Raw genomic sequence first — 71,753 nt, 5'->3', positions numbered from 1 at the left:
CAAAGGAATCCTTTGGGAAAAGGTGGACTCTAGAATGTCAAAGAGCATTTGAGGAGATCATTGACAAGCTCACCACAGCACCTGTCTTAGGATTTGCCAACCCCAAACTCCCATACATCCTTCACACTGATGCAAGCACGACAGGGCTTGGTGCGGCTTTATATCAGGAACAAGATGGACAGATGAGGTCTATCGCCTTTGCAAGCAGAGGATTGACAAAGAGTGAGGCGAAATACCCCGCTCACAAATTGGAGTTCCTCGCTCTAAAATGGGCTGTCACTGCTAAGTTTAGTGATTATTTGTACGGCACTGACTTCACTGTCATCACAGACAGTAATCCCTTAACTTACATTTTGACATCCGCAAAGTTGGACGCCACAAGTTACAGGTGGTTGTCAGCTCTATCGACGTACAACTTCAAGCTCCAGTATAGAGCAGGAACTCAGAATCAGGATGCTGATGGACTTTCTCGTCGACCACATGGGGAGCTCCGGGATGATGCTGTTTCCAGGAAAGAGCGGGAAAGGATCAAACAGTTCACATTGCAGTACCTAAAGGATCAGGAGACTCCAGATGTTGTTCTTCCGGATGCTGTGAGGGCCATCTGTGAGAGGCATGATGTTGAGTGGTCTCATAAAAACTCTGCATGTCCAAATCCATCAGTTACACTTGTCGAGTCTCTTGCCATCCATTCTGATGCTCTGCCCAGTGGCTTCCAGCAGGAAGATGATCATGGACTCCCTGTTATCGGTCATTGGACTGAAGAGGAGATAAGAGCAAAGCAAAGAGCTGACCCTGATATCAAGGCGGTCATTGAGCACAAGGAGTTTGGAGACATGCCGTCTCCTTCCCTGAGACAAGAGCTTCCAGAGCTTGTTTTGTGGCTCCGAGAATGGAAGCGTTTGGAGCTCAGAGATGGAGTGTTATACAGAGCACGACAAGAACATGGACGAGTCACACACCAGCTTGTGCTACCAACTGGGCTTAGAGCAACAGCATTGAGAAGCCTACATGATGACCTGGGTCACCTAGGCATAGAGAGGACTCTTGACCTTGTGAGGTCACGCTTCTATTGGCCTAGAATGTCCGCATATGTAGAGCAGAGGGTCAAGATGTGTGAGCGTTGTGTGCGCCGGAAGACTCCAACTGAGAGAGCAGCTCCCTTGTGTAACATCAAGACTAGCAGACCGTTGCAGCTGGTCTGCATGGATTTTCTATCAGTGGAGCCTGATCAGAGCAACACAAAAGATATATTGGTGCTAACAGACCATTTCACTAAGTACGCAGTTGCTATTCCGACTCGAAACCAGAAGGCGCAGACTGTGGCTAAGTGCTTATGGGAGAACTTTCTGGTGCACTATGGATTTCCAGAGAAACTTCTGAGTGACCAGGGTCCAGATTTTGAATCTCACACCATAAAAGAACTGTGCTCCATCGCTGGCATTCAGAAGGTCAGGACTACTCCTTATCACCCCAGGGGAAATCCAGTTGAGAGATTCAATCGGACCCTCCTCCAGATGTTGGGCACTCTGGAAAATAAGGACAAGTCTCACTGGAGGGAGTTTGTTAAACCCCTAGTGCACGCCTATAACTGCACACGGAATGATGTAACTGGATTCAGTCCCTACGAACTAATGTTCGGCAGGCAACCCCGGCTTCCAGTTGATTTGGCATTTGGTCTACCTGCGAGTTGTGAGCCCAAATCACATTCCAAGTATGTGCATGACTTAAAGGGCCGACTAGAGGAAAGCTACAGAGTTGCCACAGAGAATGCCTCAAAGACAGCTGAGCGTAACAAACTCTGGTTTGACAAAAGAGTTGTTGAGTCTACTCTTGAAGCAGGTGATCGTGTCCTTGTGAGGAATGTTCGGATAAGAGGGAAACACAAGTTGGCCGATAAATGGGAATCAGACGTTCACATTGTGGTCAAGCGTGCTGGTGACCTACCTGTATATACTGTCAAACCAGAGGGCAAAGATGGACCACTTCGCACGTTACACCGTGACCTTTTGCTTCCGTGTGGGTTCTTACCTGTGGCTGAGTCCAAGCAACCTCCAAAGCAGACTATAAACAGACCTAGAACAAGGAGACAGTCAAGAATGGAAGTCACAGATGAGTCTGAGATGGCGGAAGACGATTCAGAGTCAGAAGAGCATGACTACGTTTACTACCCACCTGGAGAGACATTGAACACTGACTGTATTGAAACAAGACTTTTGACCCGGCCAGAGACAGTACCTCTTAGCGAGAGGCATCTCGAAGAGATAAAACAACCAACTCTGCCTTCAGTTGGTACACTTCCTGTTCCTGTCAACCTGGAAGGAAAAGCAGAGACATCGATCATAGAGCAACAGGACAGAGAAAAGAGACATGCACCTGAAAGAGAGACAGTACAGAGGATACCTGTGGAAGTCATTCCGTCCAAATCAGAGAAACCTCTAGCTCTCAGAGATGGGACCCCAAATGAGCCGAGCTCTGACAAATCAAACTGTTCTGGATGGATAGGAAACTCAGCGGTTGTTGATGCAGAAGCTGAGGTCATCTCAGAGCACAGAGAGATACATTTCCCCAAAGCAAGAAGAGTTTTATTTGGGAGTTCTCAGGATATCACTTCAGACATTCCAATGCATGAGGATGAAACCTTACCTGTCCAGCTGTTGGAGTCTCCCTCAGAACCAAACATTATGAATGAAAGCCTTCCTGTTTGTTCAGACCTGTCGTTCAGTGATAGCAGCAAGGACGAAGAATGCTTTGTCAATGAACCTTGTGAGGAAGCGTCAGTGGACAGGATCAATGAGGGGGCAACAGCTGGGGCATCTGGAGGAAGAGCAACTTCTCCAGTCATCAATGGAGGAAGTTCGAGTGACACTATTCCCAGACGTTCCCAGAGGCATAGAGAACAACCTGAACGACTTCAGTATGGTCAATTGGGAAACCCCTTACTCTCTATAGTTCAGTCACTTTTCCAAGGCCTCAACCTTGCTTTTGCAGACGCACTCCAGAATCACGGCTATGAAGACACCCCACCAGTGACCCCTAAGCCAAGTTTTAGTCATGTGGGTGTAACGGGACGTACACACCTTTAAGAGGGGAGGGTGTAACCCAGGTTACTAAGCCCTAATTAGAAGTCCAGTTATTAGTTAAATGAATAAATTCATACTTTTATGTGACAGATGAGGACATAGGATTTATGATTTAAAATATTAAAATGTGTCAATAAATAGGAAAAATTATGATGTACACACATTCATTTATATCTGTCAAAAAGGGTGTTTTATTTAATTTCAAAGTATGGTGAATGTGCTTTTCTTAAAGTGTACAAGATTCAGGTGACATGAGGGAGTTCACATGATGCAATGTAGCCAATCAGACGCCGTCAGGGTGTACGTGTCACCGTGTGTTTTCTTTCTGGCTCTCTCTGCTGGACTGTTGTTGAGGTGACCGCATGCTGATTTTGTTGCTACAGATCATTTAATTTTTGTGCAAGAGAGCAAGATATTCTGGTTTATCCCTGCTTTAATCGGCGCAGAGAGCCAAATCTTTATTTTTTCCTTGCTACGGATTGATAGCGGACCGTGCATTCTGCAAAGAAAAACTGATATCTGGACTGATGAGAGCTGTGTGATCTGCAGGGGATGTGTATGTATATATGATTGAGCCTCTGGCCGGGTCTTTTCTTTTCTTGGTTCCTTCCTTTGAATGGTCCCCTGGTTTGGAGATTTGTATGAAGACTTCTTCTACTGGGATTCTTCCTGTTTTGTAAGGTAGAGGGGAATCTCAGTGGTTGTGGCGAGCCAACCAACCAAAGAACTGTTATTTTTTCACTGATCTGGGGATTTATTTTTGTAAACTGTAATCTCATGTGTTATTGACACTTTATTGTTTTATTTTGTTTATTTTTATTTTTTTGGTCAAGTCAATACAACACGCATAAACTTACCTGTTGGCTGTGAGAGTCCTTTATTCTGTCACTAAATGCAAATTGCTAATACCCCTTTCTCCTATAGCGGGTCTAGACTTTTGATTTTACTGGTCCACAAGGTAATTGGTGCACTGACGAAATATATCTGTATCACCCAGTCTTTACCACTAACAGTAAGAGCTGAGGTGGGTTACACATGACCTTACGTTCTTCAACAAAATGAATGACCAGTTATGGCTTAAAGGTCCTTGTCTTCCTTATGAGGGAGTAATTGTACTCTTGTCTTGCCTCAAATACAGAATATAATGACCACAAAAACCTCCAGTGTCACTTTGGCTTCTGTTCTTTTCTTTCTCTCAAGTAGAGTTATATTTTGTAATTGCATAAAAGGAATAGCATCAATAATTCATGAGGCAATATGTCCAAGTTCTTCTCAGTCAGTCATTTTTGTACACAACATTGGGATTTCAAATGGATTTTGATGTTATGGCATCAAACTATTTATATTTCATGTACATACACATATATGTAATGAAATATGCAGTATAATATTACATAAAAAGTAATGTTAATTGTGTGGTTTGTCTAAATTCACACTATGATATAACCGTGTAATATTCAGTCAGTCATATCAAGTGTTCTGAAATTTAAACTTTAACCCTTGTTCAGTTGTGTTGAAGTTCATTTTGATGGCATGTTAAAACATGTTTAAGTATTACATTCCAGTGTATGAGGAATAAATGAGGAAGACATTTGTTTACAGGCTTTAGTATCTTATTGTTACTTGAATTCAGAACCATACAAAAGCAGTTTATGTGAAGAAATCATCCATATTTGATCATCATCTAGCCTGATGATCTTTTTTAATGTGTTTCCCTGATGATTCATATCATTTCATGTTTTCCAGGATTGTTAATTTTTCAACATATCTGAAGATTGCATTTCCTGTAATGAGGAGACATTATTATTACAGTTTTCCTGGAATGAAGTATCACACAATCTAATAGCATGTAATCTTATTTGACACATAGTTAATGGTTTTCACAGTGACTTAATCTGATTTAAAAGCCGCAAATTAGATAAAAGAGCAAGATGTTTTATGAAATCATTAAAAGAAATCTACTTTGTGGTTCCCCACAGGGCATTTGTACTAATGTAGCTAGCTGTAGAACACAGAGAGAGCCTGATCATAGTGGCTGAGATCACACCTCTGCACAAAATTGGGCCCAAGCTTGGGAACAAATGCATTAGGGTTAAGATGGAAAATACACTGTTCAAATCAAACTCGACTGTGTGCAGTGGGTAACCAAAGTGATTAAAATCTCTGCCATTGCCAATTTTTTTGATTGCATGTGTGTTAAAGATTTCCTTTGTTGTTTCAAAATTAGTTGGACTGATATTATTGGCAATCATTTCAATCAGTCCAGTGATGCATGTTCATTGCAGCTGTGGCTAAGACCAAACATTGTTTGTAATGATACTTAGCATGGAAACGGCAGGAAATTAAATAACATATAAAATCAAATCCAGTTAGTGGTCTACGCTCCATGGTTCTGGCAGAGGCAGAAGACATCCATCAATCAGCATTATACAACTAAACAGAGCCTCTTAGGACATACAGTACGTGATTTAACTCTGATCTTGACCAGATTGTGTACAGATCTGTACACTTCATTTTTAACAGTTTGGTTGCACTTTTAAGGATAAAATAATGAAACATCTCTACCTCCTTGCAGATATATCATTTGTGTTAGGGATGGATACAAGTAATATATGAATCAATTACCAATCAGCCATCTTCTTCTCTGAAAGCAATTACTCAAATTAGAATGACGTATATTACATGACTACTCGATCTGTGAAAAACAGGAGAATGAACATCCCTAGTGTTTGTAGTGGTTGATGGAGCCATAATATCACAAGATTGCTAGAGGAAAATGGCAATAAAAGTGTTTTATTGTTATTTTTAAGTGAAGCGAGGTTATATAAAATAAAGATCACAACTTTAAGGTAATGGTGTTCTTTTTCTGAGAAGAGACCCTTTGAATAGAACCTGTCGGTTACTTTCACTGACATTGAGGATGTCCAACTTGAACTTGATTTTGTCAAAGTCATGACTTTAATATTTAATGTTGGCCATGCCAGTAAGGGTATTGGTTTTGTGACCATGAATGGATTTTGATTGTGAATTGTCTTGCAACATATACATTTCCATGACATTCAGCTTTTGAAAGCCACGTGTTTGACCTAATTTGTTGGAGTATTTTAAGGAAGTTTTTAGGTGATAGCGCAACAAGTATTGTGTCCAAATGTCAACCCTTTGAAGGGCCACAAAGAGCCACAAACATTGTACCAGTGCTGCATATCACAGCATGTGTAGGATAAGATAAGAGGTTGCAACACCTTGATGGGTCTTTATTAAAATACAACTCAACACATACAGAACAACACACCACTTTTGTCTGGTTTATCACTCAAGACTTTTTTTTTTAGCAAGGTAATTGTGCCATGTACTTTCAGGCTTTCACAATGTATTTGTATCATAGCTTGAAGAGTGTACAAAGCACAAAAACAATCCTACCATTGTCAAACACACAACAGGAGGGGAAGGATAGTTGCTACTAGCAGCTCCAAAAGGTGACCCATCATATCCGCTCCGGAGTTTATCTTCTTTGTGGATCATTTGAACATAAATTACTCATTAAACCTTGTGCGAGAATACATTTTATGAGAATAGTGAGACACTTGCAGAATTTGCTCTGCATTAAGCTAGCTCAAAGATGAAGAAACTTCACCATGGACCTAGAGTAAACTTTGTCTCCTCTGAGGAAATGTTTTAGTGTTGTGATGCAGAAACAACCAAAGCCCTGTTTGGTTACAAGATGAACATCTTTATAGTTGAATAACAGCTTGGACTAAGAGTAAGACTGAAGAGGGAGGCCCAACAATTGCTGGTTAGTCAAAATTGCCATGATTGTTTGAAAGAGTGAAGAATGTCTATCTGAATGAGTAAGAGCAACATCCCTGGCTCCATTTTATTAATATACCAATAAATGGTCAAACTCCAGATTGAGTTTCCCCGCCTGTTCAGTAACACATATATTCCAAGATCGTTTTGGAGGTTTGGAATACAACTGATTAAGGGACCATCCTAACTATTCTCAATAATTAAAACCACATTATTTATTTGACACTCTCTACACCTCACACATTAGTATGGAGATAGCAACAAACAGGTATTAAAACCTGCATAAACTGATTTTTGGCCACTTGAGGGCAGCAGAAACAAGCTGTAAACATAACATTGAAAGTTTACATAGCAAACCTGTTAGCAAACAGTTGCTCACTTACACATCCATCAGACACAGAGTCACATCAGCATTCATTTGGCATCGTATTTCTGGCTTTCCTCCTACTTTTAGCTCTGTTTTGGTTTCCACCAACTTCTGTGGGAAATTTCTGCTCATGTACAGACAAATCACTTGCTTTGTCCGCTGTTTGGTGCTGGTAGTGTGCAATGGGTTTATCAAAGGTTTTTCCCCCCAAAACAGCTGCCTGCTGAGTCTAAAATGGGGTTGATTAGAGCAATATGAGTGAACAATAAGAGTCAACCAAAGGTGCAGGTTGTAAAACCGTGAGCTAAAATATGCTAAAAAAATATCCATAGAACTATGTGCGCTATGATTACATTACATATATTGTTTGGTCCATTGTTAATCTAAAAACATTGATAGTATAGTTTTAAAGACTGTGATTTGTTGGCCCATACACATAAAATAGTGTTTTCTGTATTCTCTAAATAATAATTAATAAAACAGCCTTATGAGCTTTGAAAGCTAATTTAAGCTATCCTACTGACATTTGAGTTTGAATTTAAATTTGATTGAATTCATTTTTGCTTTGTATTCCTGTCTGCAATAGAAGATAATGACAGAATATGATGTGAAATTCATCATCGGCACAATGGACGCTCTGCTATTTGGGCGAAATGGAAAGCTTGACACTAATGCAGAGGGAGCATAATCCTCAGTCTTCTTCTTAATGGGGTGATCGAGGACTGACTAATAAGCTAAGTTTCACTTGCTAAGAGGATTATGTTTTGTTTCAACTAAATGGGATTACTAACCACTGATTCTTTGGAGCTGGGCAGAATGGCTGGGCTTTCAGGATTTCACCCACTGTCTAACAATAACATTATTTTATCCAAACAGCTGCTGAAGCATGAAGTTGGAAATCTGGACAAACAGTAGGTATAGAAACAGAAGTACAGGATTGGTACATAACCATCAACATAAATTTAATACAATAAAAACGTTCTTTTTTCTGCTAAATCTCAAATCGGGAATCTGTTAGATTTTAGGAGTTTTATGAACTTTCATTTCTAATGCAATCCATGATATTTGAATAGTATAATACTTGCTGTATACAATACATGTACATACTACAGGACTATGAACCTGCTGGTCTCTTATCAGGCTTAAGCAGTCTGAGAATTATTCCTCCTCTGTACACAAACACTGCTGTCAGAATGAAGATTCATTTAAAAAAACAAGGAGAGATGATCAGACCAACTATATCATATATAACTATATAAACACAATTTGTGGTTAAAGCTTCACTAATCAGATTTTCTATTATTAACAATGGATCAAACGACTGTGTAATTGGTCATTCATAGTAATTAACTTTCAGATGATTATCATGGATAAGACATATTGTATTTCAGCTCCTTGTTTTGGTTTTACAGCCTAAATAGTAGACAGATAAAATGAGTGATTCACTGGTGAACATGTTGGCACATTAAGCAGTTGTTGAAGACCAAACCAAAGCCAAAAGGGGGGTTAAAGGACCAGTGTGTAGAACTTAGTGGCATCAAACAGAAATGACTTGGCAGAAATGAAATACAATATATGCAAGTATGTATTTATTAGTGCATAATTACCTGAAAGTAAGAATTGTTGTGTTGTTGTTAACATATATAGTGCCCTTTTATCTACATAGGAAGCAGGTCTTTTTCCACTGTGGCTACCATGTTGCACCACCATGTTTCTACAGTAGCCCAGAATGGACAAACCAAACACTGGCTCTCGAGAGGAACTTTCACATTTTTCAAAAGTTTCACAGCCACCATAGGTTCTACTACATGCTTGGAAGTGGGTGTGGGGGGCGTGTGGGGGGGTTGGGTGGTACGCATTTGGTTGTAATCTGCAACTTAATTTTACACACTGAATTATGACTCCAAATGATTGTGAATGTTTCTTCATGTTTGCTTGATAAGAAACGGTTTGCTAACATGTTTGTCATACTGTAACAACATTATTGGCGACATATGGAGCCCAGGAGGTGTCATGGACAAAAAACTAAAACAAAAAACAAATTGTTTGAATCCATTATTAATACTAGAACAATGCGCCCGTTGGGTGCTGCAGCATGTTTGCTTGCCAAAAGACACACGCCCATAGATAAAGCAGTGAGTGTGGACATAATTTATACACATGATTTAGTAATTCATGTTTCAGAATTAATCAACACTCTCTATTTAGCATAATTTTCCACCTTCATGCCATTAGTCCCTTGACTTTGATGTTGGACTGAGATATGTGGATATACTTGGGCCACAAAGACTTGGCACCTAAACACAATATTGTATTGTCTTTCAAATCCCTTTAATGCAATATACAGGATAACAACCTGGTTCACCATAATAACATTGAAGATACTGTGGATGCCATACAGTTCATAAAAACTCGCTCATAGGTTTTGGAGGGCTTCATAAATGACCTTTTTGTCTTTTTCAAACTTCTGGCTGACAGATTCGATTGCGCCAAAAGCATTGCTACCCTCTACATGAAGGGTGGAGGCAAAATATTAATGATATTAAATCAAGAGCACAAATTAGAATTCATGTGCACAAATGATTAAATCAAGAGCATGAATTATATAATTAATGCACAAGAAGTATTAAATCAAGGGTCAGAATAATTGAGCCGTGCACATGAATTCATTTTTTTCCCAATCATGACACCTCCCAGGATCCATATTTATATGTTAGTGTTGTATTTACAGCATCTCCTGCCCCAAAGTGGCAAGAAAGAAAATGTGTTGCTTTAACAGTATTTGCCTTTGAAAATGATCATTTATAAAATGCTAAAGTTAAAGAATAGCAAGTTCAGAGGCCTGTATGTAGCTGTGAAAGAGTTTATGTTGATGTGTATTGTCTAAGGTTGTTTTTGACATTCACAATAATTTAATTTTTTCCTTATCTTTTTTTATTGTATTATGTATTTTATTTGATAAGCACAAAAGCAAACAGACACACGGCCTGCAACAATAGTACGTGACAAACCCCCACCACACCATAGATTTTATTTTTTTGTCATAAAAAACACATAAAACATCCCTCACTGTGTTCAAAGTCCAGGTGTAGAGCACAGGAAAATGCTTTGGGATGATTATGAATGTTTCTGAGCCTGGAGACAGTAAAATAGGGAAGATATGTCAGGTAAGGAGGGTTCTTGCAAGAGTCCCTTTTTGCTAAACAATAGTCCTGTTTGTGGGTATTTGAGCTTCTAAGATCAGACACATTTCAGAAAATGATTCTTGAAATGACAAATGTTTGTGGGTCCTCCTGCTGATGTATGTGTGTATCCAGATTTCTACAGTAGCTTCACAGGTGTGACTGCAGTATAAATCAGAAATGAAGGTCATGTACCATGGGGTTAAACCAATTTTTTCAGGATTGCAAAGACCAGTCATTGTAATTTCACAATATATTTAATATTTATAATATATTTAATATACAATGTATTATTTCAGCCTACTGCCAGGTTAGGATTTGCATGTAATATAAATATGTTTAGCATAAACACCTCTCTCTGTCACATATTTGAACAACATGTAAGCAGCAGAATGTGGTTAACCATTTCCCTCCAATGACAAATCATATTTAAAACTGTGCTGTATGACATAATAAATACAAAAGAGCATACTCAGGTCAAAATACAAGAGGCACAGCCCTATGGTGAACTGTCAAGGTTTAATCAGGACAAACTTACTCAGTGTGGTTTTATGTTAATCCATTTATTTCATTTGGATATTGATTGTATTTCTGTATTGATTTAGCTATTCAAACTACAACAACAATGTTGTCTTTGAAGGAAGAGGTGGGCATGTGTATGGGATGTTGCACTAGGGTCCACTGTGGTGGCTAAAGTACAACTATGCCATCAAAAGCCATGCATATATTATAAAACTGCTTTTAAATAGCTGTCCACTGTAGTGACCACAATGCGTGAAAGGGTTAATTAGGAGGAAAAGTATCAGATGTATTATCCATTATTACTTTGACAATATTTAGTAACATTTCAAAAATATATAAGTTAACTATCACATGATTTTACTATCTAAAACTTGTAATGCTTTGTTGAATCATGTAAAAAAAAAAAAGAGAAAGAAAAAAAAGCTGCAGATGTAGAAGACGATGCAGGCTTATCAAGCAGCAGACATCCAGAGGAGAGGCTGAAAAACGCCATTAGTGTTTTTTGTCTATTTTTGCTTATATTCAGTCTAGAATTGCCATCAGAGTGGCATACACTTTTTAACATCACTTGTCTCACTGATTGCTATCACAGCCTTACATTTCCATTAACTTTGAAGTGGGAAATTTATTTTTAGTCCCTCCATTCAAGTGTTCCAACACAAACACAAAAGCACTGAAAAAAATAGTCTGGCAGGTCATCTAGTACTACTAAGTAGTACTTGTATATCTTCAATTTGTCTATGTATAGAGCCACCACCATGAATTAGACTTTACATTTACAACACACTTCCCAGCTACAGTAATTAGCGCAGCAATGGCATGTTCATAAAATGAGAGAGGGAATATAATAAGTGAAGTATTATTCATAGTGGTGACAGCCTTGATTTATTACACCAATAAAAGCCACAGAAAGAGGAATATAGTTTGCTGGTCTTAAAGTATGATAAGCCCAATTTCCACGCTTTTATAAACCCAGGCATTGTAAATATGGAAAACTCAATTACATTTATCTGACATTACCACAGTTTGTAATGTAGTGATTCACAGTAACACATCTCTAATGACTATGTTCCACCAAGTTCCCAATCTTCACTCCTTTGTAGCATGAGTCATATGTAGCCATCTTTTTTTTTCTTTAGCAAACAGTACAAATATGATTTATAGGTTATTGCTTGTGTGGCCACACTGAGTGAAATTTGTATTCTGTCCCACAAACATAAAACAAGCTTTAAGTAAGGGGTATTGTTCATTTGTTAGTTTTATTTTCATTCAGAATTCATTGCCACTTCCTACAAATGCCATTCAGTGTGGGCAATCCCTCATATAAGTAACATTTCCAAACACACCACAGGAGGCCTTATCCTGTTATTGTTTTGGAAGCAGATGTCTCAGATCCTGACTTTTAAAAAAAGCCCACGCTGAAACTCAGGAAGCTCCTGTACTGAAGCAGGGGATTCTCTCAGAAGTGAGGCCCACCTGAAGGACTCAGAAGGGAAAGACTTATTGCCTTCTGCAAGTTACAACTCTTGCAGCCCTATGCTTTAGTGAGATATGTCTCGAGCTGCTGTGATGTATGACTTAAGGTCGCTTGTTGACGCTCACTTAATCTTTGAGCTTGCAAGCCTCTGAAATGTGTGTCTATAATACCAGAAATCACAAGCACCCTCTCTTTTAAGAAACTAATGGCTCGCTATAGTGCTTTAAGTGATGTTAGCGTGCAGAATATATCAAGCACCCACTGAGCTAAGACTGACAGCACCCTACAGTGCATCGGTCTACTTTTTACATGCACCTCATGACATGGGTTCACCCAGAGGAAAATGGTAGGCTGAGAACCTCATGTACCAAGTGATTACATAAGCAGTAGGAGCCAAAAGTATTAGCGTGCAGATCCTTTGTCTCTTACTTCATCAGGGGCTTGGGCCTGAACTTTGTCTCTAATTAGATCTGTCAACTCAAAGCCCAATATCTGTGGGAACGGCAAAAGGAACTGCTGAGCAACTGGAATCAGCTGGTGTGGTGGGGTACTGTGCAGGGTTCAGCGCCTGAAGAATTAAGGAAAAATAAAAATGTATTACTACTATATGTTAAAAACAAGCCATTTAACAAGAGTTAAAATCACTTTTTATACTATTTTAACAGCAGCTGTCCCAGACCCATTTCAAGTATATGATTGGACAAACAAAATAAATATCCCTACACATGCAAGGTATAATTTACCAATATTGTTGATTTTGTTTTTAATGATTTGCCTTTATTAGATAGATTGACAGAACAGAACGACAGGAAACATGAAGAGAGAGAAACACGGACAACACTGCGTTTTTGATTTTCATTGGATCATTGATTAATCATTATTTCAGAACTTTATAAATAAACTTGACTTCACCATGACTCATCCATCACATATCTATCAATTTAAATTGCTGTAAAAACATTACACATGTGGAGTCTTAATTTCCATCTTCTCATTCATCATTCCGAACTGGGCCTGATTTTTTACGTATAAATCTTTCTCAGTGTTTTATATCAGGATAATCTTAGAGCATCATTTTTTCCATCTGTAATCTTTCTTTCCTTTAACCTTATTTCCGTGACAGTTAATGCTGACCACAAGGAACCTGGACTTGTCTCCACCTTGTCATCTTAATTTTCTTTCTTCGTGGCAGGAAAAGTCTTCCATAGTCCCCTCTATTCATTCATTGCAGTCTACTAGGCGTCTACTGTTGCAGCTTCCTATCCTTTGATCTGTCAGCAGAAACTTTCAAGCCAGATCTCATGCCTCTTCACCCGAATTCTCAATGCTTCACATGTACTTGCATCAGTAATGCCATGTTTGAAATTTAGCGCTTGTCGTTAACCAAAGTTTACCAAATCTCTGCAGACTAACTGCTGAGTCATTATTACAATCTATAAACCACACCTTACACTATACTGCACCTGTGACATACTTCAGAATCTGGATCTTTCAAAGGATTCAGAACATAAAGAGGACCTGCAGGCCAGGCTAAAGCTGCACCTCCCTTCCAAATTAGAAGGTTTAACTTTATCCTCACAGAGACCAGAACTAATTATGTGTTCAGGAGCTCCTGCAACTCCTAAAGTCAAATATTTCAATATTTAGTACCAGAAGTTGCCCTCCAACCGTAGTCAAAAATATAAACCCGCGGTAAACTCAAACCAGTGCAGGTTTGAGGTAAAAGGTGCAACATTTACCTTCAACATATAATGGAGAACTCCATATACATATTTTTATGTAAACACCCTTTGAGGGTTTTTTTCCACCTCTTCTAGCATCTATTTCATTGGTCTAGTTTGTATTAACCACTTACTGATGACCACCTGAGCTTTCTGGATTTTACACATTGATGAGAACAGCGTGGACACTGATGGCTTCTAAGTAAATATGGGCTGTGTACTTTAAATTCAGGCTGTCAGCTGCATTTGGAGGAATCTTTGAAATGGGACAGACCATGCCAACATGTTATAAAATATTTGGTCTATGCAGACTTCAGAGGATGTAGTCCTTGAAATGGTATACAGCTTACTTCTAACAATAGCCCAGATTCTAAACCTGCACTTAGTATATTCAGATTACTTTGTACATTTTCACCTGAAGATCATGACATATTTTAGTCACTTGAGACCAAACAGAGTATTAACAGACTATCCAGCTACAGATGGGGGACAAATTAAAGGAGAAAACTGAATAAAAGAGTGGAGAAACATATCAAATGCAGATGCTTCCATATATCAGGGCTCATGGTTTGGTGAATATGAAAATTATGATAATAAAATGCAAGGGCCTTCACAGTCACCACATCTCAATCCAGTTGAACATCTATGGAAAATGTTGAACCAGTGTGTAAGACAATGTTCTCCACCATCATATCCACAAGACCAAATAATATAATATAAACTTTTATCTTCACATCTATTTAGTGATGTCTGTGATTGTCTCTGAGGCCAAATGTTCTTTTGTTATGTCTGGCTATGTTTGTTTTTCTTTTCTATCTGCTGTACTCAGGCCTCCCTGGCAAAAAAGATCTTGATCTGATTAAATAAAGGTTGTATATATAAATGAGGCAATATCTTATGGAGGGATGGTGTTCATCCCTCCAATAAAGTTTCGCAGACTTGGCAAGGTGCACTGAAGCTGTTCTGGAGGTGTGCAGTGGCCTGAGTCCATACTAAGACACTTCATGTTGGTTTTTCTTTTAATTTGTCACCCATCTGTACATTTAACTTACTTTACCGTCCATCTTTTCATATCTTGCTTACATCTTATTATGCATACTACACACTGAAGCCCCAAACTCCTGACACTACGATTAAATGCCTTTGGTCTTACTCACCCATCAAATAACTAAATAAACATTATTTGGTAAAACCCCTTCAAAGCTCTGCAGCACTGATTATTTTTATTCTTCATGGTCATAAAACCGTGAAAAACACATCACTTTATTCCACATCTACAACTTCCATGAATTGGCAAGCATTCATTAATCAACTAATTACTTTGTGCTGAACTCCAGGAATGCTGTAGCAAAGTTGTGCAATTGTTTTTTGGTTTTTTTTTTGTCATTGTCATTCAGGCTATATTGAGTTTCATTACTCAGACACTGGCTCATTTCATGTGGCTCACCAAAAATGTGGCTTTTGGAGAGGTCATTAAACAGTTTCACTCCAAATTCTCACGTCACATCATTAGATTTAATGTATCATTATTCTTCTTTATCCTTGTCCTTTCAATTTCCAGTCAGTTCTAAATTGCCTTCGGTCTTCAAGTTACTGTTTTTAAATTCCAGTGGATCTTCCATTTTCCAAACCCAAAGCCACAAAAAGGGGGGAAGACTTTCCTTTTCCCGCAGGGTGTGCAACTTTGTGTTGCTGGAAATTTAAGGAGCCGAACAGTAACAGACAAATCACACTTTTCAACACTTTTAACTCTGTGACCATTTGTGTAACACTGGATATAAGGAATTTCTCAAAATGTGTTATGCTTTTGACATTTAAAATTCAAATTTTTGAGTAATGTGCTTCACCATCACCACAATCAATCAATTTAATAATCATCATCATAGTCATTTTAGTCCCTAACTTCCCTGGCAGACTTGCACTGAACAACACAAATGGAACAGTATGTGTGCTCAGAGGAATCACAGGAATGTAGCACATGGACATTAACAATGGCATCACACAACATTGGCAATAAAATGTATCAGCGTACCATTGTCACCTGTTGACTTTCATAATGACCATATGACCATCAGTACAATATAATTTATAAACAGAACACTTGTTAGCAATCTCTCTTGTGCCATGAAAAACAAAATCAACTCTAAAGGGAATTATGGTACTTCTGTCATCTTTGGCAGCTTGGTTTGATCCTCCAAGACTTTCTTAAATTCTAAAACAGGTGAGTCATGAATGTAGTTTAAGATGCCTTGTGATATGGACAATAAAAAACACATGTTGACAGCATCTAGGGTGATTTTCTACGAGCATGCGTGCAGGACTATTTCTGTTTCATTGTGCCTCTCCATAAAAACTTATGGCTCCAAAATATATATATATATATATTGCCTACAAAGTCATCCTTTCATTCTTAATCAGTAGGTCAGAGTATGTCACACTCTTGAATCCATTTCCTCTGAAAACATGGTTTATAACATATATTTCAAGCGCTTTCCCTCACAAATAAATTCGAATTATGGTTTTAATGTTGGTAAATTTAAATTTACCAAAACTTTAACTCATATTTTGCCTCATAGTTATTCTGAAAGGTATGGATGGGTTAATTACAGTAAATAGCATTTTACATTTTACACAGTACTCTCAAAACTCCTTTAAGTCTCCAGCAAAATGTTAAGTCTCATTTGCTCTCCATTTTACCACAAAATAGAAATATCTTACAATAATAATGGTGTTTTTACATCAGTGGCCTTGCTATGCAGCCAATACTCTCTCTGCAATAGACTCTGTAATTCTACACCGAGTCATATCTGACAACAAGAATCTTCTCAGATGAGGTTGTTTTTTTTATTTTTTTTATTTTTTATTTTAAAGAGAGAGAGGGAGAGAGAGTTCCATGATTAAGAGCAGATCTGGGCTTCTTGCCCTGAAAGGGGGTTGGGGTTCCATGCTGCAGAGCAGGACAGTGAAGGTACTGGTGACTGGTGCACATGGCCACCTAGTGGTACTGATGGGTAAGACTATTTTGCTGTTCTTAGTGAACCAACGACAGATATAACAGAGGCTTATAAACTGTAGTGCTGGTCATTCCTGTCTTGCCAGAGATGATGATGGGGCTTTCAATCTCTGCAGCATTTTTCTGTTATAATATTTTTATTTATACATCTGTATTTTAAAGGCATTTACATAATAAAACCTTGGGATTTACTTAGTTCATAATTTTGGGGTGTTTATTTTTTTTTTTTTCCTTTTTAGAATTAGCTATCATCAATTAACTCTACTATTCACGTATGTTTTAGATAACAGTTCTGCTGTTTTGTTTTTGCCGTCTGTGCCTTCAATTTATTTTTCCCCGAAATGCTTCATATTATTTAGATACGAGGAAAATTTTGCACTCCTCCTCTGTGGATTCTTGCACCTTCTGTTTTAATAAAGCATGGGTGATTGAGGTCTAGCAAAGAAGTGACTCATTCATCTCACCCTTCGTCTCTTCACCTGTGAGGACGCAAGGAAGACTTTGCCACTTAAGACCCTCCAGGTGATTGTTCCAGCTATTGCATGACTGCACAGCCCTGACGCATCTGCAGAGGACAAGACTGCGACAATGGAAAGTATCTCAAACCAAAGTGACTTTTGGCAATTCAACGAATCCTGGCGGAACTCAACTCTCGTTAACGGGACCGTTGGGCTGAATCAGACGAACCCCTTGAAGCGGAATGAAGAAGTGGCCAAGGTGGAGGTGACTGTGCTTGCTCTGGTTCTGTTTCTTGCGCTGGCGGGGAACCTGTGCGTCCTGCTGGCGATACATACCACCAAACACAGCCAGTCTCGTATGTATTACTTTATGAAGCACCTGAGCATCGCCGATCTAGTTGTGGCGATATTTCAAGTTCTTCCCCAACTTATCTGGGACATAACATTTCGATTCTACGGACCGGACATTTTATGCAGGTTGGTGAAATACCTGCAAGTCGTTGGGATGTTCGCCTCCACTTACATGTTAGTTTTGATGTCCGTAGACAGGTGTTTGGCTATTTGCCAGCCTCTCCGTTCTTTGCACAGGAGAAAAGACCGTTTCTATGTCATATTTTCCTGGGTCCTGAGCCTGCTCTTCAGTATCCCGCAGATGTTCATCTTTTCCCTGAGAGAGGTTGGGTCGGCCGGATCAGGAGTGTATGACTGCTGGGGCGACTTCGTAATGCCTTGGGGAGCCAAAGCTTACATCACATGGATCAGTCTCACCATATACATCATTCCAGTGGCCATACTGAGCATTTGTTATGGGTTGATAAGCTTCAAAATATGGCAAAACTTTAAACTGAAAACCAGGCGTGAGCAGTGCATAAGCCTGACGCCCAAAACCTCCAAAGCCAACACGCTGGCCCGTGTCAGTAGCGTTAAGCTCATCTCTAAGGCGAAGATAACCACGGTGAAAATGACTTTCGTCATAGTCGTGGCTTATATCGTCTGCTGGACCCCTTTTTTCTCTGTTCAGATGTGGTCTGCGTGGGATCCAGCAGCGCCCCGTGAGGGTAGGTTAAAATTTAGACTTCAGTATTATAAGCAGGGCACGCAGATGATGCGTAAAGACTGTTGTGCCAATAATGTACTTTAACAGTTAACATACCGATCCCCCAACCTTTTAACGCATTTTTCCTTACAATATTGCAGCCAGGAAATGGCTTGGTATATGTGATTCACTCTTGCTGTGCGCATCAGTTCTTTTTACGCACGAGGATGCGAGCGAAATCGTTCAGTTGGGGCAAACTGAGACACCAAAAACGCAATTTTCAGCTGTGTTTGTTCAGTCTTTTTCACTCACGCGGGTGATACAACGGAGCTTTGACTCAAGGGAACCCGGTCTCTGCTGCTTCGTGTCAGGGTAATCAGTCCAGCCAGGGCGGGGAAGGTCAGCACAGGATGTTTAATCTCAAGATATCACGAAAGCATAAACAAAAATTCAGGGGAAACTTTGGACTGTTTCCTCTGCTGGTTGAATTATAAATGCCTAGTACTATTGCATACTCCTGAGGGCGATATTTGGTCGTTTCAGAAAATTGATAGTATTAGGATTTTTTTAAACGAAAAATGTCCCTACAATACAAATATTTCTAATGATTCAGTATATGTTCCCTGTCTCCCCACCACCGAGGTTAAACGCCGTATCCATATTTTGTTCTGTGAAATTATTTAATCATATGTTTGAATATACCTTCATGTGTTTGGTTACAAATGTGAGTGATTGAGCGTATGAGCTAAAGTGCGCAATAAGCTGAACGCAGAACTTCCCAAGTTTCCTCTGACCCTGGGAGTGAGTGACGGCTAATCATTAATCAAATTAGTGTGCGCCACTGCTCACCAAGCACCTTTATTTGTGCCTGAGGGGCACGTTGGAGTGTGGAGTTGACATTTAACCACAATAGGCTACTAAGCAGCCGTCGACTGTAGGTAGCACCTATGTTTATTGATCTTCTAGGCTATGGCCACACCAATGCAACGTGCGATTTAATGTGACAAATTAACTTCGTGTTGTATTTGTACATGTGGAAGTCACACATATGTGTTACCCTAATTTATTTATTTTTTTAAAGAAAATGGTTTAATCCTAGAGAAGCTATAATTTGTCAATTTGTTGTGGGGACCTTTGCTTTACTGGAAAAGTGAAAGGTAAATCTAATTAGAGCCATTTATGTGAGGACTGCACAGAATTTCTCTTTCTGAAACAAGATAACTTTGTTTTTTTTTTACCATAAAGACGGTGTAAACCTTATTTTCCAAACTGATTTCTATCGCTTACTGGTATTTCCTCAGACAAAGTAAAAGGAGACTTTTTACATACTGTAATACAAACAATAGAAATGCTAAAAATAAAACAAGGATGTCAGGAAGAAAACATACTTTGGTGTCAGAGGCCATAGTTTTTTTCCCCCTTTTGTCTCTGTTGGATGCAAAAGGTTCTGTGTTGCTGTTATCCTTCTCAAGCTGTATTGTTCACACCAGCTATTTACACTTTGGAACTAAACAGGTACAACATACACAAGACCAACACTTGGTCACTGGCACATTACAAGAGTAGACATTTTTTTGATGCACTGATGAAATAACTATTGGCTCTGATATTACATCTCATAATGATATTCAAAGTAACAGTGGCCAGAAAGGATCAACTGAATTACTCCAGCCTTTGAATGGAAAAAAGTGATTGATTTCTTTCCTGTTTTAGAGCGATCAGTGCAGGGAGGGGGGTGATGTCTGTTGGCTTTCCTCCACGTGAACAGCTCTCAGAAAGGCCAGAATTGGCAGACACGTGCCAGTGTTTGTGTACAAAAGATAGGCTGGAGTGTCACCTGCATGTGTGTGCTTGGAGACAAAGTGTCCATTAGAGTCAAAGTGAGGCCAGACCACACAGCTCAGAACAGAGAAGGAAAAACATCATAAAGATGTGTTTCACACATTTATGATGTGAACACAAACACAGAGCATCATACAACTATAGGTTCATAATCAGATTTAATAATTGTTTCATGAAAGTCCAGATTTTATTCATGTGTGTTGAATTTTGATTGTGGGATGGGACTGGATCACACTTTGCTCCTTTATAACTGCATATTGTCATGAAAGATTACCCAGTAGCATAATAAAACAGATTATTAATGCATAATTATTTCTTATGGTAAGTAACCTGCAGACCTATGGCAAATATTTAGATAACAGACCTCAAACACAGATTATGACATTACATGGGTCATTAGATATCTTTATTATGTTTACCATTGAATCAATAACATTTTATATGAAAGATTACTAGAAGATGAGAGTGATGAAAAGTTATTATTTTCACTTATTTGTTTCTTTCTATGGTGCAGGAAAAAAGTCAATTGTTTCAGTATGTTTTTGAGTGACTGGGAGTATATTACTATACTCCTAATAACAACATATTTTTGTTCCTTTATCAACATCAATCAAGCTTACACTTCAGCATAACATCAACACAACATTGCACAAGGTTGTGCAAGCAGTAGTTTCTTTGCTTGATACAAATCCCCAGAATTTCTCCACTCTTGTCCAAGTTAAGGCTTGTCTTCTGCCACAAGTGATGCAGCAATCTCTTGAGCTGCATAACCTGTCCAAGTTAAATTAAAGCTGGATCAGTGCAGCAGTGTTGGATATTTTTGAACCCTATTTGCAATGTCCTCATCAAGCCAATCAGTCTAATTTTAAAATGCATGATCAAAGAGCCAAATGGCATCATCCCCTCTAGTATTCCTGTCACAATTAGAAAGTTTACAATTTTTAGCACCCTATTAGGCTTATCAATACCATTTTTGGAAATGTCACAAGACAGTAAAATGCCCCATTACTCTAGGCTTTGTCAGAGTGACACCATTGGCATCTGTGATTTCACATTCAGCAGCCGGATAGATTTCATTATGTAGAAGAGAAAAACACCTGAAGGATAAACCCTGACTCTGACACTCACCCAAGCTCCAAAAAAATCTGTGAATATAAACATCTACTACTGCTGAGCCTTGTGCCCTCTGATGCTTGACTAAATTATTGATTTGCATTAAGTGCTCGATGAACATAAATCCCAGTGTTCAATCTGGGATATTATTATATATAATATTACTTATTCAAAAATATATACAGAGCCCTGACAAGCAGTGAGAGACACAACACTGTCATATCCATAGAGACACCTCTAAAGGAAAATCACTCCATGTGAAATCCATATAAATAGCGTCAATATGAAATTGAGTACTTGCCTTCAGAGAGATGGAATGCACATTACGTGCTCGTGTTAATGAATTGCTGAGGAGTCTTTAGGGCCAGCCTGTATCGGCTCTGACAGTCAGACAGATGTACCACCCAGGGATATTCTGCCTTTTCATTTGCTGTGTGATTTATCACTCACTTGAGATAGAAATTGTGAGTTGATTCAGTAAAGACTTTTTGGTGATGGTTCCCCCAATTACTTAAATTACATCTAGGCTCTGCGCAGTTTTCAATGGCACATATTCCTTCATCCATGTCAGCAGCATAATAGCAAAGCATGGCTAAATGTTTCTTGTATCATTACTTTTACGTATCAGAACCGACATTCTCACTTTTTTTTGGTGCCTTTTTGCAGAACGTTTCATAAATAGATTATAAAACCTATGACACCGTGGTAAAAGGGTAATTGAATGATCTAGACTCAGTTAAACTCATGTTTAAGTCCCATAAATCAAACCCTTAATGGCTGATGATCGATTTTTATTAATCATGTGTGACTTTTGTGCCATTCCAGGGATCATTTATACTGAAACATTTTTCCGTTAGAGCTCAGGGACCCCATTAGATACGACACAAGAGTAGCAGAAGTGCAGACAGCTTGAGAAAAAGATTAGCAATCAGCAAGAAGAGGTTAAATACGGGATACAGGCTAATTACATGAATCCGAAACTCATTTGCCAAATGTCAGTTAGGTGGTGGAGTTGACATACCATAAATGTCATCCAGCATGCCACTGCATGCTACTTGCTGTGATGTATCACCAATGATATGTGAGCAACCTTGTTCACTCGTCAACCTTGAAAGTCTGTTTGTAGGAATTCTGCTTTGTTTTAGAAAATGCTTTCTTCTGCTTTTTTCAAACACTGTCGCCTTCCTCAGAGAGTACATGCTTTGGCAAAATTTATTTAATTGAAGGTGTAACTGCTGCCTTGAACTCTTTTGATTATTTTCAAACTGATGGCCTCCCAGCTATAATCAGTTCACTGTATGATTGAAACTTGTAATTGAATTATTTGCATATTTGGGTAAAAAGGACACAAGACAGTCTTCAGCCATACTAGCAGCTCTTTGAGGCTGCACTTGCTCTAAAAAGTGGTACTTTAAACTAAATGCTAAAGTCAGCATTCTACACACTTGCAGTGATAATGCTAACATGCTGATTTTTAGCAAGTTTACCATGTTCAACATCCTATTTTTGCACATAACATTGCAGCTAACATTTGCTAATTAGCTCTACAAACAAAGCACAGCTGAGGCAGATACAGGTATTTGGTAGTAAACCAATTAAACAATTTAAAATGTTTGACTACATTAGATAATTCTGCCCAAGTTGGGGATGACTAAAGTTATTAGAATTCCTACACTGTTTTTGAGAAATTTTAGTCTGGACTGGCATTGCCATCCTTAGACCCACACTGCTAGCATGGCTAATGAGCATTAATTAAGCTGAAGATGTAAATAATCACAAGTAAAACCATATACTCATGTGTTTTGTCTCTAAGGGCGATAAGAATGACCACAGATGAAGAATTTACGAGCCACTGACACAGAAAACAAGCTCCTGGTTCTATCCAATTATGGTGTAAATCTTTCATTTTCTGTTGTCGCAGCTCAGTAATCTTCCTGTCTCTCCCCTCACCCACAGCTATGCCCTTCATCATATCCATGCTGCTGGCCAGCCTCAACAGCTGCTGCAACCCCTGGATCTACATGTGCTTCGCTGGGCATCTGTTCCAGGATCTCAGGCAGAACTTTCTGTGCTGTTCTGCACGCTACCTCAAATCATCCCAGTGCCGCTGTGAGCGTGACTTTGACTCCAGTCACAAGAGCAACTCCTCAACGTTTGCCATTAAAAGCACTAGCAGTCAGAGGAGTATCACACAGACTTCTACCACATGAGCAACTTCCCCACTTTCCTGCCATCCCTGCCTTTCACCACATGCCGTCACTCATGAATTAAAAAGCTGTCAGCTCTTTCAGATACCTTTGATCCTGAGGTTTCTGTCAGCCCATAAGAGGGCAAACAAAAGTCTTAATTATTTAATTTACAGTACTTTACAGGGTAAAGTAGAAATGGATATGTGAAAAAGAGGAATGTACAGAATATTTTGGGGCAATATTTTGTTAATTCTTAAAAGATAATCATTGATTAAGCTGAGCAATCAAATTCATATTTTGTGTGAGTTTTATGTTTTGTTTTTCGTTTTTCGTTAAGTGTACAGTATATATTTACACATTTCAGTGCAGAGAAAGTAAAACAAAAGAGGATATTCAAATGACTTTTAAAGCACTGCTGACCTCGGCCACCAATGCTATTGATTTGTTTATTGTCACCAGTAGAGCTTATGGATCCCGTTTGTCTGTGTTATGATAAAATTGCTCATCTGTTATAGATATTGTATGTTGTTTACTTAGTTACATTTGCAATGGATTGCATACTTGTAAACTGTTACTTGAGATATTGTTAAATGTGAGATGTCATAACTGTCACTGGTAACGATTTAAAAAAAGCTTTAAAAAACAAATAAAGAGCAAAAGCAAAAAAAAAAAAAGATGAGGTCATCATTTACGCCTGGCAGGTACTTATTGGAGCTCCTTTTGCCTCCTGAACAGTGTGGAATAAGAAGAAGAAGAAATCCTTGTTAGGGCGCTGGAAATGTTCCAGAGGGACAATCGACCACACTGAATCAATAACAGTACAGTGTTCCTGCAAATTTTAGTCAGCACATTTAAACTTTGAACATCCTGTTCCGACACACTCCCGAAATGCTTTATTGGGTTGAGATCTCGATACTGTGCAGACCACTGGAATGAATTGAAGTGACTTATGTTTCTGGAAGCATCTTGAGGCATTAGCTACATGGTTCATGAACCAGCTCAAAGTGACAATAATGGTAAGCTGTGGACATTGATTTCCTTTGTCTGTCATTTTGCTAAGCTAATTAAGTGTATGGCTGCTGTTTAGTCAGTTGTATATTAATATCTTCATTGCCAATGTTAAGTATATGAGCCATCTAAGTTGTTATTCACTTGGTATTTGTTATTTTAATCAAAGCAGTCTAGTGACCTGAATAGTACCAACAACTGTAAAGTATACAGTAACTCTGCATAAATATTAACTTCATGAAATTGATAGTGTTGAACTTCAGTTGAGACACTGTGAGATAGGTGATGATTAAATTAAAACCCCATTATTAAGATCATCCTGATATGTTGTCTCTCTGCCACCTTACACTAACATTTTATCATAAGACAACAAAGTGCAACAACACTACAAAGAACGGCCTCAGGTAATTCTATTGAAATACTTCTTACAGGTTATTTCTTGCAGACTGCATTATACTGCACAGCTGTTGCTTCAGCTCTTTTATTGTGTGGATTATGGTAATGATTAATCAAGCGCTGAAATGATACTACGCCAATATTTGTCTTGAATAGCTGCACTGCTGCTGTATATATTATATTATATATATTATAAATTATTTTGTACCTTAGATTTACTATATTTAGAGGGGGGATTTCCTCCCCTTATAGCCTTGATAATGTGACGTTTTATGAGACAATCTTGTTTGATTGGAAAATACTCTATCAGGCAAATGCTGTTAAAACCATAAATCATTTAAAGGCAACAAGTGGCACTAAAGACTTAACAGATCACATCAAAGACATTCACTATGAATTTCCTTCCTTCTGGTATTTTTAGGTATTTTATCCAAAATATTCAAAATAGATGTGGAGATATAGCATATATTTTATATGTAAATGTATGTCTGTAATTGCAAAAATTTTATTAATTATTTGCAAGAAAGAAAAATAAATCAATAAAATCATGAACTCTGTATTTGCAGAAAATATTAATATTTTTACATATTCACCATCTCTGTATTATTTCTGAGGTCAGTTTGTATCTAAATACATTTATTAGTTAAGTGTGCAAATGTCCTTGTGAGGATAAAACATTTAAATTATTGTCTGTGTGCAGTTAACTCTCATAAAGATAAACTTGAAACTCCCTTGCAAAATGAAGATGAAGACTGATGAAAACATCAATGCAAAGCTTTGGTTTTTCTACAAAACGTGTTTGAATTTTGGGAAAATCCACAAAATGTGTTAGAATTATTACTGTGCACATTCTGCTGGGGTGAAAGTGATAGACGCTCTTAATGTTATTTTTTAATTAAACTTGACCACACAACCTGATGAATAAATCAGCCACAGTAATTACACAGTTTAATACAGTTCATTAATCAGAATAATGGTTTAATACAGTGTGCTGTTTGGCTCCTTAAACTCGGTTCATTTTCTAGCACTTTTAGTGCCATAAATGACTTTAATTTATCAGCCAGAGTGAAACACATGGCTTCTCAAAGAGGGGAGTGGCAACACTAAATTATCAGTAATAGATCCCAGACACCAAAGAGGGCCATTTGAAAGACACAACAGCAACCTCTAGTGGGTCACAGTTCTCAGATGTTACTAATAATATCACTGAGACACACTTTGAATAAATGTATTTCCTAAGCTTCTCACAATGACAAATACACAAAATATATTTTCAATCAAACACCACTCCTGTAGTGAAATACACTTATTAAAGTTGACAGTCTCAGACTTAAAACTGTTTCTACTGTGCCCTTCCTGACTGCGGTTATACAATATTAGCTAAACGCTCCACACTTCAATACCAAATCAAAACAACACAACAGACCATTTAAAGGTTTTTTTTTCTTACTTTACACCATTTAGTAGTTAGGTCCATACTTGTTTACACATAATTGATTGAAATATACAAAAAAGTTAATATTCCACTCATATACATTTGATAAAAGGAAGTAGATTATCTGCATGGCTGGTTCCAAACATATTTCTTACATCTGCACGTCTCCAAAAAGTCTGTTACCTCAGCTACATCAGTTACTCCGAGTTATTTCAGAGTCATCACAATTTTTTTTTGGACAAAATGATAACGTCATTTGGTTAGGGCTTTTCTAATAGGATGATGTATACATATATAGAACTGTCAAATTCAATTCAATCAATATGAAATAAAACAATACCAGACAAAGCAACATAAAGCATCAGTATACTTTTGAGTATAACCAAATGTAATGCACACTAGCAGCATCATCCACAGGTGCACCAGTATTGAGGAGTTCATTTCATTTGCTGTGAATGAGAAGGTATTGTCTGAGCTTTTTGTCATACAAACAAATAAATGAGGACAGACGGATCTTCCTCATGGCTGGCAGCCCTCTTCTCTTTCAGTGAGGAGCACTGAGCCCTCCAGGAGTGCCAGAGCTGTCAGAGAAACACGCCGCCTACTGCAGCTGTCACAGAGCTTCTGGTAGCAAAAGGAAACACTGGGGATGTCAGGACTCATAGCTCAGAGACTGAGGATAGGAGAGTGGGTAGCGGCATGTTATGAAGGGCAGACCAGGAGTAACAGGGAGTAAGCAAGATGCAAGGGCTGGTCTTGTGGTGTATAAAAAGATACCATTCTTCATTCGATCATTCTACAAACACTACTGTATGAGTTCTTAGACTTCTTTGCGCAATGCCACACGCACGCTGCTGAAGATCTTGCCCAGGGCTTCGAAGAAGGGATCACAGAAGGTCTGGATACAGAGAGAGTAGATGCGGCTGATGCACTGAGACTCAATCAGACAGCTCTTGATGCAGGGAACCACAGCCCAGATGTGGCAGAATGAGATGCAGGCGAACAGGAAGCCCCAGAGCAGAGCCACAGGGATCCCGAAGATAGCAGATAAGATGCGGTAGCACCAGTATTTGGACACAGTGAAGGTGGTGTAGCTGAGCTTCCACACCCCATCCAGGCTGTGTGTACCATCTGGCTCTGCAATGACATCTTCAAACTCCACCTTATAAGAAATTTAAAAGAGCATTTCAATACTACACATCTCTGAGGACACTCTTTTTAATCCACCATGTGCTTCAAGTAATAAATGCATGCCAATGTTACATTTAAAGATTATGCTTATTAAAGCTGCAGAGTGTTTTGGTCAAATTTATGCAGAGAAACCAATTATCTGATGCACTTGATAGAATAAAAAAAACGTAATGTAGTGGCATACAGGAGAAGTTATAAAGTGTTTTTTTAATGCTCAGCCCAAATCATTGTAAAAAGCTCAATTCTGACAATTTTAGTAACCAGAGTTCCCCTCATGTAAAATACATGAGAACAACTGGTCTTTTGGAAAAACTGGCCATCGCATTCTCAGCTGAGACCAGGCAATAAAATGTTAAGTAACTTGTCAGTAATCATGGCAGGCAGACGCACTGCACATGTGACAACTATTTCCTTTCTTCCACACCCTTGGATAGGATCAGTATGGGAATAGCAGGCGCAGATCATCCTCTGAATGAATGGCTGGACATGCACTGTTTTATACTTTCTCTGGTTTGGTCTCTTTCAGCCCTGAGAGGGGATTGCTAGAGTCAGATTCTGCAAAACAGCATCAGTGTTCTTTCAGCAACGATAGACAGACACCCATGTAGTTGTGGTTGTAAATCTGATTACTCAGTAGATAAGATTCCTTATCTAATTGAGGACACTTTCAATAGCTATAGGCGATCCACTCTTTAGAGTATGTAAGAGGATAAAGATTGTATATATTAGAAATGTAAGTGCCAATTTATCACTTATACTTTCAACTGGAGACGAGGCTATTGGGAATAAGAATCTTTATCATTTTCTTGATTGTTTGCTGAAAACATCATGAGCCTGTATGGCATTCCAAACTGAGCTAAACTGACACTAAGCTTATGCTCTCATAACTCATGATTTACTATCCTCATTGACCATGTTTTCCTGAAAACCTTTTCTGTCAAACAAAATCTAATCCAAACAAATATTCAGTTCTGACAGAAAATGTTTTGTGGTGATGCATGGCAACAATCTCAGGATAAACAGTTGTCAAACCTAAATAAAACCAATGGAGCAGTGTATCAGTTTCACGCTCTTCTACCCCATTCCCAAAATAAACTTCATGCTCTGCACAGGCAACAGGAATAGCTGTTGGTCTATTTAGGGATTTTCCAGACAGTATAATACCCTGTTCTCCTGTCTTTGTTCCTAGCAACCACTTTATGCATTTTCTCTACACACTTCCACACATGACATGACATAGGGATACAATTTCTTTAATCCTGCTGTGACAGGGTGGTGTCTCCAATGCTGCACAAACCTTCACCACGTCCTCATTGATCTGCTTGGGGTCTCTGTTAATGAGATCGATCTCCTTGGTGTGGCTGTCCTTCACAATCTTCTCTTCATTGGTGTTGTACTGGTACTGATCCGCCATGGTGGGGTTGCAGGTCCTGGTTTGGCCGGAGACAGTGAGGGTAAACTTTCGTGGATCAAACTGCACACAGCCGCCTTCTGAACCCCTGTATCACCACTGTGACGCACCCGCTGGCATGCCAGTGGACAGCTGCTGCAGACGTCCTGGTAAAAATGGGGGCCTGACCCCCACCCTGCACACACATAGGCACACACACATAGGCACACACACATAGGCACACACAAACACACACACACACACACACACACGCACACACACACACACACACACACACACACACACACACACACACAATGTAATACACGCGGACAGAAAAGGCATGCCTTAAAGGAGAACCCAGGGTTGTGTCACATTTCACATAGGGCTGTGGGGCTAGCTGGGCAGGGTTTGCACAGTGGCACGAACTTCCACCACAGAATGAGGCTTACTGCCACACAAACACACCCTCCTGCTCTGGCTACAGTTGGGACACAGTATTTTGTATCCTAATACTGAATTTAATTTGAATTTTTTTTTTTACCACAGAAGAGACAAAAGTAGACAAAAAGTTGATTAACTGTCACCATGAGTATTGTTAATGTAGACACACTATGACTCTAGTTTACCATTCAGATGCAGTAATTTGATTCATTCACATTAAAATACACTTCACTGATGCAGGATCCTTCAACTCATCACCTTTAATATGCTTGAAGTGAGGTGTAGAAGTGAACTTGTAATTTCTTAATACACTTTAAGTCATCAGTATTAAAATCTAATTCATGGTTATTTGTCTAATTTATTTATTTATTTTTTTTACAGAAAGGGTGATTGGTACAAATAATCAGAAACTTTAAAAAGTGTTACATTGATTAAATTGGTAATATTTATTGGTAATATAGTCTATTCTATAAACTATATCTATACATTGTGAGAATTAACAGTTACAAAGTGACTACTTTTAGTGAATTATTAATTAATTTATTAAGACATTTTTGAAAAGAAAGTCTATGTTTAAACCTAAATAACCTATAATGAGCAAGTTATCACCAACTAACCCACATTTAACACATTTTGTACCAAATGTTCTAATTATTTCCAGTAAATTAGTAAAAAATTAGTGGGCCAGTAACACAAAATGCTAACAGTATTAGTGATGTGCTACACTCTGAAATGTAAACAGTAGCTGTTTTATGTTGGTTTATTCTTCAGTTTATATTTATTCTAAAATTGTCCCACTATTATTATGTTTTCATTTTCCTGCATCAGATGCTAAACGTAAGTGTTAATTTCTTTTACAGATGCAATGCCCCAATAAATTATGAAAGAACTGCGTGGACATTAAAGAAAATGCAATCCATTAAGAGGGCCTCCAATGGAGGAAAATGGAAATATATAATTTCATAATTGCAGTCATAACAATTAATGGTTCAGTGATTAAAATGTTCCACTGTATTAATAGTGCACAACAAAAGGCGTGTTCAGGGCAGGTTCCAAGCCGCTTCAAATATTTCAGACTTTATCAAGGTCTGACACATAAAATTCAATAGTCCCCCAAAATAAGACTCTGATTCAGTCTTCCTTCAGCTGTGCAGTTGTTGCTATCAGTCATAGGGTTATATATCAGCGTGTTGCATAAACAAACTCATGTATGCATGTCGTGCTGCCAAATAAGAAGGGCAGGAGGAGGAGGAGGAGGAGGAGCAGAGATAGCCACTGTGAAAGCTGGTAAAAGGCCCCAGCTCTCTGTTGGTATTTATCTCAGTCTGTGGGGTGTGAGAGCAGTACAGGAAGTGTGACACAGGCACATGGATTGGTATTCCTTGCCCGAGTTCCCTGGTGGCAGATACAGGGATGAGGAGGGCGTGGAATGGGATCAGAGTGCATGTGATCAAGAGCGAACCCAATTAGAGGAGTATTCTTGGAGTGGCAGTGGAGAGAGAGTGGAGGGCAGTTAGGCGTGGAGGCAGAAGGACAGAAATAGCTCAGCAAAGAGTGGTGGTGGGCATACCTCTGCCTGTATGACTGTCAATGCACTCAGCTGAGACTGCGCCGGCTCATGTCTTCCATTTAATGTAGACAGACACACAGGGCTCTCAGGCCCTAAATTTAGAGTCACACAGAATGTAATGGTGAGAGTAGGTATCAGTGACTGGGTAAGTTCACAAATATTGATGATGCTCCCTTTGAAATGCTTAGTACTGGGTTACTCAACACATATACAAAATGCTTTTTAGGATTTGTCATACCTTTTAAAGTAATATTCTTACATTTTTAAAATCTTAATTCCTAAGAGCGGTCATTTCTTACAAGATTTTTAGGTAAAATCTTTATTAAATTCTCAAATACATCCTGTAAATAAACCTCAACTGTGCATGATTAGATTGACCAGATATTGTTGATGGCTGCTGCTCTTGTTATTCATTACTGTTTTTAAAAGTAGGGGAATTATTTCTTTACTTTATTGTCAAGCCCAGTTTAGTCACTTTGTTTTAACTCTAAAAAGCACTCTTTTAAACGCAAGATATTGTCTAACCTATCTTTGTGTTTGACCCCAGTGAAATCACTGAGGCCTGTTACTGTACTTGCAGAAGCACAGTGCACTTTCATATTACACACACATTTCATATTATTTAAACGTACGTACACAATTATTTGATGATGTTTGCACCAAGGTTACTGTTGCATAGATGTTTTATCTTTTAACATCAAGTAAACTGAATTTATTTTAGAGAGAAAAAATGATTGATATCTGCAAAAACAGGCTTTTCTACACTCTGTGCTTCCTGCTTTGATGAGAGCTGATTTGAATGCCAAGAAGCCTTTGCATCTTTATTATTGCTGTTATTTCATCTTTGGCTCCTGGTGATTTCCTGTACCAGGTGACATTTTACATCTGTCATATAAACCATGTTACAGTCTTTGGCCATGTGGGACAACAAATCTCCATATACAACATAGAGTAGTACATCCAATACATTCAAAAACAAACAAATACATTCTTAAAATTAATTGATATGATTTCAGTCAATATATACAATGTCATAAAATCGATATTAATATCATTACAGCCATTTTCATAGTTACACACCAAACCATTTATGAGGCTGTTAAGATGCTCTCAACTCTGTCACCTTCTCCTAATTCCTGTTAGTCTCTCCTGATTTACAGGAATGCAAATTAACTTATAATATATTGTATCTGCAAATTTTTGGTCTTGCCCTCATTACGTCCTAGCTTAGAATTTACTGTACTTTATACATCACACATCCAAATCATTAACAAAATAACATGTTGCCATATATGTCAGCATGGCGAATATTATGACAATCAAAGCAAAAATTCTAAATAACCTCAGATTATGATGCAGATCGTAATCTACCTGTAAGCAATTAGTATGCAATCTGTTACCAATCTTTTTTTTCCCCTCTCTGTCATCTGTTCTTTACTCAGCTCTTGTTTGTGTATGCCTGTCTTCATCTTTTGACAGAAGGATGGTGATTCTACCACAGCACTTTCCAGCACTGGTAAAGAAGGGGCTGATGAGAATGTTCAGTATGCTGCCCCACACAGTCTGGACCCAGTGCATGTTGATGAGAAGGAGTTGCACACAGGGCATGATCAGCCTGGGGAGACACATGGAAGTGGACAAAACATGAGCTCATCTTATCAATAAAAAACAGAAATCCTTCTAAAAGAAAACTGTTTTAGAAAAAAGTCACAATTTCTAAATGATTTACCAAATAGACATTAAGCTGTTTTTCCTTGCCTGTAAGTCTACTGCATATTCAGTTTAATAGCAGTCCTACCAGATATGAAGGCAGCTGAGCACAGCGAAAAGGAGCCCTGCTGCCAGCGAGACCGGCACTGCCAGCAGGAGGGAGATGAAGCGGTAGCACCACAGTCTGGACACCTCAAACAGGGCGTGACTCCACAGCCACACTTTATCAAAGCTGCGCACTGAGGGAGGTTCTGCAATCACATCCTCAAACGTGACCTCAAGACACACACAGAGACACTGTAAATGTTTGATTGATGGGGACAGGTTTTCCCCCAGTGTGTAAAATATATATAGATTTTTAAATGTTATGTAAGAAAATGTGTCACGGATGAAGCTCCATTTGTAAATTGTATTTATCAATCATCTAAAAAAAAATCCATTCTAGGCTGAAACCATACATAGATTCCTGCTCAATTTCAGCTTTGCATGCTCAGTGCTATCTGCAATTCAATAGAGACAGGAGTAGTGGTATGTTTATTTTACTAACCTGTCAAGATCTCTGTCTCTTGACTGGAATAATACACAGTACCTCAAATGGTGGCCTGTACTTGGTGTTCTTTGTGAAGGTTTATATGTGTTTTATTTGGGTTAAATCATGGTGAAGGTGCATAATAGTTACCTTAAGACTCTTGTTGACTCTTTTGGGATCCCTGTCATGAATCAGAGGCCTCACGTCACTGTGGCTGGAATGCAGATCTTCAGATTGTACTTCCACTGTTACGTCCATCTGTTCTCCTGTAGTTTTCTTTTGTTTAAATTCCTGCTTCTCCACGTCCACCAAGTTGAGCTTGTTTGACTGCTTTGGTCATGTCATTGGAAACATGGAGGATATGCAAGGCGTAGCTGTAGCTGGAAGATGGCGATGTACTGCTGTAACCTCTGCAGCTTTGTCATTGACACCCAGGTGGAACATAGTGACCCGCTGACTGCCTTTCCCCTTGTTGAGGAATGCCTTTATTGCCTTTAACAGGCCTCTCTTTAATGACATTTTCCATTTGACACAGTACATGACATGTCTCATTTAGACCTGCGTGAGAAATGTCCAGTGGTAAATTGCATAAAATCAGCCTTCACCTCCCCCTTAAAAATCAGAGGAGGGATGATGACATGTGGGAGTATTATGGCAATGTTGTGATTATGAGGTCCTCAGTGTTGTCCAATTAAAAAGAGAGTACTCACCACTTCAACAGCTTCAAAAGCTGTAAGAGCTGTCAAGAGCTATACTCCTAATCATCAATCCCAACTGAAACCCTCACTGCAAAGTGACTGCAGCCAAACTCATTTATTGTAGTCACTCTTTTGAGCCACTGTCTAGTGTGGCACTACATGTAATACCTGGGTTGCAACTTAATGCTCCCTGAAAATATTGTTTTTGCTGCTCTTCCATGGTTTAACTTCTTACCTTGCTGCAGTGATTCAGAATACAGCCCTGGGTGTGTTCAGTACACCATGACATCACTATGGGCGCACAGGTTCATTTGGGGATATGAACACCATATTTCCAAAACAGTAATATAATTATATTTAATAATAAAAAGCACATATCAACTAATACATTATGATTTTGACAGTATAGCCAGCCTGGCAGATTTTGCTTGTATAGCCCACTTTTTATACGTCTGTATAATGGTACCACTGAAATCACATTTAGTCATCCATTTTCACACCGTAATATAAATGTCATGAATGTTATAAAATGTACACACACAAGAGGAGCAGTAATCAGCCACAGTGCAGCACTCTGGTACCAACTCCAGTTCTTCTACCTGTGGTCAGGAGCACTGCAAGGAGTAACCCTAACATACATATCTTTGATGGTGGGAGGAAACCGGAGCAGCAGGAGAAAACACATGCAAACCCACTGGGACAGCAAGGGTTGCTGTGAGGCAATGCCAACAGTGCTAAGCACTGAGCTATGGTGCTGCCTGCTGTATAAGGAAAAAGAAAGAAAAAACTATTTTTTTGGAAACTATTATGCTCCTTTTTGTCTCAGACAGATGGAGAGGTGTGTTGGTGTTTGTGTTTGATTGACAGCAGTTGATGGGCTAAGCTTGTGAAAACAAGAATGAGCGACAATGTAAACACACTTGCTCTGTAGCTTACAATTAACTGTCAAACAGGGTGTTGGCAGTATGGAAGATAATATATTTTGTTTGTTTTTATTATTATCAATTTATTATTTGTATTTAGTTTCATAGATAGAGGATGAATTTGTGCATTTGTTGCGTTGCATTATTTATTTTACTTCCAACTGTAATAACTTTAAAGCCCTCTGCTTTCAATATTTACATTTGGTTTATTTTAATATGCAAATGTCATTTAATCAAGCTGTTTCGCATGTACTGTTGAAACACCCCTTATATATACACCTACGGTGGCCGACAAGGGCCAAACGCACTGCAACGGCCAAACGCGTCTCCGTTAAGGAAAACAGCTTCAAGTACAGAAACGATTCAAATGTACAAACTCAAACACAAGTCTAAACGAGGTGCAAAAAGAGAAACGTGTTGCAAATGAAAAAACGCGCTGCAAAAAACAAAGACAAATGCAGCATCATCAAACGCGCTGCAAATAGAGAAACGATGCACAGCACTAAACGATTCAAACCAAGAAACCTTCTTCAAAAGCAAAACGCTTCATAGCCGGTCACTGCTCCAAACCTGCAGGGGGCGCTCGGGATGCAGAGAGACAGAACAGCTGACTGAACAGCTGACTGAACGGTGTTTCAGCAGAACGGTAATGTGATTTTTATTTGATTATATTTGTATGTTATGTTTATATCACTGTACAACGCACATTACGTGACGTTGTTTTTTATTGTAGTTTACATCAGACTCTACAAGGCTGCACATTTGCATGTAGATTAGCCTGCTTAATAAAATGATTAGAGATTGATATAAGCACCCGCTTTAATAGTACATTAAAAAGCCCTCTTATCACAGTCTTCCATACCTAAACCCTGTCCTTTCCTTTTGCAGATGTACTGTCCATTCTGTGGATCTGCGCTTGCAGCTTTCCCTGCCTTTTGCTGTGCATGTGGCAAAAATCTAACTTTTTTAAAGCATGTCAATGAGGAGACACCTGCCACTCGTGCACAAGTTGATGTTGCACAACCTAGCACCAGTGCAGGTAAACAGATTAGTGATGTTGTAACATAAATGATTAGAAGGGGGCTTGAAAGGTTCAGATTGTGTTCTTGTATATACAAAATCACTTCTCTCTGTCACTATCCAGGTTCAATAACTGGCATTTAAGGTGTACTAAAATGTCCTGCAGAAAATAATTTTTTATTATACTTTTTATTATAACGGGTGCTTATATCAATCTCTAATCATTTTATTAAGCAGGCTAATCTACATGCAAATGTGCAGCCTTGTAGAGTCTGATGTAAACTACAATAAAAAACAACGTCACGTAATGTGCGTTGTACAGTGATATAAACATAACATACAAATATAATCAAATAAAAATCACATTACCGTTCCGCTGAAACACCGTTCAGTCAGCTGTTCAGTCAGCTGTTCTGTCTCTCTGCATCCCGAGCGCCCCCTGCAGGTTTGGAGCAGTGACCGGCTATGAAGCGTTTTGCTTTTGAAGAAGGTTTCTTGGTTTGAAACGTTTAGTGCTCTGCATCGTTTCTCTATTTGCAGCGCGTTTGATGATGCTGCATTTGTCTTTGTTTTTTGCAGCGCGTTTTTTCATTTGCAACACGTTTCTCTTTTTGCACCTCGTTTAAACTTGTGTTTGAGTTTGTACATTTGAATCGTTTCTGTACTTGAAGCTGTTTTCCTTAACGGGGACGCGTTTGGCCGTTGCAGTGAGTTTGGCCCTTGTCGGCCACCGTAATACACTGCAAGCATTCCTCCCTCACCCACATGTCCTACCCTGTCACCATTTCAACCACTGAACCGTCGTATTTTCCTGATTAATTAATTCAAGAGAAGGTGTATTTGTTCATACCTAGTGCATAGTTGATATTTAGAAAAAATCATGGCCAGACACTTGGCAGATAACATATATCTCATTGTTTGTTGAAAATTCCTGGAAGGCTTGTTAGATTTGTCCAAACAGAGAGGAGGGAGAAAAGAGAGGGGAATTCATGAGTACATAGCGCACTCTGTTGGCCATGGCTTGTCTCTCAGGTTATTTTGGATAAATCTTCATTATTCACTGATGGTTAAATCAGCTGTGTTTTCCACTCACAAATGCCCAAATAGCTCATTTTCTAAAAATGTTTTCAATAATACCAAATTACTTATGTTCCCAATCACATCAGTGATGCAGTGGTAGTGAAGTGGTGGCAGGGTCTGATTAGCTGATGATTAATGGTGTGTGTGGAAACCATGGTGATGAAGACCCCTGGAGTTTGTGTGGTGATTGTGTCTGAGACTAGTAGATCCTCTACAGATGCTGATTAGGTTATATCTTACTTTATTTTCTACACACAGTTACACACATCGCACATTTACTTTGCACTAAAATCAACACTGCCAATCTGTTGTCTATACTTTTGTACATTACAGTTTATTTTATTTAATTTTGCTATTTTGCTATTGTATTATGTATAGTTTATTCTTTATATTTTGCTATTTTATTATGTATAGTTTGTTTTTCTTATATTCTTATTCTTTATATCCTTATACTATATGTTGTTATCGTCACTGTATCGTCACTATGTGTCTGTGTAATGCTGCTGCTACACTGTAATTTCCCAGCTTGGGATCAATAAAGTATATCTATCTATCTATCTATCTATCTATCTATCTATCTATCTATCTATCTATCTATCTATCTATCTATCTATCTATCTATCTATCTATCTATCTATCTATCACATCTCTTGGTTCGCAAATTTAACCATAAGTGATTTCCATTAAGAAAAGAGGAAAAATCAAAGTAAAGAATTTCTAATGTTGCCTATTTTAAAAATGTGTTAATTTAAAGGGAATTCCCAGGCAATAAAGACTGCAGATTTTTTTTTTTATGCTTTAGCCAGCTGAGGCTCTGTCAGTGCATAAACCAGTAGACCATAAATATCTAAGCAGTGGTTTCCTAACACTTAATATTCCCTTTACTGCAAACAATTTGTAGTGTTTCTCCTATTGTGGCTTGGAGTAAAATATTTTCGTATGACTTTCATGGTGATATACACAAAAACAATCTGGATGTATCCAAACACTGAAGCTTTATTATTAGAATTATTAAATATGCTTGAAGTTAAATACACTGATTCCTCTGAAGGACTTTTACGTTTTACAAGTTGATAGGTTTGTGATTGTTTTAAGTAGTGTGTCTGTGAGTCTGTATGATAATTGCTTGATGATTGTGATGTGAATGAACTGTCTTATTGTGATCCTGTGTGTATGTAACCTGTTCTCAGGCCTCTCTTGCAAAAGACATCTTGATCTCAGGGAGATTTCCTGAATAAAATTAAATTATTAAATTCCAAATCTTTCATGAATATAAATATCAAGAGGGTATAAAGTAAAACCTGAACACCTATGCATGCCCAGCTGTGATTTCTGGTTGAATGTTATGCTAGAGTAACTCTCTCAAACTTCCAGCCTGACATGGAATCTGTCCTTATAGGTCACAGGTCCAGATGAAATTGTTTTTTGTTACGTTATGGATCACTTGTCTATAAGATTGTCCTTGTTGTTCTCTATTCCATGTATGTCCCTGAGTACAGTTTCAACAGGCAGGGATTTACTGACTGGATATGCCCAGAGACTTCATGACCTTTTTTTTCTTGACAATTGCAACTATGTCTTTGTTGTTTTACATTAGCTCTTGCCATGTACACTGAACAGGTACCATTGAAAAATCATACTAGACAATAGCACACTCCCCTTTTTTATTCACCCACATACTGTACAACTTCGCCATATTTGAGAGGAGACATCTGAATGCTTTGCTCTAACAGTCACACCTGTCTTTCCAGATGTTTCTGGACAAGCACACTTATGTCTTTCTAATCGGTATTAATAAACTATTATGGCTGAACTCAAGTGGGATATATAGAGCTTCTAATATTGTGAATAGCTTCCTTTTGATGGATAGTAACTCCAAAGGCCACAAGAATAGATATGATGTTGATCTTGACTGTGTCCTAATCTGTGTTCAGTTTTGAAAAAATATTGTCTTTACATCCACTTAATATTTTGGTCCAATCCTGTTTTTATTATTTTATGGACACAAGGGTTTATGAAGTTACAATCTCAGCATGCAAGCTTGAGAATTGTGTTGTCAGTAACTGGCATGTCCTGAATCCTGCAAAACCTTATTAATAATGTAAAATTTGCCCTGTTGATGTAGGGAAACTTGAGAGACATTTGTGAAGCATTAAAATGAGAGGAGACACCAGGAATAAGCATTAAAGACAGAAACAGACAGATGTTGAGATAAAAAAATATAATGAAAATCAATAATCTGGGATGACATCCATACGTCTATATGCATGAAAAAGTTTCACAGCAAGTTTCTGTACAGTGTTTTGTTTAAGTAGCATCCATATCCACTTGGTTAGAAGGCTAATATGATATGCAGCTCAAAGTCCTTAATACACAGCCACAGTTATGTAAGAGTGGCGTACATCCCACTTTGTGACAGCCATACAGAAAAATAATGTTTGCCATTATTTGCTGTGACCACACTATTCTGTCTTTCCCTCTGTTTGTGAAAGACTAATACAAACAGCAGCTGCCATAAAATAGCACTTTGTTACCACTCTCAGAGCATTATCAATACCCAGTAATGATTTCCATTGTAAATTCACTATCTCTGCTTTACCGTATCCATGTCACTATTGTAGCAGTCCATATTAGCAGAGAGTTGTGATACCTAGCCTCGGCCTCTGTTCATATGCTAATGAATCTGTATCTGAATGTATAGGCCTTGTGTAATCAGTCTGCATGTGAAAAGCACGCATGAGCCAGAATTAGTAGACTCCTATCAGGATCTAAAGCTAAAGCGTATATCCAGCCCAAAGGTCTTTGTTGCTATGTGAGTCACAGGCTCACTCAATTTCCATGACGACAGGGGTAGGTGACATTCACCGTCTCTCAGCATATCTGTCGCACACAGGAACTCTGAGGTATTGTCCCTCAGATTCATGAAAGAGCTCCTCACACTGCAGAGGCCAGCATGTTAGTGCTACGAGGGGATAATTTATTGATGTGTGGGAGTCATGCTATGCGTCTGTTTATCGAGTTACACCATGGCAACATTTACATCCAATACTTTACAATGTTCAAGTCAGTATATTGTTACTGGCATGAAAACATGACATGTTGAACTGACTCTTATAGAATAGAATTAGCTCATAATTAAATACAACATTAACAACAAAACATTTACAAATGCATCCAAACATTTCCATGTTATTGTAGTTACACTTCACATTCAGAAATTTACAAAGATATAAAAAAAACATTTCTACAAACATCACATTAAAATAAATGTGGAGGAAATATACAGAGGGGAGTGTTTATAACAATATCAATATTTTAATATCACAACCAGAAACACCTAGACCTAAAGTGAGAAAAGCTTTCCTGAATGGAGTATTGCAATTAAACAACAAGAGGCACTGGAAACTTAAAAAGTTTGAAGGAAAAATTGCCCACAACCATAAAAAGCTATGGTCCATATATTAGCATTGCAGTTCATTTTGCTCGTTGTCTAAGGGTGCTCCTCAGGTATTTGTCCAGGGATCTTAACTCCCTGGTCCATAGTGTTTCTGGGACTGGAGTTAGCACAGCTAGAACGGGTTTCAGCTGTGCTGCTGGTTCTCTGGATGAACTGGAGGAAGTTCTCCTGAAGAGAGCCCTCATGGCTGGAGGCCCCAAACTCCACAGGCTGTGTCAGACAGCAGCGTCGAAACTTGATGAGCTCCTCTCTGATTTGCCTGTTCAACAGGCCATAGAAGAATGGGTTAACTGCAAAAGAGGAGAAGGCAAGCCAGGTGACTGCCTCCTCTAAATCCCCAGGGCTCTGCATGGAGCCAGTCAGAGACATTTGCAGGTGGAAGATGAAGTACGGCAACCAACAAACCAAGAACTGGCCCACAATGAATACTAAGGTAAGGGCAGCCTTGCCTCCACTGAAGGCCCTCTCTGGAGATAGTCTCTGGGGCAGAGTACGAGTGGTAGTGATCATGGTAGTCTGACTGTTAATGGAATCAGAGCGATTCTTAGCAGGGCTTGAATTTGCCCAGGTTGGTACAGTGGGGACTTGCTGTAAGGCTGCTGAACGGGCTACCTTGTACACGGCACAGTAAACCGCAAAGATGACAACTGCAGGGACCAGGAAACACACCACACTGAAGAGCACAGCAAATACTCTTCTCAGACGACTGTGGCTTGCGTGGAGAGAGCAGTGACCTGCAGCAATAGAGCTTTGATTTCCATAAGCTGGCCACCCAAACAGTGTGACCAAAGCCAAGAGGACTGATTTAACCCAGATTAGGAGCATTACACCAATAGCAAGGTTTATAGTCATCTTGACTTCATAACGCATTGGGTGTACAATATAGAAGTAACGCTCCACACTGATGGCTGTGATGGTAAGAATTGACAGACAGATGAGAAAAACGTTGAGAAAGATGTAAACCTGACACTCCAGAACAGTAAACACCACAGTACCAAAGAATGGGGAGCTTGATATGATACCCAGAGGCATGAGGAGAATGGCACACAGCAGGTCCACTGCACAAAGGTGACACACAAATGCAAACCTCTTCAGGTGAGGAGCACGAGCAATGGCCACCATCACACCAGTGTTGGCCAACAAAGCAATGAGGTTAAGGGTCACCATGCAGAACAAGCCAAAAAGGTCTTTAATCTGTGACTGTGAGCTTGTGACTACACCCACATCAGCAGGAACCGTGGGATTTGGACCCCATAGGACAGTTGTAAGGTTTGTAACGGGTTGATTTGGCAGAGAGGATATCATGGGACCAGACTTCTCGGCCATTATTCATTCACAACTTGCTCCATTTGTATCACATTGTACCATATGTATTGTCTGGACGTCCTGTGTTGAAAAGACAGAAACAGTTTGTAAATGTTAGAAACAACCAATTTTGATATATTTATTGTAATAAAATCATTGAAAAGGCTGTTACAGTTACAATTCTGCTGACTGCTGTCTTCTAATTGGAAAGATGTAAGCATTTAGGCATGCAAATTGGGTCACTGCTTTAAATATTTTAAGTGTAAACAGATAGATTAGAAACTGCTTACAGTAAAATAGCAATGACTACTCTTGTTTATGTAAAATCAGCTGACACTGAGGTCTATTCTGCACTGTTAATTTAGGTACAGACAAGAGTTGTGAGGAAAATAAGCAATGATCTGCTCCAGTAGTCTGAAGTGTTCACTTGGTTTCCCAGAGTGCTTTTTTAAAGATCCAAATACAGTCCAATACATTTTGTTTTATATAACATTGTGCTAAATAACTTCTTGCAAAGTCAAAGATCTGGTTGACTGAAAATTTAATGAAGGAATAACACAAACACTACAAATTAAATGCAACCACAGCTTTTGTAAATGAACAAAGCAAATGTGCATGTGAGATTATGTAGCACATATGGGCTAAAATGTACCGTTATATTATGAATCCACTAATGTGGAAGAAATGCAAGTCTACTGCTTCAGTCAGTTAGTGCCAAGTTCATGCAACTTAAAAGGCAATCAAAGCTTTCTGCTCCATCTTTAAAAGGCCTGAGCATGGTATTTATGCATAATGCTTTTTGAAGAAATTTTTTTTTGCCTCATAAAACACATTGTTACAATCTTTTTCAGGATATAAATCAGAAAATGTACATAAATAAAGTTCTGTTCCAGAAAGTCCATATGGAACAAGATTGGAAACATGGTTTTCACAACATTCATCCTATTCACAGTATGAAATGTAAGAATAAGAAACAAATATTACAATTTTTATGTTTACTGCCTAGATTTTCATCACCAAAAAACAAATCCATGCAGTAGATGAAAATGTGTAAACTACCTACCCATGAGCCACTGTTTGTGTTTGTGGCACCGAACAGGTTAACCAGGTTTCTGACTTGACAAAGCTTCAATGGAAATCCTGCATATTGTTTATATAGGCCCAAACCAGACACAGCCCATTCCTTTTTTTCTTTTTCCCACAAAGCAAAGTCATCAGTCTTCCATCTGAAAATCCATGTTAACTATGAGGTAGAGACACTCCAGCGGTCCAGACTAATCACACATGCATATTCCCAATGAAAGAAGTGATGATCACTGATTCCATTATTTTAGATGGCAGATGATGCTTCCTCTCTGTCCTCACCCCTCCTTCTGTAACTCTCTCATTTATGTCCAGTGCTGTGTATGGCACGGACTGTCACACATTGTATTGTGTGTAATTGTGTTTTTTTTTCCTTCTATCAAATAGACACACACTCCACTGTCCCCCTCAAGAGCTCAGTCTTCCCTGGGTCCTAATTACCACCAGTTTAAAGGGCAATTTAACCTGCAGAGACAAGCTCTGTATATCTGCACAAGCAAATGAAGTTAGATGAAACTGTGTACAATAGTATGGGACTGCTTGACCGACAATAAAAAGGGATTCAGGCTGTCATACTTAAAAATATACTAAGGCAAAATAAATGCTATGTTGTGCCATTATTTTATAGTGGTGATTAATCATGTTTTACACCTCAATTACCTGTATTACAAAGCAACAATTCCCTCACTTTTTTTATATATGAGTTGCCCAAAAGAAAGATCTCACAAGAATCTCAGCTGAATCCTTTTCTTAAATACTTTGCATCCCTGAAAAAAGGTGACATCTGGGTCAGTTAAAACAGTATGTGTACAATTTCTGGGTTGCATCTGTAGTAGCTTTCTTGAGATCATTTGTGTGCATGATGGGAAAAAATAGTGATACAGTTCATATTAAGCAAGTTTATAAAACCTTTTTTTCACCCATCATCAACCTTCTTTTCTAGATGTGCAGTATTACATCCATATAGATAAATTATATTCATTTTTATAACATGTCATCCAGCTGTATTTAAAAAAAACTTGAATCAAAGTCTTATTAAATAAAGCCTTCAAGCCCAGTATCCAAAAAAATAACACTGCAACAAGGTAGAGGAACACTCAAGTTTATTCAAGTTCTGTCATAGTGCAAACAATCCACAGGGAGTTTATCATTCTTGACATCATATGGTGGCATTTGTAACTTATCTAGAAGACCAACTTGGCAAGAAATGTGTCCCATCTGTTAATGACTTATCACTACACTTCACTACAAAAGCAGGATATTTGTTAGCAGCTCAACAACATATCAGATCACACAATTGCACTTGATAGTTCTTATACCTGTAGGCATTTCTACATAGGGTACCATTTTTACCTCGGCTTTACTATATAACATTATTAAAAATGTCTATATAATTTCAAAGGCTTGCAGTCTATTCATTCTTCATATCGAAGACATTGTTTTTTGGGTTTTTTTTTAGGGACGGGCACTTAAATAAAATAATGCAATATCTAACATGTTAAGCTACAAAACTGAGATGCAAAATGCAGCATGTAATTTCAAACAGAATAGTGCAAATATCTATCGGCTTTTCAGACATCTAATAAAGATGAAAAGATAGCAGTAAGAGACTTTTAAAGGACACCCTCTTTTTCGTGGTAAATGGAAAAGATTAATATAATGTGTCCGTTTTTTAACAGAAGTGCAGTCTATCACACTCGGGCCAGTTTTAGTGTGCAAAATATAAGGCACAAGGAGTCATTTATGCATCTTGTAGGAACATCTGCACAATAACTAAGAATAAAGACAATCATAATCATAATAATGTAAGAAAACAGCATAGCCAAATGTTTTAGGAAGCCCCTTATTGTATAGATAAAATGAGGAACTTTTCTCTTTAAAAGGACCTGTCTCATCCCTGCAGTCGAATTACATGTTCAACTCCAGCAGGTAGCGAAGGCGACACTGGCTCTCTTTGTAGATGAGATATTCACTGTTGCCGAAGCTGGTCTTCGAGAACTTGGGCTGATTTATGGGCTTACCCTGTGGCACAGCTACCTTCTTGCCATCCAGTGTGATGAAGATGTCTTTGGAGGGATCTGAAAACAAAGGAGTTGCCAAACAACACATGCTGCATGATATCCTATTACACAATGGTTCTTAAGTGGTATTTCATAGCAATATTGGAGAACATTATAATGAAATGAGCCAAGCTGAAATAAAATAATCTAGTTACCTGGTTTTTACACACAAAGACGCAAGGCTCTCCCATTATACTGAGCAAGATAGGCTAAAATTTGCAGTATTCAAGGAGTATTGTGGAAGCATTGTACCTGGTTCAACCGATCCTCGTGCCACCACACTGTCATAGCCAGCAGGAGCCTTCTTTAAGGAAGGGTCGTCTCTGGTGATGGTACGTTCTTTGCCGAGGGCTACCTCACTCAGAAACATCACTCCAGTATTATTAGATGTGCGGACTAAAAATGCATGGCAGAAAATTTTGATTTACTATTATTGTTATGATTGCAATCAAAAGTCATTAGCATCATCTTTAAACACTGTCTATTCATGCAGCCTCACCGTAACTTGCAGACTTTCTGTTTTCAGATGCAAAATAGATACCACAACCAACACGGCCTCCGGAATGAGGCATTATCCTTAGGCCGCTCTTAAGGATAGCTGCCACCACTGCAATGTTTGTACCATGCCACAGCAGGCGGCGGTTCTCCAGACTATCATTCTCGCTAAAGCGTTCTCCCTGCAAAGTTATATGTACTATGTGTTAGGTCAAAGGACAGTCTTCTATATTACATTGAACAAAATAGACTTGAGTTTTTACCTCCATCTCTCGATCGACTTCCCAAACATTGACAATTTTTGGTGTATGATGCTCATATGCAGTTTCATTCAGGTATGTTTCTATGATCTTCAAATGCAAGCAAAACAATTGTTAATATTTATGGACAAGAAAACAACGAGAATGGAAGACAAACTGAAATACTGACAACCACAAACAAGTGCTTCATATTACTGAACCTTATTATCACACATGACACAGTAACACAGTACCTTGAATGGTTCTGTGTCCTTGTCCATCAGAGTGAGCTTGCATTTGAGAGAATTGTAGTCTTTGTCTAAAGGATGAGGAACTGTCTCTATCGTCTCTTCCTGAGCCTTCTCAGATTCTGACTTCAGTGTCTGGGCAAGCTCGATGTCAGCCAGCACCTTTACAGAGCAAGTGAAAGGAGAGTTAACACAGAACAGGCAAAATATCATAGAAAGAATATCTAATTGCAAATTAAAGTGAACTTTACCATTAGCATCTCTTTTTTCTGTTCCACAGTCTCTTTATCTTTGATGGTGGGTGGTCTGCTGCGGCCAAAGTTATGTGGGATCGCGGTGAAGAACTTTGAGGAAAGTTCTTCCAGGCGTGCACTTCCACTTTTTTGGTTCATGGCTGCCTGAATCTCCTCCAGCACTTCAAAGCCCTTTGCAATCTGTATCTTACTGAGTTTACCTAGAGGCATTTTCTTGATGTCTGTATAATTTTCACACACACAAACAAACAAGGTCATAAATTCCAGACACACTAGTAATTGCACGTTTTTGTTTTTTTGCTACAAAAAGAAATATCGCAATGTATTTATAATAAGTTGTTAATTGTTACTAATCCCAAGAAATGGTAGGACGTTATCAAAATGACAGTAAGAGCCGTTGCGTAAATGCAGACTTCAACCTTTGTACAATAGTCAAACATTTACATGTCACATTCTACACTCTTTGATCTCCAAGTGTCCTGCATTTTCAAGTAATACTGAAAGTCAAGTTATATACTGTATAAAAGAAGCTCAGAGATTAGAAACTAGCACTACACGTGCAACAGGGACTCATATATTAAGGATACTGACATTTGCACAGTCCATGAACCTGTTGGTACAAAAGGATTTGTTTACTGAGACACACCCACCTAAGTTCATACATTCCATGGCCTCCTTGAACATGTCGTTGCTGAAAATGAGTTTGATGAATCCTTTCGTAGCCTCATCAAGGGTGCAAGGTAGGGTCTTTTTGGTGACTTTGACAGTCTTTCCATCGACAGTGTCCACCTGCAATATGAAAAAGTACACCCAATTAACTTTTGTTAAGGCTGGTACTATACATAAAGGATTTGTCATGGATAGTGGCAACTGATTCTTTTATATAATTCCTCTAGGTTTCATATCTTTTGCTCCAGTGATATGTATATTAACATTACCTTGACCTCAGCATCCATCTCTCCATCCACCTCTATTAGGGTGTACTTCCCAGAGTGAGACACAAAATTCATCCGATCGCTCCAGTTGTTTTTTGTCTTGTCCTTAAACTTTTTTTCAAAGTCCTTGACAGCAGCTTCAAGCTTATCAAACGTGCTAAGCTTGCTTTGTCCCACTTCCCCCTGGATTTAGGTAAGAGATGAGGCAATCAGTTGCAATTTGTTTTATATAAGAAAATCAAATACACTAAAATAATTTGTTAAAAGTCCAACGGGATCCCAACAGTATATTAACTATCAAAAGTTATGCTAATTATTGCATTCATTTATATAATTAATATATTCATTTACAACTGTCAATACCTTTATATTCACCGAATGTGTGCAGTAATCATATGAACTCATTAAGGATCCACTAAGGGTTGTTTGGAGAAGCCTGGGCCATGCATAGAATAAACATATACAATAAAATATCTGAAAAATGTGTCTACATTTACATCCCTGTGTAAGAGTAGTTGCTAATATTTATGAATTTAAAGATATAACAGTCCAAAACAGAATTAAGTAAACAAGGTAGTGTAGTAGGAATCTGTTGCTTACCACTCTGCCCCATCTGTTCCATAAACAGTATTTGTTGTTTGCTTTAATAAGTTGAATGACATAAAACTTATTATTGTTGTGTCCAACATTTGTCTGATTGAGCATGCAGTCGTAGTCTTCACATACCTGGTGAGTCAATGCAGACATATTTAACAAAAAGATTTGCATAAAAATAATGAATTTACCTTGATGTAAGTGAATAATGAGGATGCCTAGCATTAAACATTGTCCCTCTTACCTCGCCAGTCAATGTGCAGTGCTCATCCACCTTCCTCTTGCCTTTTACCTGTGGTCCTGCAGCCAGAAGGGCCTCTTTTGCAGATGTGAATGCATCCTTGGGGTTTGGTGTCTCAGGCTCCTCCTTCACCTTCTTGCCACCTGCCTTGACAGCTGAAGCAGCCCGTCTCTTAGGTGCCATGTTGCTGGTTGAAACCCCTGTAAAACGATCTGACATTTGCATGATGTCTAGACAAGCTCAGACATACCTACACCCCTGACCAGTAAATCCTCTCTGGCTGGACAATCAACACAAATAAATGAATTGTCCATAGCCTACATGTACTTACAGAGTTATTAGCACTAAGCTATTGTATACTGCCAAAGTTAATAGGAGTTTACTATTATGCAGCAGTGATTTTTAATATGTTTGGGAGAAAGCAGCAACAGACACTGCCCTCACCAGTTCTATCCCGAAGTCGACGTGGAAACTCACCTCTAAGCAGCAAATAGAAAGACAGATAGCCACGCTGGGAGGGAAGAAAGCAGACCAACAGATCGAGAGGGACCTCTCGGTGCTGAAGATGTCACAAAGCTTTCTGAAGACAACTGTATGAATCAGATTATAAGGAAGTTCGCACACTGTTTACTGTCAGAGGAAGAGGCGGGGCTGAACTGTACACCTTCTTTTCCTCTTTATCCCGCTGCTGCTGGAGTCGTCGATGGGACTGACAGGGCTTGCTGATGGTTATACTGCCACCTAGTTACTATTCCGGTGTGTAATATTCTCTGCCTGTCAAAACCTTCAAAACGGAAATAAGTAGAGCACGATCAAATAAATCAATCAATCAAAAATAATTAAACAACAATTGAACAAGCCAGCTAATACAATTTGTATGCATGTTAGAAAGTAGTATCATACAGTAAGTAGTGTTGGCAACGCAGTGAGCATTGTTCAGGACTGTGTGCTCTTCCCGTTTGTAAATGTTATTTAGACATACTCTGGATTTGTCTGATGAGGATGACTAAACAACTTTATATCTCTAAACGTCTCAGGTGAGGTCTGCACTTCAGTTGACATTCCATCTCCGCTATCAGTTGTTGAGGTAGGCCCTACATGCTGTATCTGTCTTATATAATCATAGTAAGTTGATGATCGATGGGCACTGAATAGATCTAATAAGACAATGCTTTGAGTCCACTTCCTCTATATGCAAATACTCTGTTTACAGCAAGCCTTAGGGCTGCCTACATGTTCTCATGTGATCAGATCCAACATTTTGGACACAAGATGGCAGTGTTAAATCATATATACTGAGGTATTTTTTCCAGAGCATACGTACACATGGGTACCTACTAACTATGTGTATTGCTAGGACAGATTTGGTGGATTTTATCCCGTATCAGGAGATGATGCTATTTGTGCTGGTGATTTTCATATAGAGCTGGTTTGGTCTTGGCAGATGCTCTAGATTGAAACTGATTAATATAAGACAGCTCAGATTTCAAACTCTAATTGAATCCAAATTGAATTTCCACTAACAAAATCATGTAGTTTAAGTAGTCAAGCAACATGGCTATCTGAACTGCACTTCTACACATCATTATTTTAGGGCTGTGGCTCGAAGATTTGATTAGCTAGACCCTGAACCCCAAGTTGCCCCCAGTGGCCAGGCCAGTGCTCTGCATTGCAGCTGTGCCAGCATCGGTGAGTGTGTGTGTGTATGTGAAAGGATGAGTGCCATAGCCTTTCAGTACAGTCCTTTATAGATAGTTGGCTGTTTGCCACAAGAGAGCAAGGGTGGAAATGACATAGTATAGTATGACAGGATGTTTGGAAGATTTATGCATATTACCAAAACTATAATTCCAATTTTTTTCAGTGTTTACAGTAAGTCAAGCCAAGCAAATTAACATCTCAAAACTACAGCATGTTTGAATATGTTCTTCTGTAGTTGTATAATTTGCATATCATGATGATGAGCAAAGAAATAGTCAGACTACATGTCAATTTGGTATTAATAAAAAACACATTTTATTTACATAAATTACAAGAAAGCACAAACTGGTTCACAAAAATCTACATTAAAAATGTCTTGTATATATTACATTTAACAGATTTACTATAATTTACTCCATTGTTGCAAGTAGAATCTTCAATAAAAACAAGGGCAATACTGTATGCAACTTTATTGGCATCTCGTTTAAAATCTCTACGAGTTAAAGAACAAAATTAAATAATTGGGACATTGTACTCACAGCACTCTGAGGACAACAAATTTAGGACGATCGTCCTCTTTAATATCTGAGACACCTGATTCAGGACTAGTGATTATATAACTCTGTTTACAATGCTTGGCAGAGGAACTCAGCTGATCTTCACAAGGAGGACGTTGTGGAGTCTACCACCTCTCGTCCATTACACACTGTAGGAACAACATTGGAGGCTGATGCTGCAACATATTAAAAAAAAATAATAATAATAATAATTGGATTATATGACATTTAATATCAAAATATGAAAATTAATTAGACTGGGTGCTGTTTTAAAAAAAAGATAAAATACAAGTGTCAGTTTAGAGATGTGCGACTGAAAGGTAGCTTTATATAGTGAGTAGTGTAACAAGTGTACAAGTAGCTATGAATCATGTAATAACATCACATTTCAACAACAGTTATGAGTATTTTAATAGTGTTTATAGTGAGTTTAGGTCTAGCTACAGTGGTTTTGTTCTATGTCAGGTGGTACCTTGAGAGAAACTGGAGCCTGGACCAGTGGTGACACTGAAGCGGGTGGTGGCTACCCGGAGGGTGCTGACATTCTTCTGTGGCTGGAACAGGATGATGTGGACCTTGGGAGCAAAGAGGCAGCCCAGCACGACCGACCCACTCAGACTGACAGAGATACACATGGTGGTGGTTTGTACCTGGAGGATGAAAAAGAGGTGAGAAATTCCCTTAAAAAGACAGAAGTTAGTCTGTCTCATACACTTGGGTGTACAGTATATTTAATGGAGATTACGCAGTAATACTGAGTAATATGAATTTAATTTTCTGTTATACAAACTAATATGTACTCCAACAAAATTGACAATGTTGTTTTTTGGTTTGTTTGTTTGTTTGTTTTTTTAAATTGCATTTTTATCTTTGCTTGACAGTCATGATGAAGTTACAGATATAACACAACAGAGGTCCCCAGCTAGAATCAAACAGGTGATGTTGAACTTATGTGGCATGTGCAGTAATTGTGCGACTACCAGCATGCTCCAAAAATTCTTTAATCTTAATTCAACACTGAAAGTGTTTGTTTTAATGTACAACTAAGGTCCCAGTGTTAATTAGTATTGTTTTTTAAAAACATTATTGGGTGTTAAAATTGTTTATTGAAGTGTTGTTTGTTCATCCATAGGGCTGATCCAGCTCAGAAACAAGGATTTCAAACAACCAAACAGTGTTAAATTAACTTCACTCATGTGGAATCATATAAGCAACAGCAGAGTGTTGAGGACCATTTTGCTGTTCAATATATAAAAAAGAAATGATAAAACCAATTTTCAAAATTTAGAATCAAAGCCAGGAGGAAGGAGGGCGCTATCAGCTGGGACTGCAGAAGAGAGGTGTTAAATGATCTGTTTATTTTTCTGTCAATCAAAAGGCCAACCCTTATTCCTCTTTCCCCTCACTCTGCCCACATCTTTACAGCTATACCTGCCATTCAACTTCTTCTTCATTTCTAATGTTCCTGCAGCTTTCTTTTTGTTATTCTTGGATAACAGGATACAGCTCTGCCTCGTCTGGCAGGTGAATCCCATTTTCACAAGGCACAGCACGTGTCTGTCATCACCCTGAATGCTAATGTTGGTATTAAAATCATGTGGGCAACAAGTATTGTACTGTGCACACATGGTTTGGCAGCAAAGATAAAATGATAATAGCAGATATACAGCATCAATTAGTTTGGGCAGGGGTGTACAAAGTCAGTTTACCCAATTTTATTTACAGAACATTGTTTGATCATCTTCCATAAATCTGTATGAGTTTCTTACACTGTTACAATACGTAATTACTAACTACCTCAACAGTACTCCTCAATTGATAACATTTGGTATGGTGGTATAATAGAGAAAATGTTCTATGCAATAATGATTTACTGATTAAATATTTGATATATATATATTGCCTCATGTGGTCACTAACTAAAGGTCATAACGTACCATGTCTTGTGAAATTTACCATTCTATCATGAATTTATCTCTATCCTTAGATGTACTGTGGGTTGTCATGCTCCATCAATTCAAAATTAGGATTCACCTCATGCAGTATCTGAAATACAGCACACATACTAAGAGGTTCATGTCCTGGCTTGAGATGTAAATTCATGGCAACCTACTGTTGCCATGTTCCCGATATCTGTACTGTATTTTTGGATACACGGTGTAAGGGTAACACATACAAATGCAAAGTTACTGACTACACTTAATAATCTGAGCATTACCACAGCGTACAAATGCCAAATGTCCTCTACTTAACTCAGTTATAGTTTTGAATAAAACCACGGACAGCTCTGCATAGGAATGAACTGTTAAGTGGTTTTAATAATTCACATGATGTTGCTTAGGATGAGTATAGAACAAGGAATCTGCCTTTGCAGTACTATTTTTCCAGATGTCTTTTGCTTGAGTATGAAGAGTAGGATGTAGAGCATAGCTACTACAGTTTCTACTTGTCTCTGTTTATTGTTGTTTTTACTGTGTTCGGTCTTTGAAGGTATTATTTTATTTCACAAATACAGCACCACTGCTTCAGATATAAATAATATCTGCTGTGTTCAGGTAGCTTTATTCCTCCAGAGAATCTCCCAGCGGTGTTGAGATTCCTCTTATTATTGGGCTTTGAGCTGTACGTTTATTGAAAAGCTTTATTGGATGAACCAGCTACATGCCAGTCTAGGTAGGCTGACATGGACCTTGAATTGACCCACAAGTAATTCACTGACCAGTATGTGATTTATTGTGATTTGGAATGGTGGAATTACGACTGATCAATTATATCAATATTATATAAATAAAAGGTTATGAGCCTAGATAGCGTGTAATATTTTGGATAAGGTATTTGGGTACATTTTTATGTGGTCTTTTCTGGGTTTTAAAGGCTGCATTACAGGAAAATGCACTTTGCAAACTGTAACAACTGTTCTATTGTTTGCATTTACCCACTAAGTCATTATATTCACATTACTGATGATTATTTATCAAAAGATCTCATTGTATGAATATTTTTTGAAAGCACCAATAGTCATCCTTACTATATTGTTGCAATATCAATATTGAGGTACAAAAATATTGTGTTATTTGATTTTGACCATATCTTTGTCCTGTTTTTTTTTTTTTACTACTTTAATCAAACTTAACATTTGACAGTAAAAATGAAAAAATAACTGCAATATCTGGTCTCCACTAGTTTTATCAGATGATCTAGCTAGTGTACTGCTGTAATTGTATTCCCTGCACTTATGCTGAACTGCTGAAAATATTACTGTGTGACCTTGAAGATAATGGTTCTCAAAGTTCTCAAGCTGTCCTTGAGGGGGTTCCTGGAGGTCCCCAGAAAAGAGGGGAATAATTTATTTATACTATAAATGTATACATAATAATGTATAGCAACATAATGACATAATGCATGACTATTTGGGACAAGGGTTTCATACACTTTCTTTAAATTGGAAAAATGTGTTTTTTGTTCGTTTAGGGGTCTTTGACATGATAGATTTTTAGAACCACTGCTCTAAGGGCTATGCATTTAGCAGAGAGGCACTTTATGGTTGAACTCTTTTGTTCAGTACTACGAGAGCTGATGATTGTACTCTTATCAACTATGTCTAACACAACATCATCATGGACACGATAGCAATCTATAGCCAGCTTGCCAACACATAGGTGTTGAACTGATATGATCACTGTCAAAGTAGCTAAATTGAGAGTAAAAAGACATGATTTTAAGAAAGCTCCATCTCAAGACAGATCTTAAAAGTAGCAGTTAATGTGATGAGAAGTTGTTAAGATCACAGTATTTTTATGTCTCCCTTTTTACTGTGTGTTGATCTCAGTGTTTACTTAGAAGTGCTATGACTTTTAACTCCAGTGGCTGTTTAATCAGTTGTATTTGCAGTTGTGATGAGATGACCAGCACTAGAATGTGAGGAGAGCCCTCTCCCTCAGGGTGCAGAGAGAAGCTTCATTATTTCATATCATAATCAAATGTGTTATTCATGGCTCAGCTGATTGTATTTAGTTTGCTTTAACATTTCATGACAGACCACAATCAAATCTGTATTTGTTACTCAGCTGGAGATTAGCCTCAGGCTGTGACAACAGTTTGAGAAGTGGTGTAAAAGTAGTAAACACTAGTAATATGTCCTTGCCTGTGAAAAACTAGATACACTGTGCCAACTAAGTTGCTTCAGTAATTATTCATCGGTCAAAGGGGAGTTTAGTGTTTATTTGATGAGCCTGTTCTGGCTGTGAATTGTTCGCATTGCCTCAAGGGCCAGGAGAAAGGGTTCCTCTGAGCATCACTGGAGTCCCAGGACAGAGGGCACAGCTGGGACTCAGCATCCTAGTCTTTCACACTTCATTCCACACAGCTACGCACAGGGACGCACAGGGACCTTCAGTTCCATTTCAGCTCTCTTGGTTTTGCCTGCCTCCTCTGTGTTTCTGCAGAGGTAACTGTGTCTGGGGATTCCTTTATTTCTCCCTTCTGTCTCCCTCTTGCTGTACTCTGTTCAGATCCCAGAGGGAATATACCCCCCACAACTCAGGTCACCCTTTTCTCTGAAGTTCTATCTGTTCTGTGCATGTAGGCATCATGTTAGATAGAGTATTTTATAACCACTGTTTTTTTCCTTTCTTTTTTTTTTTAACGGGGTTTAGGTGAAGGAGAAATGTGAAGACAGTGCTGTGTCCTCCCTCCATCTCCCTTGTTTGATTTCAACCAAAATGTGACAGTTTGGGTGTCTTCAACTTGAGCATTCATATTTCATAATTTACTCTCACTTCATTAATATTTACATTTTAAAGTTAAACTAAGGCAGTCAAAATTCTCATATCTTCAATATCTCCTGGCAATCTCAATTATGTAGGTAATTATGAAGAATTAAAGCAATGCAGTAATAAAGAATATATAAGAGCCACAGGCAACACAGACGCAGCTAACTTCTAAATCAATATTAACTGACATTAGTTTGTGATTTTATATTTATTATAAAATCCCAGTTCAACCCAAGAAGAAGTAATTATCTGATATGCATTCTGCTCAGATTATTGTATGGTCTCAAAGCCCTTTGAACAAATAACTTAATAAGTACCACAGTCACTACCTCTTATGTTTGGAATAACAAAACAAAGTAACTCACCCTGTAGTCACTGGCAGTAACATAGAAAATGGGCTGGAAAGCCAGCCAGATGATGCAGGTAGTGTACATGGTGAATCCAATGAACTTGGCCTCATTGAAGTTCTCCGGGCATTTGCGGGTCTTGAAGGCGTAGACCGTGCAAAGGATAATGAGGATGCAGTTGTAGGTGAGAGACATGAGCATGCTGGAGTCCTTGCTGTTACATTTGAGGGTGACCACATCTCTCCTCTCTGGGCTTACTTCCTTTCTTACCCCTGGGGTTTCCACTAGCAGCCAGACCACCACCACTACCAGCTGGCAGGAGATTAGAGCACCACAGATAGCAACCTGGGAGGCTGGACTGATAAATCGAGGCCGCTGGGCACCGTCCTTCACCCCACTGAAGATCCGAGCGATGCGATTGGTCTTGGTGAGGAGGGCTGAGTAGCACACAGCAAAGGAGGTACCTAAACCTAGCCGGCGCAGTGTGCAGACTGCTGTGGAAGGTTTGGCGATGTAGATGAAGGTCATGCTATAACACATCAGTACTCCCAGCAGAAGAATGTAGGAGAGTTCACGTCCGCTGGCCTTCACTACAGGTGTCTCATTATGTTTGAGGAAGAGGCCAATGACGAAGAGTGTACACATCATGCCTAGACAGGAAATGGTGACAGGTCCAATAGCCCAGGCATCTTCCCAGCGGATGTACTCTTCAGGCAGGTTGTAACAACCTGTCAGGTTAGCCAGGGGCCACAGCCCAAAGCTGCAGTCAGCACATGTGAACTCATCCTGCAAATACTGGTAGGGCTGACAGGGGATACAGATCCAGCAGCACACATCTCCAGGCTGCATACTCTTCACCTCATTCTTCCTGCAGGGGTCACTACACTGGGAGGTGGGCGCAGCCTGGTTAGCCCAGGGGATCAGGCTGGTGTTCAGGGTTAGGCTTTGAGCCCAGTAGCCAACTTTGCGATAGACGTAGTGTCCACCTTCTTTGTGGTAGTGGAAAATGTTGTAGCGGCCAAGGCTGTCTCCAAAGGCATCAAAACGGACTACATTCTCTGTTTCTGGTGGGCGAAACGGTGCTGAAGATAAAAAGAAATCAAAAGAGTGTAAAGGTCATTTTATGACAACTATCATTATGGTATGGCATGGTAAATTTGTGAAATCATTATTTTTGAGCACCAAGACAATTCACTTCACACCATGAACTCAGATCTTACAAAGCATGTTTTCCTGTGCAGTCTCATGGTAAATGTATGGTATCTCTTTGCTTATTTATGTGTCTCTGCCATTTGTCTCACAGTATAGACTGAACAGTGACTATGACAGGACACACGTGCAAATTGTCAATTTACATGATGGAAGCCACATTTTGAGTGAGAATTACAGACAGATGGCACATTATATAAAATAATATTCAATTTTCCCCATGAAATCAAAGATGGAATAAACCAGTTCTCATTATAGACTATAATAGTAATAGCCGTGCAATGTTGTATAGTGTACTACAGTATAGTTTTATACAGTAAAGGTCATACTTATGGCTGTTATTTTCATATTCAATTTTATACATACATATGGCCAAAATAATTGAAATTTGGAGGCTGAAACTAATTAATGTATGGCAAACGATTGGAACAATGAATCAATCATTGAAATTGTTGCTACTTAATTTTTCTTGTCTCGACTAAATTGACTAATCAATCCAGCTCTGATAATATCATTTACTTGGAAAACGCCATAACTGTGCAAGTGTTGATAGAATAAACAGCCATTTATATAAAATAGACTTAGACGTCCTTATTATGTAGATGTATCTCTATTTACATTTGATCTGTTACATCTAATCAGTTTAAAATGTATAAAGATATTAGTGGTCTACTAGTTTGTTTTTTCCTCATGATACCTGCAGTTATTTACTAATCTAAGGAATCTTATCCAATTTTAGGCCTCTGGATAGAGTCCTTTGGGTATTTTTTAGGGATGCACAATGTATCGGTTGCCAATACATTATTAGCCGATAAATAAGAAAATTAAGTTGTTGAGTTACATTTTTGTGCCTTTCTGTCCTCCTCTCCTTTGCTCTCTGTATTGGTGCCTTTTCACACAAGGGCAAGACTAACACAATTTATCAAACACCTGTTACCAAGCAAAACATAAAATTAAAAAATTGCAATGTCCTCAACTGCTCTTTCTATCGTTGACTCTCTGTCCTCTCTTAATCCACAGCCAGCAGCCTATTATAGTAAAAAGTGAATTGCTACAGGCTAGAAAGCTGAAAGCAAACCCTAATCATTTGTTTTAGCCAGGTTAGCCAAATTATGTGTCTATCTCAAAGACCAACTGGCCCCTTTTTTTTTTTTTTTTTTTTTAAATCAGTGGTACCTGTCCATCAGAGAGTCACAAGGCTGTAAGCCAAAACAGTGGAGTCCAACGCCTTATAAGCATCAATCAGTCCAAAAGTATCTGAAGTTGTGCTAATGGTATTTATAACAATACATGCTTGTCAGTAAGAAGATAAGGTCTGGCATTAATAAAATGGTGAAGGCTCTCTAAACAATGATGTTGTATCATAAAAACATTTTTTTAAACTAAACCAAGTCTTTGTAGCCCTCTCCACATTTCTGCATTTGTAAGATTGATATTATCGGCCATTCATTGATATCGCCCATAGAAAACAGTTCATCTATTGGTGGATCTCTAGTGTTTTCTTCTTTTTTTTTAAACAAATAACGCAGAACAGAAAAGCAAAGCTGGATGAGAGCGCACTGGTCTACTTTTATCTCCCATCAGTGAAAATGTCAGTATTTCCATAAATCGAAGGATAAGACAATAGAGCTCATTTGCAAAAGTGGGAGCTTTTGAACTGGTGGGTCTGTCATCCATGATGTGTGAATGCATTGATGCAAATATTGTTACACATTTGGTGTTGCAGCTTTGTGGAGACAAACAGAAAACAAATATTCTCTCTCTGCATGAAGAGAAGAAGTGATGTTTATGTGACTGGTGTCTGCACTGTTCAAAGTGAAAAACCCTCTGTTGTATTCACATTAAAGTCAGTATGCATGAAAAAAGAAGCCTCCAAGCATGAGGGTGTGGAAATAGTTTCATCTTTGCAAATTGAATCATTACAGACCGTATCTGCAGCTTTGGTGTTTAAGCATGTAGAATTACGCTTGCACTAATTCAGCATTTTATATGAATTTGTACAACGGATCTAAATTCATGTAACTGAATTTGGCAGCATATGTGCAGAGTGCACATGGGCAGATTAAATTATATTATATTGTGGTTTGTATAAGGCTTTCTACAGAGGGAAAATGAAAAAGAGGAAGCTGTTTTAAGTAATGAACATCTTTTAAGCAGCATTGTAAGGATATTAGTTCATTAAGATTTTACTCACCTTCAAACTTGACTTTGAGAATGTAGTCCCTGTAGAACTTTCTACCATTACCAGGTTTAAGAGCATCACAGACCTTGGTGGAGTTGGTGCATAAAGCCTGCCTCATATTGTGTAAGGCAGCAGCCATTGCATAAACGGCATTCACTACAAACATGATCTTGGATTCTGGTTGAAATGGAACCTCGCGCAGTGAGTGCTTCCCACAGCCTAGATCATGGAGACTGCACTGGAACTGGTTTTCCCAAAATTCTCTGAACCAGGGATTCCTGGTGTTGTTGTATGGGTGCAGGGCAGTGAAGTAATCATTAAACTGGGGGATGGGATAGGAAGCCAGTTCAATAGTGAATGCCCCATCGGCGACAGCTTCACTGCCTCTCACCACACTCTCCTGCGCTCCCCAGCCATCACTGGCCACCCAGGTGAAGGTGACGTTCATGCGGTTGGCTGCCACCAGCAACTCACGGGCATCTTCACTGCGTGTGAATAGGATGACCACCTTAGCATTGGACTTCTGCTGCAGGGAGCGGATCACATTCTCATAACTCCAGCGGCTCATGGAGCGGCTCACTTTGGCTGAAGTGGCGATGCAGATCTGGCGGGCACGAGCCTCCTGCTGGAAGGCATCAATACCAGTCTCACCATAGTCACCCTCTGATGCTACTGTTGATACATATGTCCAGTTAAAGTAGCGCAGGATTTCAGCCATGGCTTTGGCCTGGTAGAAGTCAGGGGGCACAGTGCGGGCGAAATAGTCATAGCGGGTCTTGTCACTCAGCTTGGCACTGGTGGAAGCATAGCTGATCTGAGGGATCTGGAAGAGTCGCAGCAGGTTGGCCACCTGGAATAAGATAAAGACACCAGGATGATTACATTTGTCAGTTGAATCAATTGAATCAATTAATAAGGGCACTGTAAGAGACATAAAAATGTGTCTTTTTTAATGCATTACTCAGAAAACAAGTAATTAACTTATTACACTTCACACAGAAAAAATACACCTGCCAACTGTGGGAATTGTTTTAATTGCTTATCATTAAATAAATGAACTAATGTTTTTTTCCCTGCAGATACAATAAGTCTCAACCCATTCAGTCTCTCATTTCTTCACTGGATCCCTGCTGGGCATTTCTCAATTTAACTCTCCTGCTGGCTGAGTATGGCATTTAATTAGTATCAGAACCCATGCACATAAAAAACAGGCGCATTCACAGACCAGTATCAGTGAGTGGAAAAATCATCCGCGCAAGGGAGCATTTTTTGCTTTATTGGCAAAAAGGCAACATGCTCCCAACAGGCTTGCAACTGCCCAATACCCACCCACTCATCAAGTTGACTTTTGAGACTTTAAAGGCAGGAATGGAATAGACTACTTTGATTGGTCACTTATGAGTACTGACCATGACCTTTGATTGGATGCTTGGATTGATCACTGACACAGTTGACAGGCGGTTGAGTGAACAAAGGGAAACATAAATAATGATATCTAGCTTATTCTCTGTTTTTTTACCATCTACATTTATGAAAAAACATCATAGCAAAAGTCTGTTCAAACACCCTTTTTTGATTTGTGAAACCTTTATTTTGCTTATGAAGACAAAAAATGTCACTAATATTTCTCCTTCTAGACCACAGGTCTAGATCAAAAAACACTGTCGGCTTGTCAACTCTGGATTAAGTAGAAGTCTTCAGAGAGTCATTAAGTAAAGTTTCAGATTTGTGAAATTTTTATTCTATTTGTGAAAACACAAAAACAGCTCAATTCCACGTCTCTCCATTTCATTGGCTATGGTTTGGTACTGGTATGGTATGGTACTAGTTTTTATGTCCACAGCTTTTGAGAGTAATTAAAGGGGACCTAAAATGCTCACTCTGTATTCACCAATATGCTCCACTAAAGTAGTTTTGCATGATTCACAGTTCTAAAAACTATCTTATACTTGTCCTTCATCTCAGTTCAGCCTTTGTTTATTACAAGGCAGTCTTGGCTCCTGTATCTTTAAGGCTGCCCTCCCAATGAGCCCACTCTGTTTTGACTGGCCAGCTTTCAGGCAGCCTGCTGAGGGGCAGCCGTATCAGAGTTGTGTTAAGCTACCACAAATGTAAACCCAACAGTGTAAGCGAAGAACTTACAGGAAATGAAATGCGTTTCCCCACGGAATTTGTGGACCTTCTTTACCAGCACTAAAAACCAGTAGAAACAACAAGATATGAACATATTTGAAGCTCTTTGTTCAGTGGATCAGTTGGAAATAAGCTAGGGAGGAATAGGACAAGCAGAAACAGCTACAGCGATGATGATGATGTTGCGATGAGGAGATCTCCAACAGATACACAACTTATTTCGCTTGCCCTGCTGTGTAACAGAAAAATATATCTCAACTCAATTCATGACTCTGCGTGACGACTCCCAAAACAATGAGAAATGCCATAATGTTAGCAGAGTGGAGCAGTGAAGTAAAGAAATCTGTCACAAGGTGACTTCAGCTCGGACTCAAAATAGAAAGTAACATTGAATATTGAAAATTCACAACAGTCTGAAGTTTGTGCTTTTTGCTCACAGGGATTATCTCTACATACAATTACCTCATTATTTGGCCACATTTAACATGAATATCTGATATTGTAACATTATATATACGACACGAAAATAAGGAAAAGCACAAAAGGTCCCCTTTAAATACCATAGCTGAGTGTGCATTTAGCAATTTTGGGGTCATCTTTTGTGATCTGTAAAGCTGTCAACAACATACAATATACGGAGTGGCTACAGGTATTAGTCACAATGGATAGAATTGACTGTACTACAAAAATGCTAACATTTTCAGAAAGGTCTTGCTCTGCTTTGATAGAAGAGAGAAATAGACAGGGGGAGGCAGAGGCAGAGAGAGGTTGAGGGCAGGGATTGGGAATTGAGAGAGAGTCAAAGAATCTTGAAACTTTACATTTTCTGAGTAATAGGATTTGTCAGTGTCGTGGCACTGCACGCACTGTGCAAGAAGCAGCTTCTGACTAGCTTTTGCTTCCGGCTGTTCTGTGGGCAGTCTGATCAGTCAAAAGAATGCCTACCTAAATCTGGTTGACTTTAATGGCGGCTCTCACACCAACACACACTTGGCACACCATCTTGAATGCCAATGAATAATTCCCAAGAAAGTCAGGGAGAAAATTCAGAGGCATCCAGTCTGAATTAAATGTATCATACTTATCCTGCCATATAATAGCTGTAGTGAAAGGGTCCTGTTTTACACAAATATGGGAGATCAGTGTCAAAAGATTGCTTTATATTAGTGTGCCTATATCACAAGTAACATTTTCATTTTTGCTAGATCAACCTTCCAAAAGTTAGGAAGCCACAATCTTTGATCTTTACTGTATAAAAGTATTGAACATTCAGATTCAATAAATGGTTGCATTTTTTTTTTTTGCAGTATTGCACAGCAATCTCATGAAAAGTAAATTAAATAATAGTATTGCTGACCATCATGTGGTGCTTTATATACTCTTAGTTGTATAGCAGGATATAACAGACTGGCAGGTTGTCATGGATATAATTCATAATACATGGATACACAATCATCACAATTATAATTTAAATACATTTTAGGGTGGACAAAATAAAACTTTTTCTTTGAAGTAACTAAATCACAAAAATGAAGTAACTTCATTCTAAAGATATGTGTTCTTATATTTTAGAGGCTCCTCCAACATGTGTTGAAACAATAAAACACAGTATGTTTGAAATAGAACGTCAAAATCTGGCACAGTGCAGCAGTTAAAATGTAACAAAAAAAAGAAATATAAGCCAACACGTGAATTACTCTGTAGCTAGTATAGATAATTTAAAGCATGTGCTATTTGCTTGAGGATAATTAGTTAGATAGATGCTGACTGAAACTGTGAGAGGCTTTAAATAAGTTAATAACTACTCATAAATTGCTGTGATAGACATTTTTGCTCACTTAAAGGAATGTGGACATATTCTGGCTAGGGTTGGTGTGTTTTAACACAAAGGCAATCGGAAAGGCCGAGAGGGCTCCTGAAGGGAAGATACAAAAGGTTCTGATGGGATTTGAATCCGCTAGTAAGACTACATGTGATTCTTAAGATGAGTCTTAATCATCTCCAAACACTGACTCTTTGTATACAAAGCAGGCACTGAGTGAACACAAATCACTGGATGTGCATTTAAGTTTAGATAGGACATTGCGCATTCAAATGAACTACCAACAATGACAATGAAAGAAGATATAAATGTATGTATGTATAAACTTAAAAAAAAAAAAATCTAAACCCTTATGCGCTGGTTAAAATTAATTCACTACACTACCAACACTACATCTGCATTGAGTGCCTGGCATAGTTGTGTTCATTTCATAATTTTCTCACGACAGGTAAAAAAAGAAAAAAAAACATTGTTCATCAATTCTGTTTGAATTTGGCTATATTTGCAGTAGTGAATGAGTAATTTTGCTGCAGGGTGTTAAAGGGAGCTCTATGCCAGTTTAGTAATCCACTTACATGTGGCTTATATAAGGTAATAAAGCACAGTGCCAAACGTGTCACTAGTACAATAGGCTTTTTGGAAATCATTATATATAGTCAGATGGCTTATAAGAAAAGCCAAGAGCCCTCCACCTGCCAAATCCTGTGACTGACACATTTTAACATGTGGTAGATTGAGTGTTGAGACCATTAAAGTAGATATCAGAGGGCAGATATGGAGCAAGATATGGAGCCCATGACCAAGACAGTGGCCATGTTCTTATGGACCACTTATGATCATTTATAATCTTTGTTATTTTGATAGTCTCTAGATTATTTTGTCATAATGAAGTGATGAACCTTTACCCACAGAGCCTCCTGGGTAAAGGCTAAAATCTGGCTACAACAGCACAAGGTTTCCCTGTCAAGAATCTCAACTGTGATGTGGTTTCAAAGGAGCACACGAGTCTATAGAGCATAAAGAGAGCAGACAAGAAGAGCTTGAGGAATAAGCCACATAACACCAGAAATGCTGTGCCAAAATAGGAAGAGTTGTGCAATGCATCAAGGGCTTCTATGGGAAGCTTTCATCTACAAACAGAGCTGTCCAGCAACTTGCATTTGGAGGGTGCTTTCGCCCATAGCTACAAGTTTTCAGGAGGCTGTGACAGTGTGTTGCTGCTTTGCAAATCTCCTTGATTGCAAAATAATTCAATATGTTTGCACAGCAATAGGTCCAACACTCACAGACCTGCATGTCCATCACTGTCTTTTCTGATGTACAGTAACTGAAGAGGAAGTGTGTTTCATTTCACCTGCTAGCAGTCAAGTTAGTATATTAGCTAGGTGTATTAGTTTCCATAGCAGGTGCTCATATGACATGCATGCCATCGTTACCATAATCATCCCACTGCTGAAAAGTAATCTGTGACATCTAGTAAATGTTTAATTCTGTTTAATGTTAAACACCATACTGATTTAAATATCAGAACTTTTTAAGAGACATATTTGGGTATTTATGTTTTTTTGGACAGCTGAAAGTGAACAGGCTGACAGGAATTTAGGGGAGAGAGCATATTTATGCTTTTTTTGGACAGCTGAAAGTGAACAGGCTGACAGGAATCAAGGGGAGAGAGAGGGGCATGACACGCAACAAAGTTTTCCCTGCTGGAGTCATACAGTACCAGGGTTGTTGCAGTTATGTGGCATGCACTATAATATTTTGCTTTCCACTCATTATTAAAAACTTTTTTGTTGTAATTTCCATGTTTTTTATGTTAACAGTGCTAAAAGGAATGCCACATTGTCAGCCTTTCTTGGTCTTTCTACATTTATTTAGCCAGGCAGAGGAAGAAAGAAATAGAGAAATGTTGCATTTCAGAGTTCACACACAGGGGATTTTGAATACTCTCAATCATATTCCACCAAGCCGGAACTGTTGCTAGCATAAAGCTAGCAGATCAGATTTTTTGTCTGTTGTCAGACTAAACTGAAATAATACAATAAATATTATTATTATTTTTGAATAGCCTGAGATTTCAGCCAAAGTATTGCTTACAGTCTCATTCATAGCTATAGGGATCATCCTGTCTAAACTGGCACTTGATGTAATTAAGAAAATTAAGAGGTGGCCCAGTGTGGCTTAGCACTGCAGGGTCTGGTACTGAGCAGATTACTGCTAAAATGGTTTCCTCCCAAGCAATGAGAGCATTCAGGACCTGGTAGCTGCATTTGACACGGAGACACTGAGTAACGGGATTATTCTTTTCAGCTGCCGTATACAGTTTCCATACAGATACCCCAAGGCAACAGCAAAGACCATGAGCCAAAATAATTCAGACTGCCCATGTGATACATCGAAACAAATTTGTATAACACAGCAAAAGGCTATTTATACATGATAACATCTTGTTAAAAGTACCCAAATGTTCATATCTAAAAAAAATTAAAAATTAAAAAATACAACCAGTTGAAAAGTAGAAAAAGCTGCATTTTAGTGTGTACAAATAAGTTGGTGGATGAGAGTCCCGACAAAAACGTTATTAAATAATTATAGACATAACTGGTATAGTTAATCACATACAAATTTTAATTTGCTTCAATATTGTGGAAATGCAACACATCTTCTCTAGTCTTCTATAATGTTTATGCACATCTAAAATGTTTATATAATCTGTATTTAAAAAAGAATAATGATTCAGAGTCATATCTGTCCAAACTATAAAATTTCACACACAGCTCTTGATCTAATTTGCGTCTGCATAACATACTGTTGAATGAATGTTGGATGAGAGAGAAAGGTGGAAGAAAAGAAGGAAGGCCTGTGAGAAGAGACACAGTCGAGGCAGTAGTCAAAAAACAGAGCTAGAGATACAGAGGAACACAGAAATAAAAGACAGAGAGAGTGTCTTGGTCCAGCAAAATATCAGGCCTACTTTGTAGAGTTGTCATGATTTTTTCTACATGAAAAGCCCATCTGCTCATCCCAGAAGACTGTCTCAGTGTGCCTCTACAGCAATAACACTGTATTCCCAGCACAGCAGTCCTTAGCTCCACTCAGTATCACACATACACGGCCCAACTGCAGTGTATGCATAGTGTATAGAATCATCCTTAGTATGTTTCTTAAGATTTAGTTGCTTGGCAACAGCTTAAACAGGTTGGGAATATGAACTGTAAAGGCAAGGATGTTTTTTGATCAGGTCTTGCCCCCTCATCCTGCAGGATAATATGGATCTCCTTTGAGCTGAAGCACTCTTTCAAAGAGTGCCAGAGTCATGCTGCCATTCAGACTACACCACATGTTTAGGAATGATTGCTAATGACGCATTCATTCATTTACAATGTCAGTAACTCAACTTTGAGGTGTACTTGCTTGTATCAATTTCTTTGTGCATTATCATCTTGAATTATGTCACAGAAGTGCTCTGAGTGATCAAGCAGAACAATTCTTAAGTTTTAGGTCAACCAAAAATCCATGAAAACCAAAGACAGGGGTTCAACCAACTTAATGCCATCGCTGTCATTCATATCTGATATGGCGAAACATTCATTGAGTTTGTGTGGAGGACATGATATGTGTTGCAACTGCACAAATAGTGAATTCTGCCAAGCCACTGAATAATCCAATCACATGTGAATTATTTACGATTTCGAGAGCACGTTCTTTACTTTAACATGAATAATGCATTTTCACTGCATGGCTTTACTGATACGTTTCATCATTATTGTTCTTTCTGGCATGAATTCTGTCATGTGTGTATCCATGTTTAAATCCTTTGTATGACTCATGTATGCTCCAGAGATTGGCACCATCTACCTGCAGATGAAGACAATTCTATAAATAGGGTTGTTTGCGGATGATAGAAATGAGATTCTTGAGCTCTCTGAAAGCTCATAAATTTACCTTATTATTCTGCTCACACAGTTTAGTCTGCAAATGTCAAGCAGTGCGTTCACCTCAGGATCTATATCTTTAAATTCCAGCACGGATCCTTGTGAGTGTGTTTTCTCCTGTCTTATTCATCAGTAAAAATTACCACATCTCAGAAAGCCTGCTAAAATATTCCAATTTATTCAGAAAGGTACCATTACACAATAAGTCCTTTCATCCAAATACCCTGGCATAAGCAAAAGGTTTTTACTTTTTGCATTCAGACAGAATTTTTTTTTGCAGGTTTCTGAAAGATCACAGTAGGTTATTTTTCATTGTTTTCAGATTGGTACCATAAATTGTTGTTGTTGTGTGTTTCATACAAGAGAATAGTTCTTTAGTGAGCGTTTAGTGTTTGACATTCCAGAGGTGTTGTCTTCTAATGCGCTGTGGTGATTATGATGTTTTGCCTGGGGGATGCTCTCCTACCAGTGGCTCATATTTAGCAGCACAAACTGCTGTTGGGTAACAAAAGTGGAGTCCCTTCCATGTATTAATCAGATGCCAGCCCTGAGGCAAGATGTTCCTGGACTGTGATTGTAGAATATAGTACATCTGTGATTAACCCACATCTTTAGGACACTGATGAGTAATGAGACAAATGTTCTCTTTAAAGCAACTACACCCAGAAACATGCATGTACTGGATGCATACTGACAGTGTCTTGGATATCTTTTATGATTTAAGCATTTTTTGCTTTCAATGTTTGTGTGCAACAATCCTTCTGAATATTTTACAGATAAACATGCATCTTGTCAGTCCTCCAGCTTTTCACACATGAATAAAGATGCTGAATGTAGTGAACATGTCATCACAAGGTCATTACTCACCTTGCACAAATAACCTGCTGTTTAGATAGACCACAGGGAGGATGTTCAAGCCTGAAGACTTTATCACATAAATAGAAGATTCATTCAAAATGTCCAGATGGCATCAGACTTCTCTGTGACAGTTTAAGATGCAAGCTTAGATTGTCAACTGGTTTGATGCCATATGATGCCATGTGACTCATCTCTTTGCTCCCATGATCATATCTGCCTGTCACTGTCTCAGTGTTTCTGTGAAACATGATCTCTCATTCGATCCCTTTACATCCTCTGAGCACAGGCGCACCTCTGCCAAATAAGCAGACTGCCCGGCTGCAACCACAGATGGGGAAGACAGGACCCAGCCTGCGATAGCGTCATAGAACTTCGCCTCCTCACTTAACTCAATCTGTGCCTATGTAACGCCAGCATGGCTAGACCTGCAGCCAAATCCACCCCCATATCTGCGATTGTCACACCACAACACCAGCAGCACAGCAACACACTCCTTCATTGTGACAGATTTAGACAGCACTCAGCGTTCTCACCACCTGTCAGTTAACCATGTTCCACTATGTCACCATGGCGATAAGGGTCTTTAGACAAATATTGTTAGTTGTCCTGTAACTGCCTTGCCTTTGGGGTGAAATACACACATCTAACTTGACCGCCTGCCATTCACACAGAGGCGCAAGCATGGTAGCCTTTCACACAGCAAGGCTGATTCACTCAAAGGTCTGACTGGTCATAGATTATGCACAAACAAGGCATGTAGAAAGGACAGCAACATTATAAGGAGATGCTATCTGCAGAGAAACAACCACCAGCAGCAGCAGCAGCAGCAGCAGCAGAGAAATGCCACATATTCACATGCCCCAAATGCTTATCTTTGTGTAATAACAACGTCCCTGACAGAATGGATAGTAGTATGTGTAAACAGATGCACCTCCTCTTGTTTTCAAAGGGCACATCTCATGTAGCAAACATTTAAAACATCACAGTAATTAAAATAGTCTGCAAAATTAAGGTATAGGCAAATGTAAAGTTCTAGAGTCAGTGAACCACAACACTGTCTACCATGATTAGATGTTCAAAAAGAGCAGGAGCTCACACACCTCATAACTGAACTGCATTACAATATCGTGGATTATGCAAGGTGAGAAAGCGAACTGTGTCCTGTGGTGAGGAAGATTTAGTGAGAAGCTAGGGCAGACCTCAGACCTCAGGCTTGTAATAGTACATCCATAAATTACCACAAGACAAGGGCACTCTCTAAGGAGGCCCAGATGCAGGGTTCCACTAAAATTACAGCTCGTTTATCAAATCCTTTGTTTCCAAACTGTCCTTTTCACTAGGAATCCCTATATAGACACTCTGAATCTTCCTCTTACATAATTTCCCATGAGCTCTCTACCTGTATAATGTATCACTGTGCTGGACTATACTGTATGTTTGGCCATGTGTTTTGTCAGCAGAGTTCTAGTATAATTATGGAAAAATTAAACCCAGTATATTTTAATAATAGCATTTACTCATTATGATAATAGATTATTTAAATATATCTTCACTGTGATTCACTGCATAGCCTAGAAGTGCTGACACATCTACCGCTGGCCACTGTTATTTACAAATCATGACTGAAAAGTGTGGAAAGATGCCACCACTAGCCTATTGTGCCAAAGTTCCCAAGTAACTAACAGCTGGCTTCCACTGCCTACTGCCTACAGTATCTGTATTTTTTCAATGATCTGTGGCCAATTATTATTTTTGGATGGGCAGATATACGTTTCGCTCTTCAGACAAGCAGACATCTGGAATATGAGGCTGCGTGTCTCGAATGAGGTGAACCATACTCTACAGCCGAGACAGCAGACATGGTCCTCTGCCTGACTAAGCCCGGTTGATGAGTTTAAGTTAATGCTTTATGGCATGCATATTTGTGGATATTTGCAAATCTCTGGGCCCATGTGACATACTATCTTGTTTCACAATGACTTGAAATTACATTGATGTGGCAGCCATATTACTGTTGAAGATTTGGAGACCCAATTAGCAGAGCTTTCATCGCTTCAGCTTGAGTGAGCCGAAAGGAGCACTGCTGCTGAGAGTAATCATGCCGTCACTAGTCATCCTGTCAGCCCGTCCTGAACACAACATCTGTAGCATGTCTGCCTCTGACAGGGCCGCTGCTGAAGTGTGAATTACTAGGGAAGAGAAAGAGATCTTCTAAATTAAATCAGCCAAGCATAGGGGCCTACAGGTAAACAGATCCTCCTTGCGGAACCAATACTCATTAAGTCCCTGTGTTAACATCTTGGTAATTGCACATGGTACTTAAGTCTAAATGGACAGTTATATGACCATCCATCAAACTCTCACGTTTGTACTCTCTCCTCTCTCTGTCCATCTCTGAAGCCCACAGTAACTGCTGATGGTTAAATACACTCTTTTTAATTGCTCTCTCTGCCAAACTGAATGGTGCTTTTGACCAACTCATTTCATGCATAAAACAGAGTGAACTTCAAAAGTAAATTGAAAGTTAATTATACTATTATTATTATTATTATTATTATATTATATTATTATTATTATGTACAATGTAGTGACTCTCCCATACAGTCAATGTGTTTTCATGAGTTCTTACCTGAATGGAGACATCACTGTAGGAGCCTCCTATTACTCCAGAGATGGCCAGAGGGACGTCGTCATGGATGGCATAGGAGCCATCAGGGCACGTGTACTCACTGTCATCCACTTTGGTGAGGGAGGCCCGGACAAACTCCAGAGATTGCTCTAGAGCGTAGGTGTCCTTTGAGCATGTGTCCAATATGTGAGCTCCTAGTCTGATCCCAGGCAGGATGCGGTCATCCTTGTTGATTTCATCTAGCGCAAGCAGCATGGCCTCCAATCTCTGGATCCCTCTCTGAGCATTGATCTTCCCACAGTCCTCTGCTCCCTCACCTTTCTGGTGTACAGGGAACAGGCCACCAATCATCAAATCTCCATCCAGTGTGATCTCCCTCTTGGAGTCAGAGTTATAACCTACCGCAGGCAAACCCTGGGCAGCCTGGACAAAGAGCGACACACATATGCACAGCAGGCTGAGGTGGGACAGCCAGAGGGGTAGGGGCACTGGGCGCACCCCCAACACAGGGGATCTCCCCAATGACATATCCCTGGGCAAAACAACGTCACCGTCCTGCCTGTGGTTTCTGGTCAGCTACTGGTCAGCTTTTGATGACTGAAGATCACTGAAGAAAAGAACAGTGAGGCGCAGCAGCACCAGATCTCAAAGCACCAGTGTTTTTATTCTGACAGAGGCCATTTACAGCATCAGTGCCATCTTCCTTGTCTGTCTCTTCTTCAGAGATTTCGTAGATTACAGCCTGCAGATCAAACAGAAAGAAATTCATTCACAGCCTTTGACCTGCAGTACAATGATTCCTTTGTCTCACACACACTGTGTCTGCCAGGGACTGACTCTGCACAACAAGTGAAAAACGAGTGAGTAAATATTATTTATTGATGATGGATTTGATAAGAAAGACAGAAAAAAATACCATTCATTTGTTCGGCTATAGTAAATTCATCAACAAGAGTCTACATTGCCAAGACTTTTATTTTGTTTTACATAGATGATCAGAAGGCACACGAAGTGACCAATAAGCATCATTTTTGCTATGCAGAAGGAACATTACAATAGGTCTACTCTATACATTCTGGATATACTCAACCAATAAAGTGATAGCTTGAAAACAGAGTTCACCGTTAGAGCAGAGCTCACTGAGAGCAACACAAACATCCTCTAAATGGTTTTCTCATGTTTTCAAGTAGCACATCACCTCATTGTAAGATGATTGCTCCGTTTAAAGCATCAGAGTTTTATATTTTGAAACTCTTTTTCTCCTATCTCACCTAAAGTTATTTCCTTTTTTGGTAGATGATTGTATATCTCTTGTATAGTCACATATGCACATGCCTCTGTACAAGTCTACAGAGATAACAAATGTTCATGTCCCTAGGGAGCATTTTGTAAAATCACATTAACCACTCACACAGTCTAATGAAAAAAACAACACAATTTATGCACAACAAATGCAAAACCCACACGCAAGAAAAGGAGATGAAGTACTGAAA

General features: G+C 38.8%; 6 protein-coding genes and 1 long non-coding RNA gene across 9 annotated transcripts; 2 read left to right on the top strand and 5 right to left on the bottom strand.

The window, feature by feature from the left end:
• Window positions 1-17,760: 17,760 nt before the first annotated feature.
• oxtra (oxytocin receptor a) lies at window positions 17,761-24,248 on the top strand. Its single transcript, XM_062415414.1, has 2 exons — window positions 17,761-18,688; window positions 23,578-24,248. Exons 1-2 carry the CDS (start codon window positions 17,761-17,763, stop codon window positions 23,829-23,831), a joined length of 1,182 nt encoding a protein of 393 aa, XP_062271398.1. The 3' UTR covers window positions 23,832-24,248.
• A 1,844-nt stretch (window positions 24,249-26,092) lies between these two features.
• Window positions 26,093-29,324, bottom strand: cav3 (caveolin 3). Its single transcript, XM_062416051.1, has 2 exons — window positions 29,138-29,324; window positions 26,093-27,811 (listed from the first exon to the last, which is right to left on the bottom strand). The coding sequence occupies exons 1-2, from the start codon at window positions 29,252-29,254 to the stop codon at window positions 27,470-27,472; spliced, it is 459 nt and encodes a 152-aa protein (XP_062272035.1). The 5' UTR covers window positions 29,255-29,324; the 3' UTR covers window positions 26,093-27,469.
• A 3,354-nt stretch (window positions 29,325-32,678) lies between these two features.
• LOC134003887 (caveolin-2-like) lies at window positions 32,679-34,002 on the bottom strand. The gene is made up of 4 exons (XM_062443240.1): window positions 33,892-34,002; window positions 33,634-33,810; window positions 33,043-33,230; window positions 32,679-32,859 (listed from the first exon to the last, which is right to left on the bottom strand). Exons 1-4 carry the CDS (start codon window positions 34,000-34,002, stop codon window positions 32,679-32,681), a joined length of 657 nt encoding a protein of 218 aa, XP_062299224.1.
• Window positions 34,003-40,694: 6,692 nt separating this feature from the next.
• gpr61l (G protein-coupled receptor 61-like) lies at window positions 40,695-41,987 on the bottom strand. Its single transcript, XM_062443229.1, has one exon. It carries the CDS (start codon window positions 41,985-41,987, stop codon window positions 40,695-40,697), a length of 1,293 nt encoding a protein of 430 aa, XP_062299213.1.
• Window positions 41,988-44,145: 2,158 nt separating this feature from the next.
• On the bottom strand, window positions 44,146-48,862 carry parp3 (poly (ADP-ribose) polymerase family, member 3). 3 transcript variants are annotated; one of them, XM_062415334.1, is made up of 11 exons: window positions 48,593-48,862; window positions 48,119-48,327; window positions 47,881-48,006; window positions 47,284-47,463; window positions 46,996-47,134; window positions 46,343-46,566; window positions 46,098-46,253; window positions 45,868-45,954; window positions 45,609-45,786; window positions 45,362-45,505; window positions 44,146-45,127 (listed from the first exon to the last, which is right to left on the bottom strand). In XM_062415334.1, the coding sequence occupies exons 2-11, from the start codon at window positions 48,296-48,298 to the stop codon at window positions 44,958-44,960; spliced, it is 1,584 nt and encodes a 527-aa protein (XP_062271318.1). In that variant the 5' UTR covers window positions 48,299-48,327; window positions 48,593-48,862; the 3' UTR covers window positions 44,146-44,957. The 3 variants fall into 3 exon arrangements, with proteins under 3 accessions (XP_062271318.1, XP_062271310.1, XP_062271327.1); XM_062415326.1 differs by having other exon boundaries at window positions 48,119-48,315; window positions 48,593-48,859; XM_062415343.1 differs by lacking the exons at window positions 47,881-48,006; window positions 48,119-48,327; window positions 48,593-48,862 and adding an exon at window positions 47,644-47,823.
• Window positions 48,863-50,475: 1,613 nt separating this feature from the next.
• Window positions 50,476-70,788, bottom strand: grm2a (glutamate receptor, metabotropic 2a). Its single transcript, XM_062415315.1, has 5 exons — window positions 70,261-70,788; window positions 58,896-59,733; window positions 55,511-56,574; window positions 50,846-51,023; window positions 50,476-50,549 (listed from the first exon to the last, which is right to left on the bottom strand). Exons 1-5 carry the CDS (start codon window positions 70,786-70,788, stop codon window positions 50,476-50,478), a joined length of 2,682 nt encoding a protein of 893 aa, XP_062271299.1.
• On the top strand, window positions 50,931-51,902 carry LOC133977252 (uncharacterized). The gene is made up of 3 exons (XR_009924966.1): window positions 50,931-51,041; window positions 51,255-51,309; window positions 51,506-51,902. It is a non-coding gene; the product is annotated as an uncharacterized LOC133977252 (long non-coding RNA).
• Window positions 70,789-71,753: the final 965 nt, after the last annotated feature.

The sequence above is a fragment of the Scomber scombrus genome, chromosome 3, assembly GCF_963691925.1.
Source record: "Scomber scombrus chromosome 3, fScoSco1.1, whole genome shotgun sequence".
NCBI classification, from domain to species: Eukaryota; Metazoa; Chordata; class Actinopteri; order Scombriformes; family Scombridae; genus Scomber; species Scomber scombrus.
The sequence above is the reverse complement of the archived record's forward strand: the minus strand, read 5'-3'. Positions and strand labels throughout refer to the sequence as shown.

Coding starts and splice junctions, on each gene's coding strand:
- cav3 (XM_062416051.1), bottom strand. CDS start 29,254: ATGGCGGATCAGTACCAGTACAACACCAATGAAGAGAAGATTGTGAAG. Junction 27,812..29,137: donor TCAATGAGGACGTGGTGAAG/GTTTGTGCAGCA, acceptor ATTTCTTATAAG/GTGGAGTTTGAAGATGTCAT.
- oxtra (XM_062415414.1), top strand. CDS start 17,761: ATGGAAAGTATCTCAAACCAAAGTGACTTTTGGCAATTCAACGAATCC. Junction 18,689..23,577: donor TCCAGCAGCGCCCCGTGAGG/GTAGGTTAAAAT, acceptor CCTCACCCACAG/CTATGCCCTTCATCATATCC.
- LOC134003887 (XM_062443240.1), bottom strand. CDS start 34,002: ATGTCATTAAAGAGAGGCCTGTTAAAGGCAATAAAGGCATTCCTCAAC. Junction 33,811..33,891: donor TCAATGACAAAGCTGCAGAG/GTTACAGCAGTA, acceptor TGACCAAAGCAG/TCAAACAAGCTCAACTTGGT. Junction 33,231..33,633: donor GAGTCAACAAGAGTCTTAAG/GTAACTATTATG, acceptor GTGTGTCTTGAG/GTCACGTTTGAGGATGTGAT.
- grm2a (XM_062415315.1), bottom strand. CDS start 70,788: ATGTCATTGGGGAGATCCCCTGTGTTGGGGGTGCGCCCAGTGCCCCTA. Junction 56,575..58,895: donor TCTCAAAGTCAAGTTTGAAG/GTGAGTAAAATC, acceptor TTTTATCTTCAG/CACCGTTTCGCCCACCAGAA. Junction 51,024..55,510: donor TTACTGCCAGTGACTACAGG/GTGAGTTACTTT, acceptor TTCATCCTCCAG/GTACAAACCACCACCATGTG.
- gpr61l (XM_062443229.1), bottom strand. CDS start 41,987: ATGGCCGAGAAGTCTGGTCCCATGATATCCTCTCTGCCAAATCAACCC.
- parp3 (XM_062415334.1), bottom strand. CDS start 48,298: ATGGCACCTAAGAGACGGGCTGCTTCAGCTGTCAAGGCAGGTGGCAAG. Junction 45,955..46,097: donor AGGACACAGAACCATTCAAG/GTACTGTGTTAC, acceptor TTGCATTTGAAG/ATCATAGAAACATACCTGAA. Junction 45,787..45,867: donor AAGTCGATCGAGAGATGGAG/GTAAAAACTCAA, acceptor ATAACTTTGCAG/GGAGAACGCTTTAGCGAGAA.